We start from the raw sequence: 60948 nt of genomic DNA, 5'->3' as shown, positions 1-60948 counted from the left end.
TCATGGTGGTCAACAAGCAGAGAGAGAAACCCCAACTTCAGAAACAAAATATATATACTATAGCCACACCCCCAATTAACCACTTCCTCTAGCCACACCCCACCTGCCTCTAGTTACCACTCAATTAAATTCAATTAATTTATTGATTGGGTTAAGACCTTCACAATCCAGTCACTTCTCCTCTGAAAATTCTTGCATTGTCTCACAGGTGTGCTTTTGGGAGACACTTCATATCCAAACCATAACATCTACCCTGTGAGGTACTAAATCTTTCATCAGCAAAAGTATTATAGCAAAAGATGTAACTGTCAGTCTTGATTAACTAAAAGAGATCCCCATATTCAGAAATCATTTTGCTGTTATCAGTGAAAATATAATCTGTCACAATTTGGGGGAAGGACTGTTATCATTATGCCTGTCAAAATGCTGTCTGAAGCTACACTATTATTTAGCCACTCCATTTCCAAGATTCTATACTATAAAAATGTTCATACAGATGTTTGAAGTGTATATGGAAAAGAATGTTTACAATAGAATTATTTGTACTAGTAACCAATTCAAGATAAGCACTCGATAACAAAGAAATGGTTGAATACACTGCTTTTCATTCCTACAAAATATTATGTTACCACTTAAATTAGTGAGATATTTATTAAGATATAGAAATTACTAAAACCAGCTATTACCCTAAGTGCTATAAAACATAAAGTCAGTTAGCCCTAGTGTGGCAGAGGGAAGCAGCTCTCATCATGGTGGTCAACAAGCAGAGAGAGAAACTCCAGCTCCAGATACGAAATATATATCCTATAGCCACACCCCCAATTAACCATTTCCTTAAATTAGTGAGATATTTATTAATTTATTTGCAGCACATGCAAGGCAAGAATTCTACCACTGAGCTAGTAAGAAGATTGTTGTGAAACAATCTGAGTTTCACTTTGAGATTGTTGCTATAATTAGCATTCCCATTTTATATATGAGGAAATGTTGGCACAGAGAAGTTAAGGATCTTGCTCACAATAAAAGAGAAGGGGCCCAGAGGACAGCAGACCCAGGTGGTAAGGATTTATGGACTATACTGTTAAAGACTATGTTACATGACTTTCCGTGTAATGATATGAAAGAATATCCAAGTCATGGCTGAGTGAAATTATAAAGTTATCCAAGATACAGTGGATAATGACCTGTGTTTAATAAATAGTAATTAGATCTATATGTATTCTTATATATTATAATATATATTACTGATGTTATATAATATACTATATATTAAATATAATTACATCCATATATATGTGTGTATAGTAAATATATAGAGGTATTTTATATATCACAGAATTAGGTTTGGAAAAAGCTATTAAGATTGATTATGTCTAGCCAATGAAGTTGAATAATGCAAGGGAGATTTTTAGTTTTTAGTTTGTATGCATTTCTTCAATTAATTTTTAAAAGATATTATTCTTCTAATAAAACTCTTTTCCTTTATGGACATATGAGGTGAATAAAAAATAAAATTTTCTGTGTACCCATGGCAAGTAGAAAAGAAATTTCAAAGCAATTTTGGAAACCATGAGGCAAGCTGATCATTTACATCCACAGTATCTGTCCCCGTTCCTTCCCTTAGAAAAGCTCCACCATACTTTATTTTCTCTGAAGATCTTCCCATATCTTGCAATAACAATCTTTCCAGTGCAGTTAATATTCATCTCTCTTTCTAGTTTGAAAAAGTCTTCAGTACGAGCATAGTTCACATATACGAGATCTCCCTACAGAAAAAAGAAGAAAAAAATACCACTGCTAAAATTAAAGAAAAAATTTTAAAATAAATGTGTTTCACAGAACTGCACCAGCAGAAGGTTTTTGTTTTGTTTTCTTTTTTCTTTTTTCTTTTTTTTTTTGTTTTCTTAATTTTTTTCTATACTGGAGATTGAACCCAGGGTCCTGCAGCATATGCAAAGCAAGAATTCTACCACTGAGCTACATCCTCAGTCCTTTTCTTTCCTTATTTGGGATTAATAAATATGCTATTCTATAGAATATTTTAGAGAAACTATCAAAATACTGAAAAGATAGGAGAAAAGGCAATCAGTACGACATATTTTAAGTAGTGTGGTTTCTTTTGAAGAGATTATCAGTGTGTACAGAGTCATAAGAACTAGAGTAAATGTCATTTAAAACATTCACAACTATGTTTAATTTCCAAAATAACATTAATTTAACTGCTCATATGGTATGTAAATTCAGATTAAAAACAATAGAAATCAATTTATAAAAACATCTATTGCCCTTGCTGAATTAAAATCATCTTCAGAAGTTTCTTTGTTATTGCAAAGAGTGGCATCTGCCTTACTGGGGTCTGTTTTTAATGTACTTGCTTTCTTTTTTGTTTTAGGTAGTCTTTTTTAATTATTATTTTATTTTGGGGGGCATGCATAGTACTGAACATAAAACAATAGGTGAGTATGTCTAATCTCCAGGTAAATTCCTTGGTTTTATTCCTCTACATAGTTTTTATACAATAAAGAAAGTTTTAAAAGCTTGAATTAAAAATAATAGAGATAAATAAAACTTGAATTAAAAAATGTTTTACTTTACCTCTGGCATGCTTTGGGATGAGAAAGCATTATAGGGAGGTACAATATTTGTCACATTCTCATATCCATCTGGAGGTGGTTCAAGATATGATGTTTTGAATACCTAGCAAGAAGTAAAGCATGTCAAGCTAGAAGAATAATTCCAGGTTATTATTAAGGTATAATTAATTTTTTCCAAGTATAGACTTAATAAGCATCCTAGATTCCATAATTAAGTAGGTAAATTCTACTGACAATAAGAAAGAGCTCTATTATTTTTTTTCAAAATAATAAAAACTTTTATAAATGCATGTAGTCCCAGACAATTAAAAGCTACCATACAATGTAAAATGACATCAAAGTTGGACACGGTGTCATGTGCCTATAATCCTAGTATTCAGAAGGATACTACAGGAGGACCACTTCAGTCCAGGAATTTGAGACCAAACTGGACAACATAGCAAGACTTCATCTCAACAAAACCGAAAAGAACAGGACTTCAAAGGCAGCACTCTTGGTTGGGGATGTGGTTCAGCGGTAGAGTGCTCACCTATCACATGTGAGCCCCTGGTTTCCATCCCAAGCATGAAAAAAAAAATTGCTAACAAAGGTAGCACACTTGTGATTTTCATTTCATGACTATTCCTTTCAGCCTCCTTTGTGGTCCCTTTTTCTTTCATTTTTATTTGAATGTTACACATATTTTATCCCTAGCCCACCACTTGCCTTATTTTATATTCTCTCTGTGAGAGTTCATTGACTAATAAAATTTTGCCAACAGCTGTTGTGCTTATGTTGTCCAGACTCATATATTAAGAGCCCAAATAGTCACCTTCTTAGTATGTATTTCTGTATTCAGTCATACACAAAGGAAAGAAAAGCCAGTCTCAAGGATGTACTTAATCATCATGAAAACTATTAATACATCATTTATCACCATATGTATGGTAATATATCCAAGGTAATAGAAAGCAATATAATATAACATATTAACATAATATATTAAACATAATTTATAGATTATAGCAAAGTAATAGTAATAAATAATTTCAAGGTAAGAGCCAGCACCAAGGTTTACTCCTGATAACTCATGTAATTTTTCTAGGTGCATTCTTTTGGACACTTCATGATATGCGGCAGAGGTCAATAATGTTAACATTTTACCTGATTTTTTTTTAAAGAGAGAGTGAGAGAGAGAGAGAGAGAGAGAGAGAGAGAGAGAGAGAGAGAGAGAGAGAGAGAGAGAGAGAGAATTTTTAATATTTATTTTCTAGTTCTCAGCGGACACAACATCTTTGTTGGTATGTGGTGCTGAGGATCGAACCCGGGCTGCACGCATGCCAGGCAAGCGCACTACCGCTTGTGCCACATCCTCAGCCCCTGATTTTTTAAGTTATACAAATTTAAACATGTTGTCTCATTTCAAAAGATAGTCTGCATTTTATAGCATTTTACCAAATGAGCAATATAGACTACAAGTGATAGTCATCCCATTGCCCACTCATTCTTTTTCTGTGTCTCCAAAAGCATGTCAGACCAAACATTTTGAATTAGCTTCCTGATATCTGATGTACCTTGGTCATAAATTAGCTCAAATTTCCCAAGAACAGTTTAGCTGTTTTTATTCCTCATTATTGCTAATTCTAATTCATCCATGGGAATTAATATGGAATTGTGTGATCTCATTAAACCACAGCATGGACAAGGAAGAAATGTATCATGGAGTAAGCACTTCACTCTGCATATTGATCTCTAGGGTTCAGTTGAACTCTCAGAAGAAGAGAAATGAAGAATATAGGGAAAAATGTCTTAAGAAATAATGAACAAAATCTTCCTAAGAAGGAAAGAAAAGTCTTTTCAAGAAATTTTGCAGGAATAATTGACTATTTGTATTTAAGATTATCATCAATCCTTAGATGGCACCATATCAAAAATTAAGTCGATTTGGAACATTGACCTTAAATGTGCAAACTACCATTCTAAAACTTCTAGAAGAAAGTATTTAAGACAATAGTCTCATAGACAAACTTAGATAAGACAGAAGAAGTAGGAAGCATCAAACAAACAAAAATTGATTAAATGAACTTCATTGAGATTAGAAATTTCTGATCTTCAAAAACTCCACTATGAAAACAAAAGGCCAGCTGCAGTAGAAAATATTTGTAATACATATGATTAACAAAGGACTTAACCCCAGAATATGTATTGGAAATTATATGGACAGAAACTTTATAAAAGAAGATATACTAATGTCTAATAAGAACATGAGAAGATGTTTAATATCATGAGTCATGAAGAAATGCAAATTAAAATTACAAAAATATAGCACTATTCAACAATTAAATTGGTTAAAATCTGAACAACTGACAATACTAAGCATTTCCCCGAATGTGGAGCTACTAGAATACTTAGAATGATGGGTAGAAATATAAACTGATATGACCACTTTTGAAATCTCTTTAGCCTTTTCTTAAAAAAAATCTAAAGGGCTGGAGGTAAAGCTCAGTGTTAAAGCACTTGCCTAGGATGTGCAAGACCTTAGGTTTGATCCCTAGCAAAACACACACACACACACACACACACACATACACACACACACACACACATAGAGAGAGAGAGAGAGACAGAGAGAGTGAGAGAGAGAGAAGAAAAACACAGCAAATGCTTATCCTCCAACCCAATCATTCTAATAGAAATGAAAATATATATCACATGAAGACTTGTAACATTTATCTATATAAACCTCCTTTAAAATAATAAAAAGTAGAAGCAATCCAAATGTCCCTCAAGTACACATTATAGAATCTCTGTACAACAGAATTCTACTCAGTGATTTAAAAAAGAAGAAGGAATTAGTGACACATGCAACAACTTGGGTCAATCATTTTTATTTTGTTTATTTATTTTTTTTGGCAGTGTTGGGGATTGAACCCAGGGCCTTGTGCATGCAAGGTAAGCAATCTACCAACTGAGCTACATCCCTAACCACCTGAGTGAAAGAAGCCAGACAACACACAGAACGTGCTATGAACACCACATTTATATAAAAATTTTAGGATATGCAAATAAATCTATAGTGATGTAAAACTGAACAGTGATTATGTAGGGTCGGGGTGAAGGGAGGAACAAACTACAGAGGGTATGCTAGAAATATTTTGTATCGTGATTGAGGCGATGGTTTGTTGCATACCACAGACATCTGTAAAAACTCTGAAGTTGTAGCTATTATAGAAATCAAGATTACTTTATGTAAATTATCCTTCAATAAAGCTGATTTTTAAAATATCGCTTCTTTGAAACAGCCTGAACACAGAAATAAATGTTATGCTAATTGCTTTCAACAAGTTCACAAATATCACTCTGAATATCACTCTTAGAAGATGGAAGATTGGCACTGATCATATTTTGTTTTCATGTTGCCCTATTTTTGAACCACAAATTTATATTAGCAAGAGAGGATCAAGGTTTAACCTGTGGCAGACAGAATCTGAAACACTGATCTCCTTTTCACTAAATCACTGAGCAAAGAACAAACTAAGTGAATACAGTGTGTAAAAAATAAATAAAATTGCTGATTCAATTCAGGCTACTGATTACATCCACAGTGAGGAACAAAGAATAGCATTCACTTGCAGCCCAGAGCTGCATGAAGTTGAAACATCCCCCAGTAAGCCAACAGATACTTTTTCTGGAGGATGAAATTAGGAAGAAAGACCTACTTCTTAACAAGTTATGGATTTCACACCAAGAGTGGTTTAAAGAGACATTTTAACTAACCGTAAATTAATGAGTAATATATCATTTCACACAAAGATTGTTCAACTGAATATAACCAGTTTTAATACACCTATGACTAAATAATACTTTAAATACTATGTTTAGAATAAAAATGCAAAAGAAACCTACCGAAGAAATGATCTAATGTTTTCAGCTTTCATTTCTGACAACAGTTTCCCTCGTATACTTTGACCATGGTGTGGTGCACAGATTGTTTCTTTGAGAGGCTTAAAAAACCAGCCTGGAGGGGGGGGAATACATATACACAATTACTTTTGACTTTATTAGAAGTAGAAACCATCTGTGGTGCAGTGGTGCATGCCTGTAATTCCAGAAACTAGGGAAACTTAGGCAGGAGGATCTCAAGTGTGAGGACAACCTGGAACACTTGACAAGACCCTGACTCAAAAAAAAAAAAAAAAAAAAATTAAAAAGAAGTAAAAAAGCAAAAACCAAAACAGGCAAAAAGAAAAAGAAAAACTGATGCTAACAAATAGCTCATAGTGAACTTTTAAAAAAAGATCCATATAAAATGCAGAAAACCTCCACATTCCTTTGTGTGCTGCAATTTTGAGAGGGTTAAAACGGGTTTTACTTGAGAGATGTGCTTTCCTTTCTTACATGTTTGCATCTCTGAGTTAAGGCCTTTCTTATTCTCGCCAAGGGATCTAATTTGTACCAGTTCTTGACACACAGGGAGTTTTCCAAAATTTATGTATTTAAACGATAAGGAAAAAGTTCTTTGCAGTGCTTAGTCAATATTAGCTAATAATTTTGACTCATTACTATTACTTGGAAATGCAAATAAATTTTTCATCCCTGTAAACAGTGACAGCCCTAAGTTCTCTTTTCAAATGTCCACAATAAAAGCCTGAACTCAGTGAGTTTATTTATTTTATTTTATTTTTTTCTTATTGCGGCCACAAATACATTGTGTTCGGTTTCTAGTTTGGGTGCAGTTTATGGAGTTAGCCATGTCGTGAGCCTAACTAGACACTGGCCTGGGACAACCCACTCGCTCCAGCTACAGGCTTCCTCCCTTCACCTCCGCAGAGAGACAGCCCTGAGACTTGATGGTACACTCACCCACCATAAAGCCCACCAGAAAAGATGCCAGCACGACAATCAAAGACATCCAAAGGTACAGACGGCCCCTGGACTCCGCCATGGCTTCTGTTCTGAGATCTGGGCGCCAGCAGCCCTCGCAAAAGCTCGGGGCTGCAGAAGAGCAGAGAGCGAGAGCCTTGAAAGCGGCGACCTCCCAGGCAGCTTTCACCGCCGCTGACCGCAGCTGACCTTCCAAAAGGCGGCTCAGCCCTGCCAGTGGGTCCGGAGACTAACGAACAGGAGCGAGCCCGGAGCTCCTTCTGGCCCCTGAAGTCCCCAGGAACCCTGGCGGGGAGAGAGGAAGCCCTGAAGAGGGAGGGGGCACTCTTCCTGTTGGCCTGCAACTTCCATTCCATGGATCCTGCAGTATCCGGGCAAAGTCGGCTGTGGCAGCTGCGGGAAATGTTCCTGCTGCCTAAAAGACTAAAGCACTGCTTCTTCGCCAATCCCATCCCAAGAATTCCGGAATCTCGGCTGCAAAATGTATTTGAGCGTTATTTTTCATTCCTTTTTGATTGCTCCAATTCCAGATTCTCGGACCCAATTTCCAACTTGTCAAACTTGGGAATAATCCAGATCCTGACTGCTCCACTGCAGCTCACTAATGTCTCAACCATACATCAACACCAAAATGAGAATGAAATTCTTTTGTTCCACCCCCTCACATGAACAAGTCTCCAAATTCGGGTAATTCCTCTCTAACTGAGGTTTTCACATTCCTCACTGGAATGTTATAGATTCAAGTTAACACAGTTAGCCATGCAAAGGATCTTGCATTAATACAGTCAGTGAGTTTTGAGCAAATGTCACTGCCCCAGCCCTATCCTTCCCTTACACTTACCACACATTTTCTTTAAAGGTGTTTAGAAGATTTGCAAACAAAACTCCTGCATCCATCCATCTCACCCAGAGGGAAATTTTAGGAATTTACAACGGGCTACTCATATATAAGCAAAATTATTTTCTTTTTCAGCCAAAGCAACCTTTTTGCATGGGATTGGAAGGAGATGGTACCTCCAGGACTATGCCCTACCTTTGCTGCATCGTCTGCAGTTCTAATGGCCTTAGACAAGGCATCTTTCTTTGTTTTTAACAAGTTATTACAAGCAAATGATTTATTTCTCCTCAGTGTCATTGTTGGCTGATATATCTAATGTTTTTTTTCCCTCTTAGAACTTTTGTAAAATCCCTAAAAGTTAACTTTAAAATAAACATCTTTACTGAACTAATTGCTTTTATAGAATATTTATATATTGTTTAAAGCCCGGCTAACCTCAGCTCCTTCAGCTACTGGCCCCTTACACATTCCTCAAGTGATTCTTCTGGTGTTTTTTATTTCAGAGACAAACACCTTTCCATGAATATTTTCTTTAAAAAATAAGTTGGTTCCTAACCCTATAGATACACAGCAACATATACAGCAAGTTAGAATGAAATTATTGATAATGTGCAAAAGCTGGTGAAATAATTATCCCCCTCAATCTTGGAGCACCCAGATGTATTTTATCTGTTTTACTAATAAAGAATATAGGGCTTTAAATAACTATCTAGTGTCAAACATTGGGACAAGAGTCTTCTCAATATCTAATATATAATATCTAATTTGATTTGTGCTTCACATAAACATTTTGAGGATCGCTTATGTAATTTGTTAATTTCTAGACCTTTGGCTATTTTTTTCTTCTGTTTTTCATGAAAACTTTGCTATTGCTGTATAGCTCTCAAAAGACATATGTAAATTACCTCTACAACCAAATTTTGTTGGAGAGAGAAGGTGGAAACTAATGATTAAAATAGCTGCTTGTTAAATTAGTTTTATCCCTACTCCTATCTTTTTTAAATTTATTTATTTATTTTGATTTTTTATACATAACAGCAAAATGCATTTCAATTCATAATACACTTGTAGAGCACAATTTTTTCTCTGCTTGTACATAGAGTCACATCATTTATGTCTTCATATAGAGACTTAGAATAATGATGTTCAACTCATTCCACCAGCTTTCCTACCCCTATGCCCACTCCCTTCCCCTCCTTCCCCTTTGCCCTATCTAAAGTGCCTTCATTCCTCTCATGCTCCCCCTAACCCCCAGCCTTCATTATGCATCAGCATGCACATATCAGAGAAAACATTTGGTATTTGGGTTTTGGGGATTGGTTTACTTCACTTAGCATGATATTCTTGACTCCATCCATTTACCTGCAAATACCATGATTGTATGCTCTTTTAATCCTGACTAATATTCCATTCTGTATATATATCACAGTTTCTTTATCCATTCTTCAATTGAAGGGCATCTAGTTTGCTCCCATAATTTAGCTATTGTGAATTGTATTGCTATAAACATCGATGTGACTGCATCTCTGTAGTATGCTGTTTTTTAATACAGTTCTGTTGTGTGCAGTGTTGTGGCTGGTGATAGTCTTCATACCCTGTCCTGTGTCCCCAGGTGCAGGCTGTCACAATGAACACTACAGAAATGCAGAAAATAATTAGAAATTATTTTGAAAAATTGTACTCCAATAAATACAGTTCTATGGTGTGCAGTGTTGTGGCTGGTGATAGTCTTCATACCCTGAAGACATCAAAGACAGACAAATTTCTAAAATCAGATGATTTACCCAAACTGAATCAGAATGATATACACAAGTTAAACAGATCAATTTTGAACAATGAAACAAAAGACACCATCAGAAGACTACAACCAAGTAAAGCCTAGGACCAGATGGATACACTGCTGAGTTTTAGAAAACCGTCGAAGAAGAACTAATACCAATACTCTTCAAATTATCCCATGAAATATAAAAAGAGGGAACACTTCCAAACTCATTCTATGAGGCCAATATCACCAATTTGAAAACCAGATAAAGACACATGAAAAAAAGAAAACTTCAGACCAATATCTCTAATGAACATACATGCAAAAATTCTCAATAAAATTCTGGCAAATCAAATACAAAAACATATTAAAGTGATAAAGCAGCACGATCAAATGAGATTCATTCTAGGGATGCAAGATTGGTTCAACTTCTGGAAATCAATAAATGTAATTCATCACATCAATAAACTTAAAGATAAAAATCATATGACCATCTTAATAGATGCAGAAAAAAGCATTCAACAAAATGCAGCACCCTTCATGTTCAAAACACTGGAAAAACTAGGGATAATAGGAACATATCTCAACATTGTAAAAGTTGTTTATGCTAAGCCCAAGGCTTTTTCTCATTCTAAATGGAGAAAAAATGAAAGCATTCCCTCTAAAAACTGGAACAAGACAAGGATTCCCTCTTGCACCACTTCTATTTAACATAGTTCATAAAACTCTATCCAGAGCAATTGGATGAAAGAAATGAAAAGAAATACAGATAAAAAAAGAACTCAAATTGTCTATTTGCTTATGACATGATTTGTATGACAGCAGCAGACAAACAGTATTTCCACTGCTTGAACCCCAGGTCACAAAGCTACAAAGAATGCCATCTCTCTCTAGCCTGCCATCTGGATCCTCTACTTCTAACTTAATTATACTAATTGAAGTTTGACTAATAGAAAAATTGATGTATTATTTAGCAAAATTTTCCAAATTGGCTAATTTTCCCATATAAAAATTAAATCACTGCTGGGCACAGTGGTACATGCCTGTAATCTCATGATTTGGGAGGTTGAGGCAAGAAGATCACCAGTTGAAGGTCAGCCTCAGCAATTTAGTGAGGTCCTAAGCATTTGGTGAGACCCTGTCTCAAAATAACAAATAACAAGGGCTAGGGATGGTTCTCTGTGGTAAAGTATCCCTGAGTTTAATTTCTGTACCTGAAAGGGTAAAGTTTCTAAGCTGCAAAGCCTGAGTTAAAATGTAAAAGACCGGGCATTGTAAAGTTTCTAAGTTGCAAAGCCTGAATTAAAAAGTGAAGGACCAGGTATTGTTAAATTCCTCTGCTACACCCAGAACCTGAAATTCCTGAGGCAGTTAAGACAATGCCCTACTGGCCATTTAGCCTAGGGCCCTATGCAGCTTGTCACATCGGCATACAGGGCCCAAACCAATCAGTTTGAATGTGTACCCCACTTAGGAGTGACCAATCACCCCCGCCCGACCTGTTCCCGCCAATGAATGTGCTAATCATGTATGAGAGTTGTTGTTCAATTTTCCCGTGCCTCATGCTGATTTGTTCTGATGTATACAAAGCCCCCGCCCTCCCAAAAAAAGTGTACTTAAGCACTGCTTAACCTCTGCTCTGGGCTCTGGCTGCTCTTTCTTCTTGAGTGAGCCTGGAGACTCAGTAAATCCCCTTCTGCAATTGCATGAGTCAGTCTCTTGGTGGTCTCTTCCTCCGACTTTTCACTGGACCCTTACATACCCTCCCCCCAAAAAGGTTGGTTTACTAACTCAACCAACACTTATTGAAATGCTATAGCATGCCACTCATTGTGCTTAATCCCGAAATTAGTATCATTTTATTTATAAAACCTACAATGTATGAGAAGACAGATAATGATTAAATAATTAAAAGTAACAGTTTCAAGAAGGAACAATATTTCCTCAAGTATGAACATTATTATGCCCTATTAGGCAGCATTTCTAATCTATATCTTGACAATTCATTATGAAAAGTCCAGTTAGTTTGTTCAATAAGTCTTTGGCCTTTTGTTAATAATAGACTCTGCAAGCATTCAAAATTCCATTTTAATTAAGCTCATAACAGAAGGGGTCACTATCAAAAAATAGTTTCTAATTATTAACATCTCAACAAATATTTGCATCTTGCAAAACACGATTAACAAAGCAACATTGTTGGTTGATATGAACCCTTTTCAGTCTTTCCTTCAAAGCTGGAAAGTGAACTAGAAAAGTATTCCATTGGAAAAAAAAATCTCAACAAAACTACTTGAAGTGTACACAATATTTTTCATCTTCCTTTGAAGACAATATTGCATTACTGTTGGAATCAAATATTTGTCATTCATTCCCAAGACCTTATAAATTCCATTTTCCCCAATTATTTCTAGTTTTAGAATCTGAGACACATTTTTCAGGCATCTGGTTAACTGAAACTTCTCTAATTCAAAATATCCTTCAAGAAATTTTAAAAAAAGGGCTGGGGTGGTGGCTCAGTGGCAGAGCGCTTGCCTAGCATGTGTGAGGCACCGGGTTCCATCCTCAGCACCATGTATCAATAAATAAAATAAAGGTCCATTGGCAACTAAAAAAAATTTAAAAAAAAAGAAATTAAAAAAAAATATTGTGAAATTAAAGAGAATTAGGTGAAAGGTCCAAACAAAACTGAGAATTTATAATCCCTATAATTAGTTTTTCTTTATAATGTAAACAATTTAATTCTTACTGTTGGATCTAATAGGCCATAGTAAAACAATTGTTTGATTTTGGGGGGAATTTTAATTTTTTATAAAATTTCAAATGTCTGGGAAACCTGGCTGGACATGGTGGTATATGCCTGTAGTACCTGGATATATATTTTAATGTTTACACTTAACAAAGTTCACACTTATCCTTTTTATAACCATACCAAAAAAAAAAAAAAAAAAAAGTCTTAATTATCTAGGGAAGTGGTTCCTGGCATGAAGTCCCCAGACCAACAGAATAAAGATCACTTGGCAACTTGTTAGCCATGCAAAGTCTCAGGTGAATTCTAGAACTAGTAAATCAGAAATGAAGCATTTATGTACAGCAAGTACCTCAAGTGGATTCTGATCATGCCAAAGATTGAGAAACACTGAAATGAAATGGCAGCCTGAAATGAAATGAAATTCCAGCTTCTGTGGAGGCTGAGGCAGGAAGATCACTTGAGTCAAGCCTTGAGCCAGGAAAGTTGTGACCAACCTGAACAATACAGAGAAATTTCAGTTTACAAACAAACAAAAATCTCAGAGATTTGTTTGTGTTTTAGTTATGTGAAAGTTTATTCTGTCATGTTGAAGCCAGATTTAACGTTAAGTAGTCAGTGTAGTTAGGTTAAGCAGGTCTAATATCAAGTAAGATCCAAAATGGAGGCCATGTTGAGAATGAATTCCAGGAAAAGCAGAACAACTCTTGGAATGTTAATGAAGTCCCAGAAAAACCCAAGGCCCAGAGCCCATCCCAAAGAAGTGTTAATGAAACAGCTCCCAGCAAACATAAAATGGTGACTCAAAAGTCCTTCCTGCCCAGATTTCTTCTTTGGCCCACCTGTGCCCCACCCTTAGGGCCTTCCCACCTACAGGCCATCACTGAAAGATAACAGAACAAAGGATAGGAATGGGGAGGGGAACTAGATGAAGACCTTAGGTATAAAAAGGGGAGACAACCGCACTTCCACTAATTCCACCTCTTGGGACCCCTTCTTCCTCCGGGAGACATCTTTTCTGCTGTTCTTTAATAAACTTCTACTTTCCACTCTGACCTTGCCTCGGCAACTGGGCGTGCTTCTCTGGTGTTATTCTTCAACATTGGGGAAGCAAGGACTCATCACCAGTCAACAGCGGTAACAATGTATTACTCTTTAACTCAGAACAGTTCTTGGGAGAACAAGAGATAAAAGTTTCATAAGCTTCATGAATAATCTCCTCCTCCTCCTTCTCCTTCTCCCTCTCCTTCTTTTTCTTCTTCAGTTCAGGGGGAGTGAATTCAGGGGTATTTGACCACTGAGGCACATCCTTTATATTTGTTATTTTGAGACAGAGTCTCACTAAATTGCTTAGGGCCTCACTAAATTTCAGAGACTGGCTTTGAACTTGCAATCCTTCTGCCTCAGGCTCCCAGCAGCTGGGATTATGGGATTACAGGTGTGCCCCACCCCACCCAGTTTAGATGAATCTCTTAAAGTTGCACAGAATAGGCTGGGACTGGGGCTTGGTGACAGAGTGCTTGCCTAACCTAGAGAGCTCTGAGTCCTGGTGGGCCCTGAGTTGAATTCATTCCCAGTAGGACTAAAAAATAAAAGAAAAAAGTGTTATAATTTCAATGTGGTTATGAGGCCTAACTATCCCAGTCAGTTTTTTTTTTGTTTTTGTTTTTTTTTTTTTTTAGTAGAAGACTTGATGACAAAAATTAATTAAGGAAGACAAGCCTAAATAAAATTTTAAAACTTTTTCCCCATCATAGAATGTCTCCTCAAAAAAAGTAAGGGTTTAATATACTCAGAGCATGAGATTTTCTTTAGTATATTTCTCAGCCATAGCTCTTCCATTCACAAGTTGGAGACATTGCAAAATTAAATAGGTGATACTGTTTTTTTTTTAATGTGCTTATAAAGCGATCAAAGTGTAGATTTCATGTGTGTGACATCTGAAAATCATATTTTTCACTTAATCTTTCCGATGTTTTAAAAAGAGAATTCTGCATACATGTGATTCCCCCCAAAAAGCTGAATCAGCATGAGATGAGCATTTTCAAAGTTGGTTACCTTCAAAGAGGTAACCGGGTGCCCCCTAGCGTTCAGTTACCGGAACTGCCAAGGCTACTATTTTAAAATCGTTCCTCAGTTCCGGGTTCCACAATCAGTACCGTTTTGATACTGGGAATTGAACCCAGGGGAAATTTAGCTCTGAGTTACATCACCAGCCTTGTTTACTTACTTGTTTATTTTTAAATTATAAGACAGGCTAAATTCCTTAGGTCCTCACTAAATTTCAGAGGCTGGCCTCAAACTTGTGGTTCTCTTGCCTCAGCCTCCTAAGTGGCTGGGATTACAGGCATGCACCACCACTCCTGGCCTGGATTTTCTTAATAAATATAGATTTTAGACTTTACTGAAGAGAGAATGGTGCTAGAAATTTTGATTAAGAACTGGACATAAAGCCCCTGAGTTTAACATTTATGGGCCCCCAGAGTACAGCTGTGCTTTTAGAACCCAAGATCATTTCTAGAAAGCACAATTGTAAAACTTACCAAACCATGAGTTGTATATATATACATACATACATACATACATACATACATATATGTACGTTGGAAAACTAAAAGATCAGGTAAGAATTCTCATTCCTTCTGAAACCCGTTCATTCCTACAGCTAAATCTTGGTTTAAAATATGCCAGGAAAGGGAGGCACCCAGGTTTAAAGATCATTTTGGAAGAGTAGGACTATGAGTTATTCCTTTCTAAAACACTATTTTCCCAAATCAATAATTAAAGAAACTATTTCTGATTTTTTCCATTGTTGTTTCCTTTTTGTTATAATAAGCAAATTACAGCTGACACAGTGAGGTCCATCTGTAGTTCAGCTATTCAGGAGACTAAGGCAGGATGATGTCCAGTTCAATCCTGAACAACTTAGACTGTATCAAAAAATAAAAATAAATAATTATAATGTAAATTAAACATTAAGTTGCCCCACAAAGTTCTATGAGCTAGGACTTCTGGCCTTTCTCCCCTGCACCCCTGAAGTGGGTCAGGCAGTGCCAAACCAAATTTCTGCCATTTATGGAGGCCTTGGGAAGTGTGATCTGGAATTCGAGGGCAGGAGAAATCTCCAGGGTGGAGTGGGATCAGTGATGTTCTTAGATTAACATAAAAAAAATCATCAATGACTGCATTATTCTCTGCATGACAGGATAGAATTAAAGCCAATCTCAAAGAAAACATTTTCAAATTTTCTAAAACATTTGTTAAGTGTATAAATTGATGATACCTCTTTTCTCCCATTTTATAAACAAAAATAAAAATATTCCAAAAAATACATTTAAATTTGATATTTGAAGGGTAAATTGGTAAATAATCAGCGACTGTTGATGAGAGGAGGTTTCTACAAGATTGTTTATGGAGATCTCTGTTTTGGACACACCTAATCAATCATCCAATCAATCATCCACTCAAGACTATCCCAAGCTCCAAGAAATGCAATCTTTTGGAGAAAATGGGTGTGGTTTCTGGGGCAATAAAAGGACGCTGCAAGAGCCCAACTTGTTCTTCTCCAGAGCTCACAGAGTGCCTTTGGGACTGGCTGAGAGATTTCGGAAGTCTTCCACTACCACACAGAGGCCCTGATTCCTGTGTCGGCTTCATATTATTACTTCTGCAGCAAGTATTGGTGAGCCCACAGACATATTTCTTAGGTGAGTATACAGAAAAGCAGCTCCTGCTACTTTCCCATATCAAAGCAAACAAATTTGTGAATTTTAATTATCAGTAAAATGAACTTGTTTTCTGTGAAGTGATGTAGTTTGCTTTCTTAGTAATGTTTAGACTGCTGTTCGTTGTCTTGTTGCATGCCTTGGAATAAATTTGATGATTAATTTTACATAAATAATTTATGTATTCCATTGTTGTTACTATGTATTAAAGGAACCAGTTTACATCCTCACAAAAGTGTACAACACTTCCTTTTTCTTACATCCAGAATTTATTATTTATTTTGTATTCTTGATGATTGCCATTCTCATTGGAGTGAGACTCACAAGTTTAGTTTTGATTTGCATTTGCCTGAGGGCTAAAGATATTAAAATTTCTTTCTTTTTTCCTTCCTTCCTTCCTTTGTGTGTGTGAGTGTGTGTGAAGAGCAGGAGAGTACTAGAGATAGAACCCAGGGGTGTTTACCAACTGAACCATATCCCCTGACCTTTTTATTTTTCATTTTAATACAGGGTCTCATCAAGTTGCTTAGGCCATACTAGGTTGATTGATGATGGGCTTGAATTTGTAGTCCTCTTGCCTCTGATTCTCTAGTCTCTGGGAGTGCAGGTGTGCACTTGGTGCACACTGGGCCTTTTTTCATATAATTGTGGGTCATTTGTACTTCTTTTGAGAGCCGTATGTTCAGTTCATTAGCCTATTTATTAACTGGGTTATTTGTTTTTATAATGCTTAGATTTTTGAGTTCTTTCTGTTTTGAATAGATAGATAGATAGATAGATAGATAGATAGATAGATAGATAATCTGTGGGAAGAGAGGTTGACAAAAATTTTCTCCACTCACTAGTTTTTCTTCACTCAGTTGTTTCCATGGTGTGCAGAAAGCTTTTAATTTGGTGCCATCCCATTTACTGATTCTTGTTCTTATTTTCGGAGCTGAGCAGGTCCTATTCAGGAAGTCCGCTAAAATGCATTCTGCCAGAAAGCACTGCTTGTTTCCTGGTGACAATTAAATTAATTATGTGTTTTTCCAGTGTGATAGGTATTTGGTAATGATTTTAATGACTTGCTAGATATACCTATTTGTTGTAATTTGTATTTTTTTATTACAAGAGTATAGATAATAAAGATAGGAGGGTACCACAAGAGGTTAGTATATTCCTGTTAGTAGATTTTGGCTGAAATCTGATTCAATTTTGCAATGTTAAGCTTAATCATCAGCCCTTAGGTATTTATGTATTTATTTTTATGTAAATTTTTAAATTTATATATGACAGCAGAATGCATTACAATTTTTATTACATATATAGAGCACAATTTTTCATACCTCTGGTTGTATACATAGTATATGCACATCAATTCGTGTCTTCATACATGTACTTTGGATAGTAATGATCATCACATTAACCCTTAAGTATTTAGAAATTGTTTTGGGGTAGTGAATTCTAGTTGAAATAATAATAATACTAATAAGTAATAATAATAGTAATAATATCTAAGGAGATATTTAAATAAAATAACTAAAGTAATAGTTCAATGGTAGGGGCATTTCATTCTTTCTTTTTCTTTTTTTTTTTTTTTTTTTTTTTAACAGTGCTGGGAACCAAATCCAAGGCCTCTGCCATTTTGGGCAATACTCTACCACTAAGTCCCTAGCTTTCATACGCCCTTTTCTATACCAATTATGGGCAGTGAGCAATATGATTGATGTTAAAAGCATTCAGAATCCACATTATAAAACTCTAATTGGGTCAAACATTCATGGTTAAGTTTATTTAGAGGAATGTCACATTTTTATGAAACAGGTTCTTTCTTTAAGAAAGGAAGATTTATAACTTCATTTGATAAGATAGTTCACATTTTCTGTAGGTATTTGAATGTGGCAACTGCGACATAGGATACCAAAGTGTAATGATCATTGGGTGAATCTTTATCCTAATTATGGTTCCCGAACAATTGAACATGGATACAATTATGGGACACTTCATTGTCTTGTTTTCTAGACAGCTTTGCTGAGCCTGGTATCCATGTTTGTATATAGGGTCCACATCTCCTTCACAGCAAATTTCTGGATCTTGAGTGCCAGAGGTACATGCCTTGAAGCCCACTCCCTGGATGGGCTTGTGATTGCTGATGGGGCATTTTTGGTCACCACTCCTAGATGGCAGAACAACCCTTCTCCCCACCATTCTTTATGAGAGCCATTCTGCCTGTGCCCAAGCTGGAAAGGAAGAGCCCTAGGGATTGTAAGGTTCTGTTTTATGCATGAGGCAAAAATAGGATGGGGATGCTGATGACTACTAGGTAAGCAATAGTGATTTCTAAAGTTTTTGAGAGCTCTTTTTATACCTCCATTTTCTGTTTGTGCCATGCAAAATAAAGGCTATTCTTCCTAGACATAGGCTTATTATTGGGTCATAACTTGAGTACAATTTTGATTAGTTTAATCCTAGAAGCTAGGGAGGCTGAAGCAGAAGAATTGTGAGATCAAAGCCAGTCTCAGCAAAAGCAAAGAGCTGAGCAACTCAGTAAGATCCTGATTTTAAATAAAATACAACATAGTACTGGGAATGTGGGTCAGGGGTTGAATGCCAATGAATTCAATCCCTGGTACAATCCCCCCCCACACACACACACAACAAATTTTTTTTGTTTACTTAGTTTCTTGTCTTTCTAGACTACATATATGAAATTGTTCTGATTCTCTTCCCTTAAAAAAATAGGGGAAAAAAGAAGAAAAGAATGGACTCAGACATCCTGCAGAGAGAACTCACCTGCTCCATCTGCATGAATTATCTTGTAGACCCAGTCACCATATGCTGTGGGCACAGCTTTTGTTGGCCCTGTCTCTGCCTTTTGTGGGAAGAAGCCCAAACTCCTGCACATTGCCCTATGTGCAGGGAGCCATCACAGCAGATTGACTTCAAGAGCAATATTCGTTTGAAGAATCTGGTATCCATTGTCAGAAAAGCCAGTGTCAGGCATTTCCCGAGCCCTAAGGATCACATGTGTGTGACCCACAAGGAGAGAAAGATCTTCTGTGAAGAGAACAAGACCCTGCTGTGTTTGCTCTGCTCCAACTCCCAGGAGCACAGGGCTCACAGACACTGTGCCATTGAAGAGGCTGCTGAGCAGTACAGGGTAAGTGATGCTTCTGAGATAGCTAGAGGGCAGGGTGACTAAGACTATAAGGCACAAGAACCATTGTTACTGAGTGCCATATACAAGTATAGGTAGCAGTGATAAAATTATGAATAAAGTATGTGATAGTATCTATATTCATGGAAACTGTGTGAGGAAACTAATTTATTATAACCTATTTCAATAACTTGATGATATGGTTTTACTGCTTAGGGCACTTTAAAGTTCTCATGATTATAAGAGTGCCTAAACTAACAAAACTAAATGTTCTGCTGGATGTGGTGGTGCACACCTGTAAACCCAGCTACTCACAAGACTGAAGCAGGAGGATAATCAGTTGGAGGATGGCTTGGGAAAATTAAAATATATAATAACTTCTTAAAAGGACTGTTGATGTAGCTCAGTGGCATAGCACTTTCCTAGCATACATGAGACCCTAGGTTCAATTGCTAGTATGGTGGGCAGGGAAGTGGTACCACAAATTCAAAGGGCTTTTATATAGGATATATTAGAATGAAACACACAGAATATTAGTGTCATTAGATCCAAATTCTGAAGCAAATTGCCACCCTACCTAAGAATTAACATTGCCCATGTATTTGCCAATTTCTCTAGGAAAATGGTTTTATTACATGGTGTGATTCCATAGCCTGAATCCCCTAAAATTGATAATTATCCACACCAAGCAGGGAAACCCTAGCCTCTGTGCTGCATAAAACTTTTCTTTTTAAATATAAATTGCTTGAAATTCTTCATCATTGTGGGCCTGAAAACATAATCAACTTGCTTGTCCAGTGTTCAACTTTTGTTCTCTTACAGGAGAAGTTTCTAAAACTAATGAGATCTCTTTGGAAAAAGATCCAAGAAAACCAGAGAAATCTAAAAGAAGAGAGCAGAAAAATTAACCAATGGGTTGTAAGTATGAGAGTCTATTTCTCTCAGAATCAACCTAGGATAGGAAAGGTAGACATTTATTGATTCATCAAGTGAGTTGGAATCGTCACAAAATTTTAGGAAGATCTTTCTTGATAGCTTCTACTTGTTGGAGTACAAAACTGCACTGTACTCAGGGAGAACTGTTGAGCTATGGAGCAGGGAAGTTTGATATTATTGACCTATTTACTAACAAAAATGAAAGTGTTGCATACAATTATTTGTGAGTTATGCATGAATTCAAAATGACTTGCATTCAGACTTTCTGATTTGAGAAGATATATACAGGAATTACCAATGAAAATCTTTCTTTCTGGTTGTTTCAACAAGTCACGAAGTAGATGAGGTTGAGAGAGGAGTGTTCTGCCTATTAATATAGTTAATAATGAGTGAAAAATAAATGAAGGGAAGAGAAGAATGAATTAATGGTTTATGAGAAATAGAAAGACACGAACTTATGTACATAGTTTACTAGCATAAGGCACGAGTCAAAATGAATAGATGATGTTATAAAGTGGAAGAGGGTAAAGTTGACCTGATATTTGATCTAAGAAATTCGTGTCCTTGCAGTGGTATGTGCATCTGCACAGAGAGAATACCAAGGCGGCTTATAGGATGCTGCATCCCAGTGTCCATGAGGAAGAAAAAGAATATTTGGAGACACTTTTAAAGGAACGCAAATTGACTATACAGAAAATTAAGAAAAGCAAAGCCAAAATGCTTCAAAAGGGGAAACAACTAAAGAAAGACTATCAGGAGCTGATGAAAATGTGCCATAAACCATATGTGGAGCTGTTTGAGGTAAGTAATTGGGACATGACTGAAAATATTTTGTGTCTTGGCCACATTATTTGGTACCAGAGACATATTTATATGCATTCTGCATTTTTGGTGGGATCTTCCCCCTTTGGGAATAACAGACACTGTGATTTCATGCAGCAAGCAAGCTTTGTTAAATTGTGACAGTAGGTTCCTCAGGATATGTTTATTTCTGAAATTATCCTTTTGTAGGTTACTTCATTAAGAAATAGAAAGAAACCGGCTGGGGCTGGGGCTCAGTGGTAGAACACTTGCCTAGCAAGTGTGAGGCACTGGGTTCATTTCTTAGCACCACCCCGAAATAAGTAAATTAAATAAAGCTCCATCAACATCTAAAATATTTTAAAAAGAAAGAAATAAAAAGAGCATTTTGTTCATGGGTATTTCATTTTTGTCCAACATGAAGAAATTTGAAAATAGTTAACATTTATTACATTCTTTTTTAATTTGAATGTCCTTAGTTCAAATTGTCCTTAGCACATGTCACTATGTGAATAAGTCCTGCAAAAGATCTCTTTTCAGACAGTTGCTGGTTTGCAGCATTGCAGAATAACCCTCAGGGTTTTGAATTTAGCAAAAATTAGATTCTTCCTGTTTTCCCTTTATGGTAGAAAATTAATTTACAAGGAGTGTTGAGGTGGTGGTTGTAATTTTTTAAGTTTCTCAAATACAAAGGCTTAATGGTAGAATAGCTAATTCTGATAAAATTTAAGTTTTTCTTTTTGTTTTTTCTTTACAGAATTTAGAAGACACATTGGCAGAGTAAGTTTGACTTTTAATGCAAATTGGGGCACCACAAAGGCTGTGAATACCAATGTGTTTCTGACAATGAAGAAAGTAATTATTGAGATAGTGTACATTTCCTCTATGTGTCTGTGTTTTACTGAATTATGATTTCTTATTCCCTTTTTATCAAAACTGAGCTTTTCTATCCCTGGAGCTGAAGGGTGTAGTTTTTGCTGAACTGAAGCAGAGGTTTCTAAAGACAGCTATCTATAATTTTAGATTTCAAGTCATAAACAAATTGATGTACATGGAATAGTCCTTACCAGGTGATAGGTGAGACAAGTAGGCAGAGAAAAAAGTAAGAAAGATTCCTTAAGACTAGAACAATCCTGATCTGGACACAGTGAAGCAAGCCTGTCATCCTAGTGGCTCAGTAGGCTGAGACAGGAGGATCATGAGTTCAAAGCCAGCATCAACAATTTAGGAGACTCTGTCTCAATTAAAAAAAAAAAAAAAATATGGGGGATGCTCTCAGCACTCCTTGGTATCAATAGAACAACAACAAAAAAAAAAAACTAGAACAATCCTACCCCATGATTATGTAGTTACACTAAATGTCAGTGCTAAATCATTGTTAAGTGATATAGGAACCTTTAGGATAAAACTCCTACATTAACATACTGTCAAAGTGTCCTTTCATTTATTTTGGCTAAAACTTTTAGAGAAATTTACAAAGACTCAGCCAATATCTCAAAGGTCACTGAGGCAATCTAAGTTTTTCTTTTAGACCCATTACATCATTTAGCTCAGCAATTTTTTTTTCTGTCAGCCAGAAGTGTTTGCATCAGCTATCTTTACTGTGTTCTCATCTGCCTTTTAAAACTTTTATCATGTGATCGATGATCTCCACTTGAGAAAAGTAAGGAATATATGCCATCTCTTCAACTTGGACTATGCATCCTTAATTGAGCATGTTCAGAAAGGTACATATTTTGGCTGGACAAGGTGGTGCAGGCCTATAGTCTCAGCAATTCAGGAGGCTTAGACTGCAATTCAGGAGAATGGCACATTCTTTGATGTCAGCCTCAGCAACTTAATGAGACCCTGTCTGAAAACAAGAAGGGTTATATGTATAGCTCAGTGGTAAAGTGCCCCTAGGTTCAATCCATGGTACCAAAAAGAAAGAAAGAAAAAAACCAACAGAGAAATGTACATCTTTTTCTTTTTTTCTTCCTTTTTATTCATGGGATTTCAATAAGGGCCTCCTATGTGTCAGGCAAATTCGCTGAGAAATATTCCCAGTCCAGAAATGTACATCCTAATGCAATGGCCCCCAAAGGGAATATGTATAGACTCCCAGAATAGAGTCCTCAAGCTTTCTTTCTTTGGAGAGAGCATTGCTTTTCAGACACCTCCCATCCTCTTCTTACTTCCATTATTTTTCCATTCTTTTATATTCTGGTGTGCTGCTTTCCATTAGGTTTCATTAGAATATGATTTTGATAAAGAACCTTTAGTTGAGCCATTACCATTATGTCTTAAACACTGTTTGAATCTATCATTGTTGAAGTCTTTGGTGCCAGAAAGATCAATTTATTTATTTATTTTTTCCTTGCAGGTATGAGTTAGTGTTCCTGCACACGCCCCAGCCTGTGAGGCCACAGCTCAGTGCTCAGCCCATCACTGGACTGAGAGATGAACTTAACCACTTCCAAGGTGGGTGTCAGTCTGTTTGAGGGACAGCTACACTGTGCCCTACAATGATGGTTTTCTATGGGTAATCATTCTCTCTTCATTAATCGTTGACCTAATAAAAGTGATCAGCCTGCAACTAAGAATGCAAAACATATTTATTGATGTATACCATGTTAAAATATGGAACAATGTAAAGAAAAAAACATAAATGAAATGTTGTATACAAGCTCTGTCACAAAAGTTTCAATTAAGGAAAGGAAATAAAAAGTCTCACTAAGCCCTAGAAACATCATCACATACAATATCATTTGTTCACTGAGTCACACTAATGGACTCCAGTCAAGACAATTTCAAGAGCAATTAATTATGATAATGGGTTAATTGAATTTAAATTTGTAAAAATGGTTTTCTTTAATGTTTTCTGGTAACTAAATTTGTAATACATTACACTTGATATAATAAACAGTATACAAATATAAAGTAATGAATTCACAGAACATTTTATGAACAATGATGAAGTAAGTCATGACTTGGTGAAGCAGTATATGGAACTCCATGGTAGACCTAACCCTGACAGGTTAGTTTAGCAGAAAAAGATGGAACCAAAAGTAAAAGGCAGAATATTCTTAACGGGAAACCAATTCTGTAATAAATAGATTTTCTTAAATATAAACTTGGTTTCTTAACCAGAAGATTGTAATATCACTGATACATTTATGTAATTATGTAATAATAATCATATTATCTACTATCCATGATTACATTTATTTTTGTCTTTTTCTTTTCACAAGAGAGAGTAATGGAGGTTAATTTTATTGCTATGGACTTGAGAATGCTCAGGTCTCCAGATTTTCGAGTGTCATAAAAAATAAGCAGCAGAAGTAAGCTCTATAATCAATGAATTTTTAGGAATATTTTCCCTGTAGTTAGTACGTGTTCAGATTTACTGGTAGCACTTGAATCTGATGTTTTTCTAGCCAAAGCTTTTCCATTAATCTTTGCTTGTCTGATTTTGGCTGAATTATTCTCTCTTCACAGTGAACATTTCGTTCCGTAATGAAATAAGCAGTCACAGTGTAGTGCTGTGTGATGTGAGAAGACTGATGTTTGGAGAAGATGATGAAGATGAAGCTTTGAATTCTGACAGATCAAACTATTTTGCTGCATTGGGAGATCAGATCTTCACTTCTGGGAAACATTACTGGGAGCTGGATGTGTGTGGCTCCTGGGACTGGGCTGTGGGAGTCTGTAGGGATCCTGTGGTAAGGAAGAACCACACACTGCTTGAATCTGAGGACATGTTTCTCCTTTTATGTGTGAAGGAGGACACACATTTCAGTCTCTTGACCACCTCCCCAGTATTTTCTCTCTATATAGAGAGACCTATGGGCCATGTTGGTGTGTTCCTTGATTTTCAAAGTGGAAGTGTGAGTTTTTTGAATGTAGCCAGGAGTTCCCTTATATGGACATATCCTATCGGGTCCCTGAATTTCCCTGTCAGGCCATTTATTTTCCACAGTCCACACATAATTAGGGATAATTCAGGAAGCTAACTTCTCTGCCCGAGAACTTCATATTTAAGGGACCCCTTCTCAGTTGAAGCAGAGCAATTACTGTGACTATTTTTTATCCCTATCTTAATGTAACCTCATTTTATTAAATATGAAAATATGATACAATATGAAATTTTGTTTGCTCAATTTTACTTTAATAAAGCCATCTTTAGTTGCCTAAAATATAAGCTGTTGTTGATCCAATGTTTCATGACCTTTGTGTGATTACAAAAACATGGGTTTGTGACTCCGAGTCTAGCTTAATACAGGAACACAAGAGTTTGCACATCTACACAGATCTGGCCATCCAGAATGCATGTGTCAGTTTGAAATCTTCTGGATCTATTCAATTCACCTTAAAGGGGAAAAGGTAGCATAGGTGTGTGTGTTGCCATCATGGTGGGCACATGTAATTTTTCACATTAACTTAATGAACAGGCATTGTAGCTCAGAAGAATGTCTGGCATTCAGGGTTTGATTCTATCAGGGGTGGGTATATGGGGGTTCAAGATTTATGATCGTTCCCCAGGGCATGAGACATGAGATGGGAAGATAGTGAAACAGAATACAAACTTGTACTCTCTACTGACTTTTCCATCTTGCCATGATACAATAAATACTCAGTTGATTTTTCATGGTTGTCATGTCATACTCAATCATGTTTATGAATGTGTTTCTGACATCAAATGTTCTTCCTGAATATATTGTAGAAATCAACAAATGTTTGTTAATAAAAAAATTAAAATGTAAAGCTTGGTAGACTTTGTTGTCAGCCATACCCGGGAATGGGTGTTCACTATGTAGACATGCCAGTTTTATTTCTTATCACTTCTGATGAAAAGACTTATGCAGTTTACATTTCTTGAACATTTATTGTGTAGCTTATATATAAATATATCCTGTATGATTTAAATACAAAAATACTTATACTGCTGTGCTTGGTGGAACATGCCTGTAATCCTAGTGACTTGGGAGGTTGAAGCTCAAGACCAGCTTTATCAATTTAGTGAGGGCCTAAACAAATTATCAAGAGCCTGCCTCAAAAGTAAGTAAGGGTTGGGGGTGTAGCTCAATGGTTAAGTGCCCTGGGTTCAATACTCAGTACCAAACAAAACAAGAAAACTACCTACACTACACTAATTGTGAAAAAGAAGCTGAGCCAGGAGGAATTAAAGAGATTTGAAATAAGGTGATGTTTCCAAATGAGATTTCTTTAGGCTCTGCGTGTTCCCTCTCAGGTGAATCAGCTTAAGTGATAGACCAGCATTCATTCTAATGACTGAGTTCAGATAATAGAATGCAAGTAGAGCTTACCCTAGTACCTAACAGAGTATCCAAAAAATAAATATTGGCTGAAATATTAAAATATTATTAATAGAAATAATTAACTACTTTAGTTTTCTTTAGCTGCATTTACTTCCTACCATTGGCTTATCTATGATGTCAAGTGCTACCAGCAAGCTCAGTCTACCTTCTTTATTCTCAGTAGGTAAAGTTGCAGCCTACACTGCTAATAAGATGGAATTTATGCAGTTTCTTACATTCATGTTCATACTCATATATTTTTAACCTTGACAGTAGCTTCATTTCTGCATTTTAATTGTGCTCACGAAAAAGCAACTTAAAGTTAGTTTAAATTTTTCATATAGAGTACATATTTATGAAAATGCCTGCCTTAGGCTTAACATGAATTGCTATGTTCTAGATCGACACAGTTTTTAGTATTTTAGTATTTTTCTTCTAACATTAGAATGAAAGCATAGTGTAAGCACATGTTGTGCTAGCCTGAGGAAAGTTTCCAAAGTTCTGCTAACATAATAGGACAGGAAAATATTAGAGGATAATGTTAATGAAAGGCAAGAAATCTAGATTTCCAGTTTTGAATGTTGAGGAGGTTCCACTATTTTGAAATTTGAAATTATTATTTTATAGTATAATGTTGATTTTGAAATTTCCCCAGAGATAAAATAATGTACCAGGGGAATATGAAGGTCCATAGTGATAAGAAAGCATAAAATTGGACTTAGAATGATGTAGACAATCAAGAATGAAATTGACATATTATTAAATCACTAAGTCAAAGGTGCTGTAACTCTCCTTTATGTGTCAAACACAAAATACTTTTATACTTTGAAGACAAATGCATATGAAAAAGAATATGTGTTTTATAACAAGTGAGATACGTCTGTTTTTTAAAAAAAGAAAATATTGATTGTGGGGTATATCCATGAAAAAAATAATGAGTTGTGAAGAAATTATATCATTTATAATATGTTTAATTCCACCAAACTGTGGGTTCATTTCTCTATTTCTTCTTGGTATTGGAAATAGAACTCTTGGGTACTTTACCCCTGAGTCACATCCCCAGTCTTTTTTTTTTTTGAGACATGGTCGTAAGTTGCATAGGGCCTCACTAAGCTGCTGAGGCTGACCTCCAACTGGTGCTCCTCCTGCCTCAGTCTCCCAAGTCACTAGGATTACAGGTGTGAGCATGTGGTCTGAGGGTTTTTTTCTCACTGGTACTCGGTGTAAAGTCAAGTCTCTCATAGGATCTGTTAGGGCACAGGCCAATCAATGCTAATTTTAAAGGAATTGGCCAGTGTGTTGTTGTCATTTGTTTCTCGGGATATAGGAGGTAGTCAAAAGGAAGATTTTTAACAACTGGATATTTAATTATGTATGCAAAAAAGGTCAATTTGTTGCCATGTGCCATCCAGCAGAAAAGCTAAAAAATATCCTGAGAAGCAAGCCACTGGAGAATGGCTTGCTGTTTTCTACATCCTTTATGTTTCCATTCTATTCGTTAAAACTTATCTTCTTGGCACACCCAGCTGCAAGATATTTCTGGGTATGCTGGATACACAATGATAGATATTTTATTTATTTAGAAAAAATAAATAATAATGGGCACAACAGAATATATACTCAAGAGTTCATGTTCAGTGCAATAAAGTACTTTTTTTTTTTTTTTTTTTATTCAGGGATAGAATCTAGGAGCTCTTAACCACTGAACCATAGTCTCTGTCCTTTTGCTTTTTGTTTTTATTTTGGAACAGTATCTCACTAAGTTGCTGAGGATATCACTGCTGTGCTCAGGCTGGTTTTGAACTTTTGATCCTCTTAGCCTCCAGAGTGGCTGGGGTTACAGGTGTGTGCCATTGCACCTAGCTGAAAGTAAGGTAGTCTTTAATCAGGGATTTGAGGATACTTTGAGTTGAAACCAGGAGTGTTTCAAGTGTGGGTAAACTCTGCTCTTCAACCTTGGTAATGTGTTGAGTGTTTCTTTATTATTTTCTAAGTGAGGGTCATATGGCAAGGAGCAGCTTACTTGTTTTTAATCTCTTAAATGGATGACTAAAACAGAAACAATTATCCAAATTATGAAAATGCTTCACAGAAATGTTTCCTTATTCTTACTCTTTGGACCAACTAGATTCCATAGTTGATTCTCTTCCTCCTGTTAATTTTACACAGTCCTTTATTAACTAACTATATTATTGAATTTTTTCCTCACCGTGACCAAAATACCTGACAAGAACAATCTAGAGGAGGACAAGTTTATTTGAGCCTCACAGTTTGGTTTCAGAGATCTCAATTCATAGATGGCTGACTCCATTACTCTGGGTTAAGAGTGAAGCAGCTCTTCAGAGAGGAGGGGTCCAGGAGAGGGAGGCTGCTCCCCTTGTGGTAGCTGTAAGAAAGGAGACAGGGTGGGGGGAACTGGGACACAGGGAAGATGTACTCCAGGATAAATTTATGTATCTATTTAGTAATTTCTTTCCAGCCATTATAACAAGAACTTATTACTCTAATGATGCTTCTGAAAATATTTAATTACATTTTAAAAAACATTTTTGTGGTTCTGGAGATTAAACCCAAGGGCACCCCACCACTGAGCCGTTCCCTATCCCTTTTTAATTTTTTTTTTATTTGAGACAGCATCTTATTATACTGCTGAGGTTGGCATCAACTTTGTGATCCTCCTGCTTTGGACTCCGGAATCATTGGCATGATAGTTTTGCAGGATTGCATGCAGGTTGTTACATTTACTTACTACCTTTCAGTTTTGAAGACCTGTATCAGAATTATTATAACCTGGGATATAAAATAGAAAAGTAAAACCAAGGCAAGAACACTGGAATCCTTGACAATTACATCAAAGATAAAGACTCTCCTTGTTGTTTATTCATTTACTTCTTTTATTTTTCTTTTGGCAGAAATTTAATTCTTCAAAGAAATATCAATAAAAACTTATGGGGAAAGTGAAAGTAAAGTGACCACAACACTCAGAGTGACCAAGAGATCTTTATTGCAGCAGTGCAACAGAGGAGAAAAGAGAGAAAGAGAAGTGGTGGTGGTGGGGGCCCTGCTGGGGAAGGTTTTTATTGCCCTTCTGCTGTGCCGCCTAAATCTAACAGCGTCTCTGGGTTTGCAAGCTGCCTTGTTGGCACACAAGGGGGTTAAGTGCTTGGACTTGAGTGGTGGGTTGAGTGTCAGCCTTGAGTGGGGTTGAGTGTTCAGACTTGATGCAAACAGGTGATAAAGGACCAGACAGAGGGGGTTTGAGTGCGTGGGCTATCCTGCAGCTAACATATGTTCAGCCTGCCCTGCAGACAACACAGTTCAGCCTGTCCTACACCTAACATTCCTCCCTTTTTGTCTTTCTAGGTGACATGGGGGCAGTGTAAAATCCTCTGGCTACTTCCAGCTTAATGGTGTTTGGCTTGGGACCTAGGAGAGAAAGTGGAGGAATGTTCGGGGGACAGGTCTGGGAATACCAAGGCAGCTAGAAATAATATCCAGTGGCTCTAGACAGTTATTTTGGCAGGGACAATGTCCATAAAGGTTCCTTGAAGCCATAGGTTGTCAACGGCAGGTATCAAACCATTTCTGAGCAGAGGAGATATGTGGTATCTGTCATTGGTCCTGTCATAGGGACTCTAGGAAGTATCTAAGGTGGCTTGGTTGAATCCAGTAATGTTAAGAGTGACAGCCTGCTTGCAGCCAGTGGAAGAGCAATTGCCTTGACCCATAAATTGAGAGTGGGTGGTGTCATCCTGGTGCCATGTCACTTGGATGTAGAAGCGCCATTGTATGGGGTCCTGTCCATCGAGGTTCCTACAATTGAGAATGCAGTTCCTGAAATAAGACTGAATCACCCAGTTGAAGAGGGTCCAGTTCAGCTCGTGGTTGCACTGGGATTGAGGCAATGAATGGCCCAAGAAGGCACCGGTCTGCGTGTTCCCTTAGGAGTTTGTGTAGAAGTATGAGATTAGGCAGGTAGGACACAAGGGGAGGAAGAGTGATTGGAAAGCTTCGGTTGATTAAGAAAGGGTTCCCATAGGGTTTCTCAAAAGGGCTAAGGCCTGAAGGAGCTCTAAGGGCTGCCTAAATTCCCATGAGGGCCAATGGCAGGAGATTGGGCCAGAAGAGCCTGAGTTCAGTAGCAAATTTAGTGAGATGATCCTTGAGAATGCCATTAGGCCTCTCAACCTTACCCGAGATTGGTGGCGGATGTGGAGCCTCCAAGTGATGTTGAGGCCTTTGGAGACTAGTTGAAAAACCTGAGAAGTGAAGGCCAGACTGCTGTCTGACTGGATGGAGGCAGGAAGTCCAAACCTGGGAATGATCTGCTGGATGAGGATGGAGGTGACAGTGTTAGCAATTTCCCTGGATGTAGAAAAGGCATCTATCCAACCTGAAAAAGTATCAACCAAAGTAAGTAGGTAGCAAAGCTTTTTGTGTCTAGGCATGTGAGTGAAGTTGATCTGCCAGTCTTCACCTGGCTGGTGGCCCCTCATCTGAGGTGTGGGGAGTTTAGGTTTGATGCTTCCTTGTGGGGATACTGTAGAGCAGAGAGAATAAGCAGAGTGGACCTGCTGGAGAGTAGTTCTCATTCCTAGGAAGAGAAAGAGGGGTTGTGAAAACTGGAAAAGGGGATAGAGAAGGTTTTAGATGGGCACAGAGTCTCTGGAGCCAGAGGAGTTGGTCATGAGTCATAGGTCTCTATCTTGGGCATCAGGGCTGGTAGTCTTAAAGAAGTAATTGACCAGCTTGTTGGTGAATTTGTGTATCTGATCTTGCAGGAACTTCTGTAGGCAATTTAATTGACATGGTCCTATTAGGAGAAACATAAAGAGGACTAATAGGTGTCCTGTGAGGGGGAGGAGCCAAGGCCATCCTTGACTGAACATTCCCCATGGAGACTGTTGGCTAGTTGCTGTCTCCTCTTTTCTAGCTGTTCTTGTCCTTTATTACTCCTAGGAATGACTTTTTGGCTTAACTGTTTTGGGCAGGTGTTTAAAATCAAGCTGGTCAAATTTTACTTTGTTTCTATCTATTGTTAAGAGTCAGCCGAGTTCCCATAGGGGTCGCTTGTGGGGGAACTTGAGAGCAACTTCTTAGTTCTGCTAGTGCCATTTGTGCTAGGATGGGTCCAGGTCTTGCTTGACCATGTGGCTTCCCTTGGAAGCATTAGGGAAGTCTCCTGTCTCCAATGACCCTCCTATTCACAGCAAGTGCACTGATTGTCTTTTCATTCTCCAGTGGTCTCATTAATCTCCCTGATTAGGAGGTTTTGTGGCCCAGAGTTGCAAAGCTCTTTAGAGAAGTTCCCTGTTCCCTGGATTCAGGATGACTCAGAGGGCCAGAGCCAAATATTGGTTTTCTTGGCCATTTTAATTTAACTTTAATTCTTGATCTTAAACATCCAACAAATTCATTCTGACATGTAGTAAGATGGGAGGCAGAGCCTTATCTCAGGTAAGGCAGGGCTCTTTATAAATCTTAGGTAAAGTGTTCTAGTATTGAAGCTGATTTTTGTTTTTAAATATCATTTTATAAAGTTTACATGTGTTATTGTTTGAGGTCACATGAATACTAGCTAACACAATATGATATTACATTTAAATTGTACCCAGTGTATAGAACTTTATATTTATCTTATTGATAACAGGTCCAGTTGTAGGAAATTAAATGATATAAATAAATCTCCAATATGTTATTTTTATAAGCCTAAAATTACCATGCAACCCTTCGGAGAACAGCAGCTTGATATAATTTTTTTAAAGCTTCTATCTTAATGATTATATACCTGGAAAATATGAACACATTTAATATACAAAGAAGAGTAATAGTACCACAATTACTTTGATGTTTTTATATTAATCAAGTTTAGCTCTTAAAGAAATAATATATTACAATATTGTAAAACAACAGTTGTTGTTTAACCATAGTTGTATAATCCTTAATTCCTTCAAGATTACTTGCTCAAAAAACTTACATATTTAACCAACTTACACAGACCTTCTTTATCACTTGCTTAAACCCTCTTATTTACTTAATTACATAGACTCTCTTATCCCAAAACACATTTTCCTTCTATTAAATCCATACTTAGAACCTTCTAATTTCTCTTTCCTATCTGTTAACTCCTTCTTTTTTTTATTGGTTATTTAAAACATTACAAAGCTCATGACATATCATCTTCCATACATTTGATTCAAGTGGGTTATGAACTCCCATTTTTTACCCCAAATACAAGTTGCACAATCACATCGGTTACACATCCACATTTTTACATAATACCATATTAATGACTGTTGTATTCTGCTACCTTTCCTATCCCCTATTATCCCCCCTCCCCTTCCCTCTCATCTTCCCTCTCTACCCCATCTGCTGTTGTTTAATTGTCTCCCTTGTTTTTTTTTCCCCTTTCCCCTCACAAACTCTTATATGTAATTTTGTGTAACAATGAGGGTCTCCTTCCATTTCCATACAGTTTCCCTTCTCTCTCCCTTTCTCTCCCCCCACTCGTCTCTGTTTAATGTTAATCTTTTCCTCATGCTCTTCTTCCCTGTTCTGATCTTAGTTGCTCTCTTTATATCAAAGAAAACATTTGGCATTTGTTTTTTAAGGATTGGCTAGCTTCACTTAGCATAATCTGCTCTAATGCCATCCATTTCCCTGCAAAATCCATGATTTTTAGTGCTGCTTAATACTCCATTGTGTATAAATGCCACAGTATTTTAATCCATTCATCTATGGAAGGGCATCTAGGTTGATTCCAAAGTCTAGCTATTGTGAATTGTGTTGCTATGATCATTGATGTGGCAGTATCGCTATAGTATGCTCTTTTAAGGTCCTCAGGGAATAGACCGAGAAGGGCGATAGCTGGGTCAAATGGTGGTTCCATTCCCAGCTTTCCTAGGAATCTCCATACTGCTTTCCAAATTGGCCATACCAATTTGCAGTCCCACCAGCAATGTACAAGTGTACCCTTTTCCCCACATCCTCGCCAGCACTTATTGTTGCTTGACTTCATAATGGCTGCCAATCTTACTGGAGTGAGATGGTATCTTAGGGTGGTTTTGATTTGCATTTCTCTGACTGCTAGAGATGGTGAGCATTTTTTCATGTACTTATTGATTGATTATATGTCCTCCTCTGAGAAGTGTCTGTTCAGGTCCTTGGCCCATTTGTTGGTAGGGTTGTTTGTTATCTTATTGTTTAATTTTTTGAGTTCTTTGTATATTCTGGATATTAGGGCTCTATCTGAAGTGTGAGGAGTAAAAATTTGTTCCCAGGATGTAGGTTCCCTATTTACCTCTCTTATTGTTTCTCTTGCTGAGAAAAAACTTTTTAGTTTAAGTAAGTCCCATTTGTTGATTCTTGTATTTAACTCTTGGGCTATGGGCATCCTATAAAGGAATTTGGAGCCCGAACCTACAATATGTAGATCAGAGCCAACTTTTTCTTCTGTCAGGTGCAGAGTCTCTGATTTGATATCTAGCTCCTTGATCCATTTTGAATTAACTTTTGTGCATGGCAAGAGAAAGGGGTTCAGCTTCATTTTGTTGCATATGGATTTCCAGTTTTCCCAGCACCATTTGTTGAAGATACTTTCTCCATTGCATGCTTTTAGCCCCTTTATCAAATATAAGAAAGTTGTAATTTTGTGGATTGGTCTCTGTGTCCTCTATTCTGTACCATTGGTCCACCTGCCTGTTTTGGTACCAGTACCATGCTGTTTTTGTTACTATTGCTTTGTAGTACAGTTTGACCTCTGGTATCGCTATACCTCCAGATTCACACTTCCTGCTTAGAATTGCTTTTGCTATTCTGGGTCTTTTGTTTTTCCATATGAATTTCATGATAGCTTTATCTATTTCTACAAGAAATGCCATTGGGATTTTGATTGGCATTGCGTTGAACCTGTAGAGAACTTTGGGTAATATCGCCATTTTGATGATGTTGGTTCTGCCTATCCATGAACAGGGTACATTTTTCCATCTTCTAAGATCTTCTTCTATCTCTCTCTTTAGGGTTCTGTAGTTTTCATTGTATAAATCTTTCACCTCTTTTGTTAGGTTGATTCCCAAGTATTTTATTTTTTTGAGGATATTGTGAATGGGGTGGTTTTCCTCATTTCCATTTCAGAAGTTTTGTTGCTGATATACAGGAATGCTTTTGATTTATGCGTGTTGATTTTATATCCTGCCACTTTGCTGAATTCATTTATTAGTTCTAGTAGTTTCTTTGTAGACCCTTTTGGGTCTTCTAGGTATAGGATCATATCGTCCGCAAATAGTGATATTTTAAGTTCTTCTTTTCCTATTTTTATGCCTTTAATTTCTTTTGTCTGTCTAATTGCTCTGGCTAGTATTTCAAGGACTAAATTAAATAGAAGTGGTGAGAGAGGGCATCCCTGTCTTGTTCCAGATTTTAGCGGGAATGCCTTCAGTTTTTCTCCATTTAGAATGATGCTAGCCTAAGGCTTAGCATATATAGCTTTTACAATGTTGAGGTAAGTTCCTGTTATCCCCAGTTTTTCTAGTGTTTTGAACATAAAAGGATGCTGTACTTTGTCGAATGCTTTTTCTGCATCTATCAAGACGATCATATGGTTCTTATCTTTACGTCTATTGATGTGGTGGATAATATTTATTGATTTCCGTATATTGAACCAACCTTGCATCCCAGGGATGAATCCTACTTGATCATGGTGCACAATTTCTTTGATATGCTTTTGTATTCGATTCACCAGGATTTTATTGAGAATTTTTGCATCTATGTTCATTAGAGATATTGGTCTGTAGTTTTCTTTCTTTGAAGTGTCTTTGTCTGGTTTCGGGATCAGGGTGATGTTGGCCTCATAGAATGAATTTGGAAGAGCTCTTTCTTTTTCTCTTTCTTGAAATAGCTTGAAAAGTATTGGTATTAATTCTTCTTTGAAGGTTTTGTAAAACTCCGCTGTATACCCATCCGGTCCAGGGCTTTTCTTGGTTGGTAGTCTTTTGATGGCTTCTTCTATTTCTTCCTTTGTTATTGGTCTGTTTAAATTGTGTGTGTCTTCCTGACTCAATCTGGGCAGCTCATATGACTTAAGAAATTTATCGATGTCTTCACTGTCTTCTATTTTATTAGAATATAGGGTTTCAAAATACTTTCTAATTATCTTCTATATTTCTGTAGTGTCTGTTGTGATATTGCCTTTTTCATCCCATATGTTAGTAATTTGAGTTTTCTCTCTTCTTCTCTTCATTAGCATGGCTAAAGGTCTGTCGATCTTATTTATTTTTTCAAAGAACCAACTTTTAGTTTTATCAATTTTTCAATGGTTTTTTTTTTGTTTCAATTTCATTGATTTCCACTCTGATTTTAATTATTTCTTGTCTTCTGCTATATTTGCTGTTGTTTTGCTCTTCCTTTTCTAGGGTTTTGAGATGCAGTGTGAGTTTGTTTATTTGTTGGTTTTTTCTTTTTTTGAGGAATGAACTCCAGGAAATGAATTTCTCTCTTAAAACTGCTTTCATTGTGTCCCATAGATTCCAGTATGTTGTGTCTGAATTGTCGTTTATCTCTAAGAATTTTTTGATTTCCTCCTTTATATCTTCTGTAACCCATTGATCATTCAGTAATATATTGTTTATTTTCCATGTGATGCAGGATTTTTCCTTCCTTCTTTTATCATTGATTTCCAGTTTCATTCCATTATGATCAGATATGGTACATGGTATTATCTCCACACCTTTATATTTACTAAGAGTTGCCCTATGGCATAATATATGATCTATCTTTGAGTAAGATCCATGTGCTGCTGAGAAGAACGTGTATCCACTTGATGATGGTTGATATATTCTATATATGTCGGTTAAGTCTAGGTTATTGATTGTGTCATTGAGTTCTATAATTTCTTTATTCAGCTTTTGTCTGGAGGATCTATCTAATGGCGAGAGCGGTGTGTTGAAGTCACCCCTAATTATTGTGTTGTGGTCAATTTGACTCTTAAACTTGAGGAGAGTTTGTTTTATGAATGTTGCTGCACCATTATTTGGTGCATATAAATTGATAATTGTTATGACTTGTTGGCAGATAGTTCCTTTTAACAGGATATAGTGTCCTTCTTTATCCCTTTTGATTAACTTAGGTTTGAAGTTGATTTTATTCGATATGAGTATGGCCACTCCTGCTTGCTTCCGAGGGCCATGTGAGTGGTATGATTTTTCCCAACCTTTCACCTTCAGCCTGTGTATGCCTTTTCCTATCATATGAGTCTCCTGAAGGCAGCATATTGTTGGATTTGTTTTTTTGATCCAGGTTACTAACCTGTGTCTCTTGATTGGTGAGTTTAGTCCAGTAACATTTAAGGTTACAATTGAAATATGATTTGTACTTCCAGTCATGTTTATTTATTTATTTATTTTAGTTTGGCTAGTTTTTACTTTTTGGTTGTTTTCCTCCCCCTTTACTGAGATACCTCCCGCTGTTGGTTTTGGGCACTATTTTTCCATTCCTCTTCTTGTAGAATTTTGCCCAAAATGCTTTGCAGTGCTGGTTTTCTGGCTGCGAATTCTTTTAGCTTTTTTTTATTGTGAAAGATTTTAATTTCATTGTCATATATGAAGCTTAATTTTGCTGGATACAGTATTTTTGGTTGGAATCCATTATTTTTCAGCATTTGAAATACATTGTTCCAGGATCTTCTCGCTTTCAAAGTCTGTGATAAAAAATCAGCCGTTAACCTAATTGGTTTACCCCTGAATGTAATCTGCCTCCTTTCCCTCATAGCTTTTAATATTCTCTCCTTGTTCTGTATGTTGGCTATCTTCATAATTATATGTCTTGGAGTTGGTCTATTACAGTTTTGGATGTTTGGGGTCCTGTAGGCTTCCAGGATTTGGCCATCCATTCCATCTTTCATCTCTGGGAAGTTTTCTAGGATTATTTCATTTAATAGGTTGTCCATTCCTTTGGTTTGAACCTCTGTGCCTTCTTCTATCCCAATGACTCTCAAATTTGGTTTTTTGATGAGATCCCATATCTCTTGAATAGATTGCTCATGAGATTTAAGCATCTTTTCAGTGTTGACTATATTGTTTTCAAGTTGATAAACTTTGTCTTCATTATCTGATGTTCTGACTTCTACTTGATCTAGTCTGTTTGTAATATTCTTGTTAGAGTTTTTAATCTGGTTTATGATTTCTTGCATTTCTAAAATTACTGTTTGGTTTTTTTTTTAAGATCTCTATCTCCTAGTAAAGCTCGTTCTTTGCAGTTTTAATTTGTTTGTTTAGTTCGTTCTCAAAATATACTTTCAATTCTTGGACTTGCTGTCTCATGTCTTCTCTAAAATTCCGTTCCATCTGAGTTAGGTATGCCTTGATTTCTTTCCCTGTCCATGTTTCTGATGCTTCTAGGTCCTCCTGTAGATTTAAGTTGTCCTGCATTATCTGTAATCCTTTTTTCCCTTGTTTTTTCATGTTGTTCACGATACTTTCCAGCTCTGTTTGACTGCTTTGTAACTGCTTTCTCCTATACATTTGTTTTGGCTTTGTTTATCTCTGTTGTCTCTCCTTTGTGGTGGGAGATTATGCCTATAGATGTTGGGCTTTATTGTACTTTAGAGCTGATTTATTCAATTTATAAAGGGCTTCCGGATTTTGTATGCATATAGTGATTTGTTTTTTGTTCTTAGGACTTTAGGTTAGGTGCTATGAAGGTATAAGGGTTAGTATGTCTTGGCTACTTTAGACGATTGCTCTACTGAAGGGGGATACTAACCGTCGATTGGATCAGGGTGTTGGTAGTAGCTAGGTATTTAGGAGCACTATAGACGGCCTCAAAACATTCACCTATTTGCATTTAGACAGTTACACAAAATGGAGGATGTAATGCTTGGGATGAAAGTTGGGGGGAAGGGGAAGGAAGGTGCTCTTGAAAAGAAAGAAGGAGAGGGAGATAGATAGCATAGAGGAGAATGGAAAGAACAATAAAACTTGGAAGGGGAGAGAAAGAGGGAAAAAGGGAGAGAAAAAATAAAATAAAATAAGAAATAAAATTAGGTCTTAGAGATCCATTTTCTTCTCTTCCCGTAGGCAAAGCTGTGCCCTCCAGGCTGAGTTTTGCCCTCAATGTGTCAACAGCAATCCCTGTAAGGCGGCTCCTGGGAGTCTCTCAATCCTGTTGGTCCAGAGCCGTTTCACTTCTATGGCCCCTCCTCCCCTTCCTCCTGCCAGCCAGCCAGGTCCTGCTCACCGGAGGCGGTTCCCCAAGGATTTGGTTACACTTTCAGCCCCACCCAGTGCTCTGTTTCCCTAATGACTGAGCACTCTCTCTATCATTCATCTAAGCCCCAATGCTGTGGAGCTGTGGTCTGGGAGTCAATTGTTTAATTTTTCCGGACCCCTTTGGTGGGTACACCTTCAGAATCTGGCGGCTTAGACCATTGGTGTCGCCTCTGGTGGTAATGGGAGTTGCAGATCGGGAATCCCCTCTGCTTCCCTCAGCCCCTAGAATCACGACCACTCCGCTGGCGGTAGGAGGAGTTGGGGATCTGGAGTGTCCTCTGTTTCCCTCCGTCCCTGCAGTCACGCCCACGTCACTGGCAGTAGGGGGAGTTGGGGGTTGAGAGTCCTTTGGCCCTTACAGTCATGCCTACGGAGAGATTTTGAAGTTTACGGGTTGCTTGTATCTGATGTGGGTGGGAGTCACACACCTGTTAAAGTAGATTCCGCTGGGAAGGAATCTCTTTGGCCGAACTTTGGTGACTTCCCCTCTCTACTATGGCGGGCCCCTGGCTCCTTGCCAGAGTGTCCGAAGGGAGGGGTGGAACTGGCTTGTCTCCGGTCTGACACAATCTCTGGTTTTAGTTCCCAGTTCGCTATTTCATAAAGGCTTGGTTAGATTCCCTTCACATCGTCTGGGGGGGGGGAGCCGTTCGCCGTGCGGATGGGGCCGCCAGCAGAGCCAGGAGGGCAGGGGTCCGTTTGCCGGATGAGCGGGGCTGTTAGCAGAGCCGGGAGTGCCCGGGCCGTCTGCCGGGCCAGGCGGGGACCCTTCTCGCTGCACCGGGCCGCCGGTGGCCGCCTGCAGACCCGGGCAGGCGGCGGCCGCGTGGCTAAGAGCCGGGCGGGGGGCCGTTTGCCGCGAGGGCGGGGCCGCCAGCAGAGCCAGGAGGGCAGGGGGCCATTTGCCGGGAGGGCCCGGGCTGTCTGCCGGCCAGGTGGGGGCCGCTTGTAGAGCCAGGCAGGCGGCGCCCGCGTGGCTAAGAACCAGGTGGGCAGGGTGGCCGTTCGCAGAGCGAGCGGGGCCACCAGGAGAGCCGGGATGGTGGGGGCCGTCTGCCGGGCCGGGCAGGGACCCTTCTCGCCGTGCCGCCGGGGTCCGCTTGTAGAGCAAGGCGGGCAGTGGCCACGGGATTGGACCTCTGTGCCCACATGGCCAGCCAAGATTCACTTGTCTGGGACAAACTGTCACCTCTAATAAACTTACTAATTCCCGGCAGGTCTCCTTTCAGCGGAATTTTGCTAGAAGTTCCTCAGTAGGTAGAATGTAGCTGTTTTAATGGGTCTTTCTGATCCCGTTAATGTGGAAATACTGAAAGTGCTGCTTCCTTGCCGGCCGCCATGTTGGATCCCCTGTTAACTCCTTCTTTATTCACACTTTGAAACAATCCTTGTAAATTTCTGAATTTAGGCAAATTATTCCATTTTAATAAGAGATATTTTGTTATTTGCAGTACATAGTTAATCACATCTGTTTACCATTTCATGAAAATATAAACAATGTCTAAGTATATAGAATTATACTGTTGTAGGGATGGACAAGGCAAGGCACCTAAGATAGCAGTGAAGATAGGGAAACAGTCCTAATTGGTTGCAGCCAGATTCAGAGGGCACATCCTCTGCTGTAATCAATTAATTCCCTGAACCCCAAGTTTAGGTAGTTTCAGAATTGTGTACCCAACATGTAAGGGAAGGGGCTCAGAAGTTCACAGTCTGCAGAAGTTCACAAAAAGCAGGGTTGTTGTTTTTTTTCTCTGTTCTGGGCAAGTTAACCCTTCAAGGACACCTGGGAAGGGGAGAGCTTTTTCTTCCCTTTCTTTCCTGCCCCTGCCAGCTGTTACCATGAAGGCCAGATTGTAACTTCCTTTATCTTAGAAATGTAGCCATGTCTGTGAAGCCCCAGCTCAAGGCCAGAGGCCTTGTTTACATATTTTGTGAAAAACTAGTAAGGGGGTGTATAGCTTTTGGAGTGCTGATTTTTCCAGCCAGTGGCCAAGTAAAACAGGGCAATATGAAAAGAGGAAGTTTATCTACATTAAACTCTTTTGTAGAGATTCTTTTTGCTGACAGTCCTAAAATCAGCCATGGTGAATATTCTGGAGAAAGTCAGTTAAGGCTTTTCTGTGGGTCAGGTAGGGAGGGGGAAGAGGGGAAGGCGGGGCTGAGAGCAGCTCCCGTGGATCTGAGAATGAGGAAGGAGATGTAGGATAATAATGGGAAAGGGGTTTGGAATTTTCCATAGCAACAAAAACTTGAGCAGTAGAACAAGTAGAGCAGAGGGGAAGACAGGAGTGAATATCCCAAAAAGCCTGTAAGGGACAATTCTTAGTAACCTGTTTTCAGTGATGACAATGCAACTTTAAAGGCCATTTTCACCAGATCTCTGATACCGGTCTGAGGGCCCTACTCAGCTCATTTGAGCTTTGGGTAAGCTGGTAAGAGGACCGGGTGTGGGCACTGACTGGAGAAGAGAGGGGTGAGTGGGTAGAGGGATAACTTCAGTACCTGCTACCTCAGCAAGGGGGCAATGGTTTGAGGAAGGGCGGTGGTTTGGGTTTTTGATCTAGTAATTGGAGGGGAGAAAGCAGGTTGTTGAGTCAGGGGAGACTGTGGAGGGGCTGGGGTAGAAGGTTGAGGGTGAGGACCTACTCGAGCCAGGTGATAGGGTGGAGATTCATCAGCAGGGTCAAAAGTAGTGGATGGGTCCTGAGGAGGAGAAGATTAGAGATCGGTGGTTGTGGGGGTTGGTTTTCAAGCTAGAAAAATTTGTAGAGGTTTGTAGGAAGTGCAGAGAACAGGAGTGGATTGGAGCAAGAAGAAAGCCTGGACATAAGCGATCTCTACCCATTTTTTTTGAATGCTCACAGTAATTGTAGAGATCTCTTAGAATGGAGGGATCTAGGGACCCAAAAGGGGGCCATCTGCTTTGGTTGTCTAAGGGATAATTGGGACAGGCCTGGGTGCTATATTTGATCAATGTTTTGGGTTTGATGTCAAGTGTCAAGGAGAGGGTTTTGAGGTTATCCAAGAGGCATTGTAGGGGAGAGTGGACCAGCAGAGAGGACACATTACCCATGTCATAAACGTAGTATAAGGAGGAGGGAAGAGGACGCAAATGTAGTATAGGGGAGAAGGAAGGAGACACAAACGTAGTATAAGGGCAAGGGAAAGAGATGCAAAGATAGTATAAGAGAGAAGGAGGAAACTGATTTATTGACAAAAGGGGTGTCCCTGCTAGATCCAAAAATCAGGAGTGCCTTAGTGGCAGGTTCAAGCTGCAGAGATTGGTCTTCACCAAATCCTGACAGTCAAAGCTCTTGTCCTGAACAGAGCCAGAGCCGTGGAAGACCTTGGCCAAGGCTTTTCTGGAACCCTCCTGGAGAGGCCAGATACTCCCAGGGCCGTAAAGAGGGAAAAGAGAGAAGCAGGGGAAGAGAGAGGAAGGGGAGGGTAAGTGTCTCTCTAGCGGCTGAGTCTTGAAGGTGTGAGGACTCGGACTTTATGATAGCCACCGAAATCATGAAGGTCTGGGTGGGGTGTGATGTTCAGTTCTCTGTCGTGTGTTCCCGGAGGTTACACAGTCCTTTGAGGGAGACCTACAAAGCCTGTGCTGGTAAACTACCAGCTGGGAAGGGGAAGGGGAATAATTTTGAACTCAGGAGTCTAATCTGCCCAAGGCAGGAGTCCCTGAGGGCCACTGTTGCCGCAGTCTGGCTCTAGCCAAATAACCGGGGGGTGACGAACAACTTGTGCACATTGATACAGCAGGAGTGGGAGCTGTTTATTGTAGGACAGGAGGGGCATATATACATTACACACAACTTATCTTAATTAACAAACTAGATACAGCAGTCAACCAATAAGGAATCTCCACCCTTAATGGCTTGCTGGCGTTACTTCACAAACCACTCCCTCTGGCAAAATGCCAGGCACCATCTTGACTTGTTTACAGACCCTAACATTTCCCCCTTTTGTTTAAATTAAATAACGACCATAGTGGTTTTTACACAAACACCATAAATAATCTGCTACAAGTAGAAGGGGAGGATACAAAATGCCACAATACCAAGCCAATTGATGGCTCCATGCAAGAAGCCCTTGGAAAAATTATACCAGCAATGACACCATTAGCAAAGATACTGAGTTACAATTTCTTGTAGATTACAGTTTGTTGTCTCAGTCTGGGTAGAGCAGTGTCTCAATAGATTAACTCACAGTCCAGGTAAATCACAGTCCAGGTAAGTTCTGCAGGCAGCTAGCTTGATCCGAAGTCTCGTCTGTTTTTCAGCCAAAGTTTCGTCTGGTTTTCAGCAACACTGGAAATTCTTCCACCCTCGTCCTCACCAGCACTGGGATGAAGGCAGGAACTCCGGCAATGCTGGCTAAAGAAAATCCTGTAGCATTCCACTTAGAAAACAACCTTCTGAACAATTTAGTACATTATCTCAAGGTTTTTTTACATTTGAAATAAGCCTTAATAGTGCTCATTACTCATTAGCTTCCAGGTGTGGGAGAACCATGGTAGTTACTTGCCTTGGAAATGATCAAACTTCAGGGACGCAGGCCCGTCTTCTGCCTGCAGCATCCCTGTCAGCCCCAGATGGCCCCAGGGAGAGTCCAGGGAGTGTTCCAGACTCAAACTGCCACTGGGCACAGGGAGCAAGAGCCTGCTAGACTGTGCCTCCGGGTCAGGTTTGGATTTAGGCTCTTGTAGTGGCGTCCTGCTCCCCGGGCGGGGGGCGGGGAAGAGCCAGCTGCCAGCTGCTTGGAAAGTCCTTACTTCACCATGACTGGCTCGCGCATGTGGCAGCCGCCGCGCCAATTCATGTGCCAATTCACGCACCCTCTGGTAACAAAAGGTATTCAGTAATAGCCTTTTGCTGCAACTTTTTTCCTGATAATCCTTCTTCTTCTGAACTTTCTTTTTCTTTTTGACTAGAGTTCCTGGGCTCTTATCAGCACATACCCTAACTATTCTTGGTTCCACTGGGGTGCCTCCTTCCCTTAGTAATTTACTCCTCACCCCTTCCATATTTTCGTCACAAAGACAATACAACATTTCAAGACAAAACAAGACACAAACATACTATAGCAATCTTCTCCATTTTTTCAAAATGGCCATTTTTCCTCTCATCCCTATCTAGGGACGAGCAGATTTGCTCCCGTCCTATCTTGGGATGGACAGCTTTTTTTCGTCACTTACCCCCGAGTGTCTTGGGGCTCTCCGTACGGGCCACCATCTACCGCAGTCCAGCTGCAGCAAAATAAGGGGGGGGGGGTGACGAACAACTTGTGTACATTGATACAGCAGGAGTGGGATCCATTTATTGTAGGACAGGAGGGGTATGTATACATTACACACAGCTTATCTTAATTAACATAAACTAGATACAGCAGTCAACCAATAAGGAATCTCCATACTTAATGGCTCGCTGGCATTACTGCACAAACCACTCCCTCTGGCAAATGCCAGGCGCCACCTTGACTTGTTTACAGACCCTAACACACTGTAGCCTTAAAGGCTGTGGTGGGGTATTTTCCTCCCCGCTGGTGGGCAAAGAGGTTTGCCGGACAATCAATGGTCAAACCCACCATTGGGTTTAGGACTCCAGGAAGGGAAAACTCACCAATTGAAGACCAGAGGTAGACAGAGTTCTGGCGGTCAAAAAAAATGGGTTCAGGCTATCCAGTGAGTGGCACTTCCGAAGGAAGAGGGACCCAAAAGTGGGTTTTAACTCTCTTCCCGGGTTTCAGCACCAATGAAAGGAAAGTGACCACAACATTCGGAATGACCAAGAGATCTTTATTGCAGCAGTGAAACAGAGGAGAAAAGAGAGAAAGAGAAGTGGTGGGGGGGCCCGGCTGGGAAGGCTTTTATAGCCCTTCTGCTGTGCTGCCTAAATCTAACAGCATCTCTGGGTTTGCAAGCTGCCTTGTTGGCACACAAGGGGGTTGAGCGCTTGGCCTTGAGTGGTGGGTTGAGTGTCAGCCGTGAGCAGGGGGTTGAGTGCTCAGCCTTGAGTGGGGTTGAGTGTTCAGACTTGATGCAAACAGGTGATAAAGGACCAGACAGAGGGGGTTTGAGTGTGTGGGCTATCCTGCAGCTAACATTTGTTCAGCCTACCCTGCATCTAACAGAAAGAATAGGATGTGTTGAGTTATAACAAAGCAGGTGAATGTAAAAGGAAGAGTTACAAATTGAAGAAGAATATCTGCCGCGTCTGGCAAAATGGACCGAGTCCGGCGGGAGACGTCGGGGTTAAAAGAGTTCACAGGACACCAAGGTTCTTCATCCAGGGGGAGACTGACTTTATTATCTCAGCTCATACTTATATATTTCTTGCAGACAGAATGGAAAGTTACTGGTAGGCGAGAGCAAGGACGGAGGGGGACAAGTGGTTCTTGTCGACTCATAATGAGCCTTCAACCAGGAGCCTTATCAGACCCAAGCAGGTCAGGACGTTCCCACATGACCATTATAGGCTGAATAATATGAAAACAGACACCACAAATCCTTCAAGACCTTGTGTGCTCCTTCAAGGCCTTGTGAGCTGGCCTCTTTGACGTGCACAACAAGAAACCAGGGTTGGGCCCAAGCCCCGGGGGCCAGGGGGAGTCCGTGCCAGCAGTTCCCCCTCTTTTGTTTGTTGCACGTCAAAGGGAATCAAGTAGCCCCTGTCTTAGGTCATTCACTGCCCTTACACTGCTTACCCGTCTTTGGGGAGGCCCCATTCCCCTGTCTTAGGTTGCAGTGCAAGCGTGAAAGTTGCCCGTCTCTGGGTACTACAAGATCAGCTTGTTGTTGCCAAGGCGTTCAGTGGTATCTATTCAGCCAGTCATTATTGGGTCTTTAATTGGTTCCAGTTCAACAAGGCATAAAGTCAGAAGAGAGGAATAGTAAAATAAAGAAGAAGGAGGGTGAAAGGAGGAAGGCATGAAACAGGGATTATTATAGAAAAATTATCTTCGAATTGGTCGGAGACAAACTTCAGCAAAATCATCCTTGGTTTGTAGGCGTTGATAATGGACCTGTATCGGCTTAGAAGTCAGAATGTTAATTTGATCTTTAATAAATTGTGTCACTCTCTTAACAAGGCAGGGGCCTACAGCAACTATAAGGAGGAGACCGAAAAGCGGTCCCATTACAGTGGATATCAGAGGAGTTAACCATGGGGTATTTTTAAACCATTGTTCAAACCATCCTTGTTGTGCTTCAAACTCCTTTTGTCTTTTAGCCAATCTTTCTGTGACCTTTTCCACATTTTGTATAGTCCATTTTAGATTCCTAAGAATATGGGGACTTGTTTGAAGATTTGTGCCTACTGGGAGTAGTCCACCTGCATTACCTGCATCTCTTGTAAGGCTGTTTCTATTAACCTGAGTGCCTTCAAGGCTTTTGGAGTAGGTTTTCACAGGGAGGTGGGTGAGGGGTCTCCTCTCAAAAGGTCATACAGGGGTTTAAGTTAGTAGTTCAATATACTTAATATTTAATCAACAATGTGAATTTATTTACCAAAATTAATCTTTATCTTAAACAGTAAGAATTATTAGGCAATAAGGATCTTTCTTTAAAGAAATAAACTTACATTTTAATAGGTGTTTGTCATGTCAAAATATGGACAAAATTTTTGCTCACATTAGTATAGTTAAATTAGGAAAATAACCTGAAATACCCTTAAATTAATTATAGTCAGTTTAGTATATATAAATCTCTTTTTTAATTGTTCTAACTTCTTACATCATCTGTTTAGATAACAATATAAAAATCTCTCTCTCCCCCCTTTTTTTTTTTGGGAAAATGAATATAAAGACCTTGTTTTACCCAAAGATGATTTCTTTCTTCTTTTTAGGATCCATGTGTGCTTTTTCTTTGTTGAAGCATCTTTTTCTTAAAAAAAAAAATACTTTGGAACAATTTCTGAAAACCTTAGAATCTATAAACAAATTATTATACTTTGATAAGAAATATCAATGAAAATATAGTTAAAACCCTTAGATATTTTGTAGAAATAATTATAATAATTTATCATCTTATAAGTTTAAACAGTAACCTTGAGAATTAGAAACTATTTGATTGTATTTTCACTTAAAAGCAAATTTATAGTAAACACATTTATCTCAAATATCTGTAACTGAAAAGGCAGAGTATCTGATAAATGTAGATATAAAACATAAATTATGGGTTTCCTGTTGAAGAAAAACAATTAGGCAAATATATATTAACTAATCAATTAGGCATGTGCTAATTAATTTATAGATTAACAAATATAGGTTATCTAAATATATAAAAAATATATATATTAAGAATAAGAGCATAACTTATAATTGTATTAACTTTATGTAACCACGTGGCCTTAAAATATTTGGATCCATTTTAATTTATTTTTAACTAGGAGTGCACTCTTTTATGTGACGTCACTTGATGTAACTGAAATAATATCCTTGAGTATACATTTTTATTTTTATAGTTAGCAATGAGAATAAGGATTTTTTGGTCATCACAGGAACTTTGCCGGCTTGTTCCTGTGGTGAGCAAATGCATCCTCATAACCTCCAAAATTAAAGGTAAAATATAAAGAAGCATATTTGATATCTCTCATCAATAGAACATTATTTAGTAACACAACTATAAAGAAAAAGGTTATTTAACTTAGAACTAGCTTAAATTTAGGACTGTAACATAGAAACTTGTAGAATTAAATTTTGTCTGAAAAAGATATCTTTCATTAGCATTTACAGGTAGGCATCTTTTAAAAATACAGGCTTTGAGCAGCTCCGGTAGAAATCTGAAACACAGCAGTATAGGTTAGTGGCTGGAAGGCGGGACTAGAAGTCCTGTCTGAGTGACTGTGGAAGAACCAATCAGTAGCCCCCAAAAGTGTGGGAAGTGGGACCAGGAAGCCGCTCTTCCGGCCAGGCAGCCCATGGTTACCATGGTGATGCAAACAGCATGGAGTCTGCTGCCCATTTTGGGGGCAAAAGTTTCCCAAGTTTTCCTAACCGATTGCATTTTGTTTGATTTTGTCTGCATTTTTCCCCGCCTGGCCAAGATCTTACTGCGGTAGCAGCTTGTTCTGTCTCTGGATTGCCCCGTACTCTCTGGCTTCCGGGGCACGGGGTGGGCCCCTGTTCCCGTTTCCCGGCTGCAGTGGGCGTCCATGAGCAACAAACTTGGAACTACACTCGCTGCTCCAATGATTCCCCTTGCCACATCGGGGACAGGGGCCAGGCGTGCCTTCCCGACCCCGTCTATCCCCCTCGGGACAATTTCATTTAATATGTCCCTCTTTCCCACATCGGAAGCAGCCTTTGGGTCGGGCTCCTTTACCATTAAACCCTGACAATCCCGTTTTGAGGGCAGCGGCCAAAACCTGTCCGGTAATATGAGCTCCATCAATATCCTTACAAGCTCGAATCATGTCATCAACACTCTTTGTTTCGGTAGATTTAATGGCATTTTGGCAATAGGAATTTGCATTTTCAAGAGCCAATTGCTTAATGACCGGTATGACTTGTTCCAAGTTAGGGAATATTTTTCCTGCTATCTGCATCAATCGGGCTATGAAGTCAGAATAAGGCTCAGAGGGTCCTTGAGCAATTTTTGAAATTTTTGTTTCAGAATGTGAAATAGGTAGAGCCTTCCAAGCCTGAACGGCTGCTGCAGCTATCTGAGCATAGACCCCAGGGTCATAATCAATTTGCTGATTTATGATAGCATATTGTCCTGAGCCTGTTAACATTTCAAGGTTACGCCGTGGGAAGCCGGCGTCCTGATTGACTTGGGATAGCTCGCGACACCTCTCTTGATTTTCACTTTTCCACAACAAAAAATCCCCTCTGGACAATACAGCCCTGCAAAGCTGTTGCCAGTCACTAGGTGTCAGCTGATTGGCAGAGAAAGACTTGAAGAGAGTCAATGTAAAGGGGGCATGGGGTCTGTAATTAGTAATTGCCTCCATTAGTTATTTAATATCCTTAAAGGCTAAAGAAACATACACTCTGGCCGGCTGTCCATAGGCATCCAGGTTTTCAATCACTGGAAAAGTTTGGGTTATCTTAGGCTGCCACTGAACATTCCCCCCCCCCCTGCCTTCTGGGGTTGTCCTCGTCCCAATCGGGGTTATAAGGAGGGAGCGCAACAGGGATTGGGGCCGTAGGTGCTTTAAATCTTGACTTCTTCATTCGACCCTCCAGTTCCTCTATCTCCCTTTCCAGTTCCTCCTCCTGCCAGCTGTTACCATGGAGCCCAGTTAGTAACTCCCTTATCTTAGAAATGTACTCAGCACTGTGAAGCCCAGCTCAAGGCCAGAGGCCTTGTTTACATATTTTTGTGAAAAACTAGTAAGGGAGTGTCCAGCGCCTGGAGTGCTGATTTTTTTCAGACAGTAGCCAAATAAAACAGGGCAACATGAAAATAGGAAATTTATCTACATTGAACCTTTTTGTAGAGATTCTTTTGCTGAAAATCCTAAAATAAGCCATGGTGAATATTCTGGAGAAGGTCAGTTAAGACTTTTCTGTGGGCCTGGTAGGGAGGGGGAAGATGAGAAGGCAGGGTTGAGAGCAGCTAGGGTGGATCTAAGAATGAAGAAGGAGATGTGAAAGAATAATGGGAAAGGGGTAAGGACTCTGCCATTTGCTCTTCCTGGACCTGGTTAAGGATTTGTTCACATTCTGCAAGCTGTTCCTTAATCTTTATTTTATCTATTAACAAAGCATCTTTAACCAGTCTCCATAAAGAGAAAGTGGCGATTGGGATACTTTCCGGACCTTGATCCTTCAACAATCTTTGTAAATCACATCTGATCTGATCCCAATCATTGTTATTAAGAAATCCTCCTGTCAGAAACCAAGGACATGCCTGGGCAATAACTTCAACGAATTTGGTTACAGTTTTTGTCTTTATTCCTGTTCCCTGTGTATTCAACAGCTCTCTGAGTTCATTGGCCAGACGAAATTTGGCTGCTGAGTTACCCATGGTAGCTACCTGTTCCTAGTTTAAGTTTCAACTTTTCCCCTTCTCTTATGGAAGGCTTCTTTTCCCCTTCTCTTATCGAAGGCTTTGGAAGGACCCCTTCAGGCTTCCAATCCTCCCTCTTCGTGGAGGGGGCCCCGTCCGCTTACCTCCGCTTTCCGATCTCGGTAGGAACCTCCAAATGCCGCGTCCGGCAAAATGGACCGAGTCCGGCGGGAGACGTCGGGGTTAAAAGAGTTCACAGGACACCAAGGTTCTTCATCCAGGGGGAGACTGACTTTATTATCTCAGCTCATACTTATACATTTCTTGCAGACAGAATGGAAAGTTACTGGTAGGCGAGAGCAAGGACGGAGGGGGACAAGTGGTTCTTGTCGACTCATAATGAGCCTTCAACCAGGAGCCTTATCAGACCCAAGCAGGTCAGGACGTTCCCACATGACCATTATAGGCTGAATAATATGAAAACAGACACCACAAATCCTTCAAGACCTTGTGTGCTCCTTCAAGGCCTTGTGAGCTGGCCTCTTTGACGTGCACAACAAGAAACCAGGGTTGGGCCCAAGTCCCGGGGGCCAGGGGGAGTCCGTGCCAGCAAATATCATTGATACAATGCTGAGAAAGGCGTTATATGAAGGACACACTGTGAAAAACAGATATTCAAGGAACTAATTGAGATGGTGAATTAGTAGCTGAAAAGAAAACCTGTGTGTAACAAAATTAAGCAAAGCAATGATAAGAGCATAAATGGAGTGCTTGCCCTGAGCCCTCAATGTCACCAGCAGAATCCAGTTTATTGCTCCAACTGTGGCTGAGGGTACTGTGGACTTGGAGGAACATCTTCCCACTGTTCTGCTGTCATGTTCACTTTGGTTTATTGCTAATGACCAATGATTCAGGATTATGTGTTAAGGATATTAGATGATGGAAACTGTACTACTTTCAAATCAGAAAGTGTTATTTTGGCTTCCAGCTAAACTACTAATTGTATGTGTTATTGGGGTACAATTTCCTCATTTCTCTTTTTTTTTCCTTATATCTCTTGATGTTGTTAAATAAAATACATCAGAGGACATTGATTTGGACTGAGCTCCTACACTAAGTCTAACAGACCAAGCATGGTGCTGTTCTGCATGCTGGTAATCCCCATGGCTCAAGAGGTCTTCATTTCTCAGGGGATATATATATATATATCTTAGACTAAGTTTACAGAGTTTCACCACAGTATCTGAGCATCAGGTAATCACAGAATGCTCTATAACTCAGTAACCAATTAAGTTGTCTCTATATCTCACTTCCATCTTCTATAAATGCTGTTAGGTAAAGTCCTGGGCTGGATTTCCCTGAAATTGTTTTAGTCTAGGGGCTGTCTGATTTGAGAACTGCTTTTGTTTTATTATGCATTGCATTGTTTTATTTATAATTGCTCACATAAATGCTTTTGAATTTAATTAAGATTTTTCTTTTGATTCATAGAAAGGCAAAATTTCAACAAATTTGGTCAAATAATCTAATTCACTTTATTTTCAACTCATGAATTTTATTTCATTTATAAATAGATAAGTGTAAAAAGAAATGAAAACACAGAAATAGAGAAGCACTCTGCCAGCTCTAGCAGAACAATTGGTTTTTATAAGGTAGTTTGAGCAGAAGCTAGAGAAGGGCATAAGACAATGTGAACTGATGAAAATCACTTTGCTTTCCTTGTAAGGGTGAAAAGAACCCTTATTGTTAACACAACATTATCTTACTGTGTTGGATAAAAACTGGCCTGTTTAGGTGATTGGCCATTCTCTCCTGTTTTCTCAAAAGGAGACTCCTATCCATATTAGTTATTTATTTTTAAAATTGATTTTATTTTTTTAAATACCCAACATCAGAATGCACTACAATTCTTATTCCACATATAGAGTGCATTTTTTTCATATCTTTGCATATAAAGTATGTTCACACTAATTCATGTCTTCATACATGTACTTTTTTTGCATTACAATTCTTATTAAACATATATACCACAATTTTTCATATCTCTGTTTGTATATAAAGTATGTTGACACTTACTTCATGTCTTCATACATGTATTTTGGATGATGATACCTATCTATTTTATTTAACAAATATAATACATATTTTAAATGTAATTATTTATTATGTACCACTATACCAATTAAAAGTATGAAAATATTCAAGTGTCAAATTTTTATGGTTTTATTAGGTTAAATTTCCCATCTTGGATTCCTGTGATCTTTCCTTTGAAAGGTTGAGGGGGAAAATAATGCTGAGGCCAGTCACCAAGGCATATAATTTTTTGAGACCTCAAAATCTTTCAGTTGAGAACTCAGTACTTTAAAAGGATGCCTTTGGTTTAAGTTGGAAGTTTAAAGTCAGCATTTTCTTAATTGAGAAAAATCTAAGGAAGTACCATTTTGAGAGGAAAAAAGAGAGAAGTGGAACTGGAGGAAAATATAATGTGGAAAAGAGATCAATGATAATTATTTCCTTCAATAATGATTATTATTTTTTTGTACCAGGGATTGATCCAAGAGGCACCCAACCATTGAGCCACATTCCTAGCCCTTTTTATTATTACTTTTTAAATTTTGAGTCAGAGTTGCTTAGGCTGACTTTGAACTTGCAGTTCTCCTGCTTCAGCCTCCTTAGCAGCTGGGATTACAGGCATATGCCACTGGTCCCTGCTCCTTCAGTACAGTTTTGGAGAAATATCATTTCTTCACTCATGTGTTCCCATACACCATCCTCTTGGATGGATATCTTTCACCTTCTTCATGCATTTTATTCCATTTCCAAAGAAATCTGGGAAACATACATTTCTAAAGATATCTGAGAAACACCCATAAGTAAATTTACATTACCATAATTCTACTAATTAAAGGAAAGAGAAAAAAATCTCTGTTCATGGTTTATTACCATCTTCACTGTGAGGTCAACTTTATTTTCAAGATTGTATATTTGTCTTCATTGCCTGAGGTCCTGTCTTCCAAGTGATCCAGTCTGTTGGTGATGTTATGTATTGAGTTTTTTAATTGGCTTATTGTTTCTTTCATTTCATGGGTTTCTGTTTTTTTCCCCTCAATATCTCTATCTCTTTCTGGAAGTACTCTCTTGCAACCTGTATTTGCTCTCTTATCTCTTTGTTGGTGTGATCTATCTTTTCCTGTACTTGTTCTCTTATCTCTTTGTTGCCTATATCTGCTTACTTAGGTCATTCTTTAATTCACAAATCATTTTAGTTATGTATATTCTGAACCCCTTCTCTGACATTTCACCTACTGCCCTATCTATGGATTCTATTGTAGCATCTTGGTTTGGTTGGGGCACTTTCCTCCCTTGTTTTTTCATGATGTCTATGTGTCATCCTCTCTTGCAGTGTAGATCAAAGGTATTACAGCTTCTTCCCTATTGTCTTATGGTGTCCCCATAGATTACCAATACCTCACTTCTAAGGGAGAGATCAATATCACAGCACTCAATTTACCCAACGTGCAGCCATATATCATTTAGCTTCTATTTTTACATTTACAGACTTGTCATTATAATAAAAAATGATGAGTTTGGTTACCTTCTACCATATGGTTGAAAGGTTTGCATAATGGTTTACAGTTTCCAATGATGGAAGGGGGAATGTGGGGTTGACTGAGATGTTTATGAGATAAAATGGTGAGAATATTGAGTATTAGATTATATAAAAAGTGAGAGGGTAATCATGAGAAGTTGGCTATTAGTAGGAGAAACAAGAGATAGGCAACCCCATGCAAGATCCTATGTTACCTCAGCAACAGGATAACTGTTAGCACCCCTAGTAGAGAAACCTCTGGCGCAGCCAGCTCCCCAGGGACCTTGGTGATGTATTACCAGGTCCTTATTGTTATCCCTTGATAGAAGTGGTGATATCCCAGTTTTGTGGTGATGGCAGCTTCAAGCCTATATGTACCCTGATGTTGGGCTGTGGAGCCATGTTTTGGTGAATAAGGAACCCCAGCATGGGTGGCTCTCCATGTGTGGACATGGCTTCTCTTCAGGTCTCCAGGTGTGGGGTGGCAGGGCAGGCAGGTCTCTCCTCTGGATCCAAGCATCTCTTCTTTTACTGCTTCTATTCAACATTATCCTTGAAACTCCTGCCTGAGCAATTAGACAGAGAAAAGAAATTAAAGGGATATGAATAGGAAAAGAAGAACTCAAACCATTACTATTTGCTGATGACATGATCTATATTTAGAAGATCCAGGAAATTCTGCCAAAAATCTTCTAGAACTAATAAATAAATTTGTCTAAATAGCAGGTCATAAAATCAACACCCTTACATCAAATACATGCCTGTACATCAGTGGTAAATCTACTGAAAGAGAAGTTAGAAAAATTACCCTATTCCCAATAACCTAAAGAAAAATACTTGGGAATCAATCTAATAAAAGAGGTGAAAGATCTCTACAATGAAAACTGAAGAACAACAAAGTAATTGAATAAGACTTTAGAAGATGGGAAGACCTCCCATGCTCCTGAATAGGCAGAATTAATATGAACAAAATGGCCATACTATCAAAAGGGCTATATATATTTAGCAAAATTTCTATCAAAACCCCAATGACATTCTTTATAAAGAAAGAAAGAGCCATCATAAACTTATTGGGCAAAATAAGAGGCACAGAATAACCAAAACAATCTTTATCAAGAAGAGTAAGGTAGGCACCATCACAATACCAGAACTTAAATTATGCTAAGAGATCATAACAAAAATGGCATGGTATTGGCAACAAGACAGACACATAGGCCAATGGTTTAGAATACAAGACATGGAGACAAACCCACATAAATATAGCTATCTCATACTAGACAATTTTTCCCAAAATTTTCACTGGAGGAAAGATAGCCTATTTAACAAATGGTGCCAGGAAAATTGAAACTCTATCAGTAACACAATGAAATTAAACACCAATCTCTCCCTCTATGAAACTCAACTTAAAGGGGATTAAAAATTTAGGCTCTACAGAGACCCTATGCTTAATAGAAGAAAAAGTAGGTCCAAATCTTGACCACGTTAATCTAGGCTCTAAATTCCTTAAAGACTCCCAAAGTGCAAGAAGTAAAGAATTAATAAATGAGATGTATTCAAATTAAAAAGTTTCTTCTCAGCAAATGAAACAATCATGAAGATGAAAACAAACATGCAGAGAGAGGCTATAGAATGGAAGAAAACCTTTATCATGTGCACCTCAGATAGAGCTTTAATCTCCAGGATATAAAAACAACTTAAATCTTAACACCAAATAAACAAATGACACAGTCAATAAATGAGCTAAAGAACTGAACAGACACTTCACAGAAGAAGAAATACAAATGATTACCAAATATATGAAAAAACGTTCAACATCTGTAGAATTAGAAAAATGGAAATCAAAACTACTCTAAGATTTTATCTCACTGTAGTCAGAATGACAATCATCAAGAATACAAGCAAAAATAAATGTTGGTGAGGATGTGGGCAAAAAGGTACACATACATTACTGGAGGGAATGTAAATAAGTGCAACCATTATGGAAAGCAGTATGGAGATTCCTCAGAAAACCTGACATGGAACCACCATTTGACCCAGCTATCTCACTCTTTAGTTTATACACAAAGGACTTAAAATCAGCATACTAAAGTTGTGTAGCCATATGAGAACTCAACTCTCAAGAGTTAAAGGATGGAAACAACCTAGTTGCTCTTCAACAGATGAATAGATTTTAGAAAATATGATATATATACACAATGGATATTATTCATCCTTAAAAAATGAAATTACAATTGCTGGAAATGCATGGAGCTGGAGAATATCATGCTAAGTGAAATAAGTCAATCCCACATAAAACAAAGGCCAAATATTTTCTTTGATATTAGGATAGTAATTTACAATAAGGGGAGGGGGCTGATAGAATGGATTAGGCAGAGAGGAGTGAAGGGAGGGGAGGGCATAAGGACATAGGAAGAACAATAGAATGAATTGGATCTTATTACCCTATGTACATACACGACTACTCCACTGGTGTGATTCTGCATCGTGTATAACTAGAAGAATGAGAAGCTATACTCCATTTACATATTATGTGTCAAAATGCATTCTACTCATGTATAACTAACTAGAACAAATTAAAAATTATTTATTAAATTCCTGTAGCATAAGTGATTCCAGATTTCGGCAGAGGAAAAAAAAAAGAGTTATTTTGATTCCATGGGATAAATAGAGAAAAATCATCACATTTCACTTACAATATGTCCCTTGTTGTAATTTATTTACTGATATATATATATATATATATATATATATATATATATATATTTATAAAAGTGAGTCCTTCTGATTTGAGTTTATACTTGCCTTTCATCTGCTGGATTTGAACTATTCAAAATCTTCACCTAATATTTCATTCTATCTTCTGCAAAATATCACTTGAACCTGTTAAATAAAACTAAAAAGGACAAGCATTATACCTCTTAAAAGATGATGTATCTCAAGGCCTTAGAAAAACCAGAAGAAACAAAACCTAAAGTGAGTAGATAGAAAGATATAATAAAGACCAGAGCAGAAATAAATGAAATAGAGATTAAAAGAACAATACAATACATATATGGAGCAAAGAGTTGGTTCTTTGAAAATATAAACACAATTGACAAACTTTAGCTAAATAATGAAAAGAAATAGAAAATACCAAAATAAATAAAGTTAGAGAAAATGGAAACATCACAACAAGATGCCACTGGAATTCAAAGGATGACTAAAAAATATTTTTTTAAGTTATATGCCAATAAATTGGAATATCTTAAACAAATTTCTGGAAACATGTCCTACCGAGATTGAAACAAAATAAAGGGAAACTGTAGACACTGTGTGAAACAGAGATGGAACTTTCCACATAAAGACTACCCAGGAACAAGGATCCTAAACTGGTATGAGTAAAATATCAACTTATAATGTGTAAATAAACCTTGAAAACTTGATTGTGTAGATTTTGGTCAGTCTTAATTGCCCCCTCCATCTGGTATTCCCACCCTTATCCAACAGACACACTGGAGCAGGCCTGAGTTTAAAACTGTCAGTTTGGAGTTTTACTTTGAAAGATAATGAGACCAGAGTCACACTACTTTATGACCTGCAAGATAATAGCACTGATATAAAGAAAATATATCAAAAGAAGGTAAAATTCATTCAGATGTTTTAGTGTACACCTGGTAGTCGTTTAGGAGGCTCAAGTTAAAAAGACCACAAGTTCAATGCCAGCCTCAGCAACTTAAGGAGACCCTGTCTTTGAACAAAATATATGAAAGGGCTAAGTGTGTGCCAATGGTTGAGCACCTCTGGGTTCAATCCGTGGTACAACAAAACAGCAAAAAGAACAAAAAAATAATGTAAACTTCAAAGCAAAATTACTTTCATCTTACTGAGATTCTCCCCTTGGAGCCTCCTTTGGATAGTTTGGAGTTTGCTTGACTTAGTAAAGCCAACATACTTTCTATTCTACATTTGACTAGAAGTTTGTCCAGAAATACAGTGACACAAGAATTAACTTATTTCCGCATTACTGAAATTAAATCTTTTATGCAGACACGTTAATAAAATCATAACTGCTGTTTTATTGTTCATTGTGTAGAAAATGTATGCTTTCCAGGTAAATAGACACATTTAATTGTTTGTTTTGTGGTACTAGGGATTTAAACCAAGGGTACTCTACCTCTAGGCCTTACCTATTTTTTTTAATTGATATAGGATCTTGCAGATATCTGAAACTTGTGATCTGATAGCCTCTGTCACCCAAAACATTGGACTGCAAATGTGTCTCTGTTCAAGTCTTGGAGAGTTTTAATCATAAAAAATTGTCTCTGAATACATCTATGAATTGAAAATATTTCAGAGTCTGGATATTTTTATTCTTATTTTAGTTGTTTTTTATTTTGATGCATGAAATACAATAAAATAAGCCAAATATAGAAAGACACCAAAATACCCTTCAAGAATCTTGAGTCTGAGTATAGTCCAAGAAGATATTATTGTTGAAAGAAGTTTTAATGAAATGAAGCTACATTATCAATATAGTTTTTTGAAGGTTTGACTAGTTGTGCTCTCCAAATCTTGCTGAATATATAGAAATATTGTAGGTATTTGCATACACCAAAAATGTGTCTTTCTTTAATGTATAAATTCTATAACACTTAACACCAATCACATTATAGACTGACAGAAAGTTATCACACCATGAAATTCTCCCTTACCTCACAAAAAAAATTATTAGTGAATGGTTTGAGAAATGTTATTTTTATTATAAATGAGATATTCTAGATAGAATTTTTCAAAATCATAATTAATGTAGTTTTAGAAAACAGATATTACACATCCATTTTTTTTTCTCTTTTTCATCTGTATGACAGGGTCTGCTTGTTCACTACACCTTATTATTGAGCATTTATTTATTTATTAAGTTTCAAGAACCATTCTATGCATTAGTGAAACAATGCATATCAATAACTAAATAAACAACAAAACGAGTTAAGCGAGCAGTTTTCAAAACTCTGAGGTTGTTTAGTGGGTGTAGTAGGGTTGTCCAAGAAACCAAATAAGTCTATATCTCTATGTTCAAATCTATATCCATATGAATATGTATACCTAAAATGGTCCATGTGACTGTAGGGACCAACAAGTCAGTCTTCAGGGTAGAGTAGCAGGCTGTAGGCCCAGAAAAGAGTTGATGTTGCAGTCTCAAACCTGAAGACTGCCTGCAAGCAGAATTCTTTCTCCTTAGGGTACCTTAGTCCTTTTCTCTGAGACCTTCAACTGAGTGGATAAGGCCCATCCACATTTTGGAAGATAACCTTGTTTAATCCAAGTCTATTGATTTAAATGTTAAACAGGTCTAAACAATTTCTGCCCAGCACATTTTGATTACTTTGATTAAAACCTTGATGGAATTGATGCATAAAATTAACCATCACAGTTGGAAAAACAGAAAATAATAAGAGTATGTGAATGCTATATTTGAAATATCATCAAATTCCAAGAAAAAGAATGGGTGATGCCTCATATGGTAAGCAAGTTGAATAACATTGAAGAGGTCAAAATAGTGCTCCTTGAGAGAATGCTATTTGATCCAAGACAAAGACTGAGAAATCAGGTCACCCAGGAGCTAAGAGGTTTCAGAAATGTGTTTGGAAATCAGAAAGGATATTTAGTTGTGAATGAGTTTTCATATGGTTATGGTACAAATTTGCAATTTTATTTTAGTGCAGAAGGAAAGATAATGGATCATATTTATGTGGAGGAATGACTATACATACATATATATGTGTGTGTGTGTGTGTGTGTGTGTGTTTGTAAATATATATATATATATATATATATATATATATATATATATATATATATATATATATATAAAAAACATCCATTAGAAACCAAACACACAATACCAAAATAATCTGTTTTTTTTTTTTTGGTATACTTTTTCTAAACTTTTATTTAGAATTATCCAATGGCACTTCATTTTCTATTTCCTAATCACATGGAACAACAAGTCTGGGTAATCTATTACCAAAAAATATTGCAGATTTTTTGTACCGGTGAGTGTTTTGTAAATATATGAATATATTGTATAAAAGGGTAAATTGAATTTTATGATTTATATACCCATAATAGTACTTGGTCCATGCATTCAAAAAAATTATAAAATGTAAGTTACAATGGGACTGCTTTGAGGAATAGTTTGTTTTGATATAGCTAGACTACTTTCTTTTGCTGGTTGTTTTAGGTTTTTTGCTTTAGACTTAGAGATTTTGTTTTAATATTCCCATAAGATTCAAGGATTGAGAAAACACCTGATTCATCAAAATTATTTTATTCTCATCTATAGTGTTGGTCATCAAGGATCTGTAATGTTGAGTTATTACCCATGATATATTTCTTCATCTTTCCTATACCACATTTATCACATGGGGAAAACCTCTTGTGAGTTAACTCTGGTGTAAATGAAAGTTTTAAATTCTTTAAACAAATGGGTAGATGCTTCTATGATTAAATTATCTGAAACTGCCCTTAGTTCAGTAATATTTCCCTCCTGTCAGGAAGCCAAAACACGTGTTCTAGAAATAGTCTACTTGCATTTGTTAACAGTACACAAGTAGGTTGGTAAGGCGTTGTCTAATGTAGAAGTTGGAATAAAGTCTCACAATAAATATATTGACTGATATTTGGGATGCTGAATGGTAACCATGAACATAGGAATAATCCTTTCTCTCCTTCTTGCCCTATCTACCCCATTCTTTCTCTTCTCATCAAACTTTCTTTCTCTTTTGTTTTCCTTTTTGTTGTAGGGTTTATGAGTCTTCAAAAGAAAGAACATTAGCAATTTAAATAATTTTGAAGTACACGTTATTTTATTTTTCTAGGTAGATTTCATCTCTCATAATTTTTTTTTTTTATAGTGGGTATTGAACTCAGGGGCACTTGACCACTGAACCACATCCTCAGCCCTATTTTGTATTTGATCAGAGAAGGTTCTCACTGAGTTGCTTAGTGCCTCACTGAATTGTTGAGGCTGTCTTTGAACCTGGAATCCTCCTGTCTCCACCTCTGGAGCCTCTGGGTTTACAGGCCTCTGCCACTGTGAGAGGCCCATCTCTCAGAATTTGTTTGCTAATTTTCTATTCCCCCATTTTTTCTGTTAACATTTAAATAATTTAAACAACAAAACATTTGTATACAGTGTTCACTGCCCACATGAATGTCCAGAGACTTCTTAGCACTGGGATTCCTTCAGGACCCCATGGATAGGCTCCAAAATTCCTAAATAGGAAATCCTAGAGTTGAACTGGAGCCTAGTGATTAGAACTTGGTTCAGAGGAGTTTCACAGAGTACTGGTTCCTTGGATTGTCAAGAACTCCCCTAGAATAGGGAAGAACCCAGAGATAAAAAAGTTAACTAGGTTAGAATGACTTATTAGATTAGATTGACATATTAGATTCTATTAGA

The 60948-nt window shown here is 38.0% G+C and overlaps 1 protein-coding gene across 1 annotated transcript; it reads left to right on the top strand.

The window, feature by feature from the left end:
* Positions 1 to 19268: 19268 nt before the first annotated feature.
* LOC308637039 (tripartite motif-containing protein 43-like) lies at positions 19269 to 25393 on the top strand (the record flags this gene model as incomplete). The annotated part of the gene is made up of 6 exons (XM_081273047.1): positions 19269 to 19667; positions 20487 to 20582; positions 21171 to 21401; positions 22159 to 22181; positions 23764 to 23861; positions 24879 to 25393. 6 exons carry the CDS (start codon positions 19269 to 19271, stop codon positions 25391 to 25393), a joined length of 1362 nt encoding a protein of 453 aa, XP_081129173.1.
* Positions 25394 to 60948: the final 35555 nt, after the last annotated feature.

The sequence above is a fragment of the Spermophilus citellus genome (genome assembly GCF_964194105.1).
Source record: "Spermophilus citellus genome assembly, chromosome: 2".
Taxonomy (NCBI): domain Eukaryota; kingdom Metazoa; phylum Chordata; class Mammalia; order Rodentia; family Sciuridae; genus Spermophilus; species Spermophilus citellus.
Note: the sequence above shows the minus strand (reverse complement) of the source record. Positions and strands in the feature narration are given on the sequence as shown.